This window comes from Polypterus senegalus, chromosome 11, assembly GCF_016835505.1.
Source record: "Polypterus senegalus isolate Bchr_013 chromosome 11, ASM1683550v1, whole genome shotgun sequence".
NCBI classification, from domain to species: domain Eukaryota; kingdom Metazoa; phylum Chordata; class Cladistia; order Polypteriformes; family Polypteridae; genus Polypterus; species Polypterus senegalus.
In genome coordinates this window covers 159,893,646-159,965,734 of record NC_053164.1, presented here as the reverse complement: position 1 = coordinate 159,965,734, position 72,089 = coordinate 159,893,646, and the positions used below count along the sequence as shown (strand labels likewise).

At 37.4% G+C, this 72,089-nt stretch overlaps 1 long non-coding RNA gene across 1 annotated transcript; it reads left to right on the top strand.

Annotated features, from left to right (window-relative positions):
• The first annotated feature begins 26,794 nt into the window (after positions 1-26,794).
• Positions 26,795-56,808, top strand: LOC120538532. The gene is made up of 3 exons (XR_005635478.1): positions 26,795-26,845; positions 51,398-51,627; positions 55,852-56,808. It is a non-coding gene; the product is annotated as an uncharacterized LOC120538532 (long non-coding RNA).
• The last annotated feature ends 15,281 nt before the right edge of the window (positions 56,809-72,089 follow it).

Here is a 72,089-nt window from a genome sequence, read left to right as displayed (position 1 = left end):
GAATCTTGTAAGTACACCGATGAGTGTATTAGTTAAATCAGGTCCTTTCAACAACTGTTCATTTAGACAAAAACCTTGATAGGTGGCTGTACAATCAAACACTACTCTTATTTTGTTTTTCTTTGGATGGTATACTCCATGATGAGGGATGTACCATATTTTTTCATTTTCGAGGGTCCGCTGTTCAGTGGGTACCTTTATGGCATAACCTTTGTCTAAAATGTCTTTCATGAACGCTTTATAATCTTCATGAAACGCCGGAACCTTGTAAGTTTCCTTTTAAGTCCTATAGCACGTTGTTTTGCAATACAACGATTGTTTGGTACCTTAAGTGTTTCATCTTTAAAGGGCAGATTAATGCAATAATGTCCGTTCACTAGACTTGCAGTATCTGAGGCTATGCGCATGAATTTAATGTCTTCCTGTGACATTTCCTCTTTTTCTTCACAGTCGCGTTCTGGAAAGTCTAAATTGTATTGCTTGAGTAACATTTGTTCTACTTGCTTTATTGTTACACAATTGACTGAACATCTTTTTTCACTTTCGTTATCTGTCTCTTTCGTATAACAAATAACAGTCCAACCTAGAGGTGTTCTTTTTGCGAAAGGTCCATCTCCTTCGCTATGTATGATTTCCCATGGCTCTAAGAGTTTGCGAGAGTTTGTACCTATTATTAAACCTACTTCTGTGTTTATTTGGGGTAGGTATACATCTTTAAGGTAAGGCCATTTCTTAATATCTTCTTGAGTAGGAATTTTATCCTTATTACCAGGTATAACAGTTGCTGTACGTACCTCTGGTAAATCATAAAACGTGTTTTCTTCTATCCCACTGACTTGTAACTTTTACATTTTACATTTTAATGGTTTTTCTAGATTATCTAGAGTATTGAGATACATAAGCGATTTTCTTCCTGAAAGATTTAATTGTTGTCTTATGCTCTCTGTGCAAAATGTGGCTGAGCTACATGGGTCTATTAGAGCATATGTTTCAACATATTTTTCATTCCCTTTGAATTTGAGTTTAACTGGAACCGCAGCTATGACACTATCTCCACCTCGGTAGCCATACAAGACTCTTTCGGTGTTATGGGCGCTTTGGTAGAAGAAGCGCTTTTCTGTTTTGATTTAGAGCTCTCTTCTTTAATGGATTTAGCTTTATCATCGGAGTCCTTTTCTTTATTTATATGCAAAATAGCTGGATGGAAATGAGAACATATACTGCATTTAATTTTTTCTTCACAATCTTTGCTAAGATGACCTTGTCTTAGACATTTAAAGCATAAGCCTTTGGATTTCAAAAAGTCAATTTTACCTTCATAAGTTAATTTCTGAATTGCGTTGCAGTCATTAAGATCATGTTTTTTGTCACAGAAAAAACAGTGCTTACTATGTATACGCTCAGTTGTCTCCTTTTTATTTTCTTTTTCAACAGTAGTGGCAAAATTTGAGACGAAGTTGTCCTTTCTCGTTCTGCCTTTCACAGGATATTTTTCGTAATCAGCCTTTTCTTTCTCTCTTTTGAAGGTATAGTTTATATAGTAAGCACCATACATTGGATGCAGGGAAGCTATGATTCGATCTTCCAAGAAACTATATAAGTCAGCTAGACCTGGTTTTCTTCTTTCTTTACTTTCCATCTCTGTTGCTTTATTTTGCCAGAGCTCTCGTAGTTCTTGGGGAAGCTTCGATGACATAATGCGGATATTTAAATTGTTTTCGAATTCGTGTCCGTCTTTTAAGCCCGACATAACACTTTTACAATTACCAATGAAGAGCGTGTATGTCTTTAAACTATCAATATCTCCTGATTTCAAGTGTGGCCACTTCCTTACTTTCTTCATGTAAGCATCTCCTATATGAGCGTGGTTTCCGTAAAAATTTTTCAAACGTTCTTCTGGTATTTCTATATCCTTCTTCTGGCGGTAAGTATAAGTTATTTAGAGCTATATTTTCAGGTTCGCCTTTGGTGAATTGTATCAAATCCTCTAGTTTGCTACCAGGATCACTCACTTCTTGGTCGATGATTCGATCAAATGCTCTTATAAAGTTTATATAAGTCAATGGATCGCCTTCAAACACTGGGATCTTTTTATGGGGTACATTAGGAGCTTGTGTCTTATACTGTTGTTCTTTCTGTTGATCGTAGCGTTTATCATAAAACGATTGTTGAAGAGGTGCTTCGTTTTGTTGCTGATAAGGCGGTTGTTGAGGATTATTTTTACTTTCATTCGTATTTGTAAAGTTGTAACTGTTCGCATCTGACGACTTTTCAAATTTCACATCTGGTTTCTGGCTTAGTCTATTAGGACTGCGATTGCGCCCTTTAAGTGCTTTTAATTTCGCTTCTGATTCTGCAATAGCTGCCTCTAAAGCCAATTGATCTCTTTTAGCTTTTAGCTGAGCTTCTTTGGCTTCTCTTTTAGCTGAGCTTCTTCAGCTTTTCTCTGCATTTCCTCAGCTTTTCTCTTTATTTTTAACTGCATTTCTTCCAAATCTAGAGCCTGTTGCTTTCTTTGGTTTTCTGCTTTAGCCAACAGCACAGCGTGTGCTGCCTCTTGAGATCTGATGGCGCTCATAGAAGTCCCGGCTGAACTTGTACTACGTTTAGATTTTGCAGAGATTTGGGAGGCTTTGGCTGAATTCGCCGCCGAACTTATATGACTTTTACTTTGAATGGAAACCAGTGAGACACTATATTCTGGCGAGACGTCAGGAAAGTCATTCGTCGTTCTGTAATCCTTGAATTGGCTAGCCGAAAAGTCAGGCTGCTGGTTGAGGCTTATATTTTGACGTACTTGAGGAGACCTATTCCATCGTATTTTCCGAAAATGTGCGAAAAGTTTCCATTTTAGCATCAAAGTCCTTTTGTAGCATTTTCCGTATATCTTCATTACTCTGGAGGGATAAGAGTTTGTCGTTTAACCTTTTATATTCCATTCTCAGGTTAAAGAACGAGTTTTCGATGATCGATTTTATAGATTCGAAATTAAGTTAATTTCTTTTTAATTCCTTCAGAGCCTTCATCGTATTAGATAATTGTTTGTATTTGTAGTCTATTTCAGATTGAAGTTTAGATGTTAATGAATTGGACGGCTTTATGTCATCATCAAGATGATCTTCCATTGAAACATCCTGATCGTTGTGACTTCCACTCACACCACTGTTACTTTCAATGGGGGTTCGAAATGTTCTCTGGCTCCCAGACTCAGATGCCATGGCGTTGAAAATGCAGACTTGCTTTCTTTTATGATCCAAGGCAATTTTAAACTCAGTCCTAGGCAGGTTCAGATCTTAAGCAGGTTTCAAAACTTCAGGCAGGTTTTTTAACTTTAGTGTAGCCACTTTGCGTAAGGTGAAGTCAGGCACGGGTAAGACGCGTGTCAAAGAAATCTCTCAATCCAAAAGTTCGTTTTAAAAATATTTAATGAAAGTTAAAGGCAAATAATCCATACAAGAATTAAAAAGAAAAATAGTTACACACAAAGAATAAAGGCAAAAAAAGGGAAAAATGTATTCTCTATAAACTTAGTTTTTCTTATGAAGCTTTGGTTACTTCTGTACTTAAAGGTTATTTATTTCTTCTACTGTATGCTTTAAACATACGATTCAAAACTTAGATCTTTTAATTTACGAGTTACTTTACACTCAAAAGACCCTTAGGCCGTTGGCACTTAGATATGCGCCAAGCTCAGTACCGTGCATAAGCACGAACGCGAGCATAAAACTAATTCTTTCAAGGACACGGTTAAAAAACCGTATGCCTCTATACCTTACACAAGGTAAGGCAAAACACTTACTAAAGAACATTGTTTACTCAAAAACTGTTAAGAAATGACAGGAAAATACCAACTCAATTCTATTCACGGGGGTTTTAGGAACCTCCCATATTTTATGCATTATCATCTAGTAAATAATTCATACCTTTTAAAGAACTAGGAAAATGGCTCTTACAGGTTAACTTGATTCAAATACTTGTGCGTCCTGTTACTCCCTGTTAAAAACAATTCGAGCCATTTTTATATTCTGATAAGTAAAGCAGCCTTCAGAAAAATGTAGGAGGATAGCACCAAAAAGAAAAATTAAGCGATAGAAAAATGTTTGAGTATATAGATTTGTGTGTAAATATGTATATATCTGTACTTATATTTGTGGGGAAAGAACAACAAGCGTTGAAAAGAATATCATACGCGAAAAAAGAAAAGTGCACTGTATTTAACTTCAAAGGTACCTGGCGCTCGCTAATGTCTGTGTGTGTGCATGTATATTACGTGTGTGTGTGTGTGTGTAAATATGTTTGTGCTAAAAATGTGTGAGCGTGCGTGTTATTTGTTCTGTGGGTGCGTGCGTGTGTTTGGGAGTAAAAAAGCTAAAACATGGAGACTTCTGGGTAATGTAGTTCAATTATGATTTGCTGAAACTGCCTTGTGCATCAAAACTTCCACAGCTCTGAGTAAATATGGGTTAAAATAAATTTGAGTATGTGTAACATTTGATAAAATGAAAAATGCATTCACTTTTAATAATAAATAATGTTTATAAAATATGCGAGGCATCTTTCCTTCGGACCCTGATCAAGTCTTAAGGAAGAGTGCACTTTTGATAACTATAACATTCAAGGGAAACAATGTCTTTCAATTTCCTTCTGTCCTTTTCTTTTTCTTGTGATGTGTGTATGTGAAATTTAGCATTATGGGGATTATTACAGTGGAGTGTGTGGTGGCGCAGTGGTTAGCACTTATGCTAAGATTCAAGTTTATTTGTGATTTGTGTTGAAGCTTACATGTTATTTGTTTTGAGTTAATATTCTCAATGACAGTTTAGTCTTTTTGCTGGGAGTGCTGTTTTGCTGTGGTATCGAACTGCGTGATTTCTCGACAGTTGGATTTGCCCTAATTGACGCAGGAATAGGATCGCCATGGAAGCAATTCCTCGTTGTCGCTGAGTCATTCCACCAATAGTCTCCTTGATCTAGAAACCAGCGCCGTTTCGAGCTGAGTAGGATCGTGTTATGTTTCCTAGGCTTAACACCAGCTAACGTCATGAGAGGCTATTTTATATTCGTTTGTCCTGATTGGCAATGTTAAGTGAGAATGGAACTTTCTCTTCCTCAAAATTCATTTTCTCTTTCTGATTCCTTTGCTGCATTGTTTCCAAATATAGTGTGTAACAATAAATAATAAGTAATAATAAGTGACAAAACTGGGGTAAGGTTGAATGTGTTAAAACAATGGTTTGGGTGATTTTATGTATGTTATATAGTGTATTAAAGGGATCCCTATGTGTGTATGTTAAATAAGTTTCAGTGGGTTTAAAAGTAGGTGTAAAAATATGTGGTGTTGTTTGCAAGGATGAAATAATTGATATTAATGTGTGTGAGAATGTGAATGTAAATGTTGAAATTAAAAGAGCTCTTAATTCTAAATTAAAAAAAGATATGAGCAGGTAGTGTAAAAAGTCTCCAGATTAAGCATATTATATGAGCACCCCTTTCATTTGAGTACTGGCCAGACTCTGATATAAGGGAGGATTTGAATTAAAAGGAATAAAAATTCAATTGAAGGAGACATTCTTTAATATAGTAAATGAAGCTGAAGAAAAACAGTGGCTTCCAGTCAAGTTAGTGTTCCATGCTAAAATATGCAAAAAAAAGAAAGAGGGAAAAAGGGGGGTTAACTAAAAGAAAAACAGACTGTGCTCTTTGGAGTTAACATTCTGAAAAACATGTAATAGACATCTGAAAAATAATAATGAAAGAATGTGCAAGATCAAGTGACTTTAGCAGTAGGATATAAGGAAACAAAATCAGTGTATGTAACTGAAATAGATTTAAAGTATTTTCTTAGTTTAAGATTTCTGGGAAAAATTTACTTGATAAGGAAGTGGGTTCTTCATTCTAAATATGGGTAGGAATGTGCAAATTTCTTAGAGGGCCTCATAGTAAATAAATAAAGGAACATTTTGCATTATAGGGCATTCTGATATATTGATTTCTTTCCTCATTTCCTTCGTGTGTAATATTGACATGTTTGTGTGAAATATAGTGGAATACTGGTATCACAACAAAGCTAATGGAAGGTTCACTTTTATATTTTTGATGCATTAATGAAAAATTGAATGAGACATTTTAATAATAATAATAATTTTATTAAGATTCTAAAAAACTAAGATCCAAATGTATGTGGTATTTTAATTAAATAATTAGTAATAAAAAGAAAGAAAGAAATATTACTTGGGATACATGTATAGAAACCTTAAGCTTTTTAAAAGGGGTTAGAGATGAAGTCCAAGATAATTTTTTGGTGCTAAATAACCTTTGAAATAATTTAAGGGGCTTTGAGTGGGAAGGGATAAAATATTTTACTTCACTGACCTTGTTAATCTTAGATATGGTCCAAATATACTCAAAAATGGACACCTTGTGTAAAAAGAAAAATGTTTTTAGGACTTTGCACAATTGAACAATGTTTTGTGATTAGATACATGGGGGAGGAAATGTGCAGCTTAACTGTTTTTGTTATATTTAATGTCACAAAGGAAAAGTAATTAAGAATTTACCCGTCCAGATTGTGGATTTCTATCTTGACTCTACTTGCTATACGTATTTGTCTTCCCTGTAAGGGAGCTTTAAAATTTGGCTTTTATTCAATAATTATATTAATGGGATCAGTTTTAGTTACCCTCTTGCTCCACATCTCCTCTACTTGTAAAAATAAAAACAGCAATATTGACACAAGTGTCAATAAGGGGGGAAGGGTTGGTATAATAAGTATTGGTATAAGTATGTTTAATTTTGTTTAAATTTTGAAACCAGTTTAAAGTTTGGAACTATTTTTTAATTATTATGGAACAAATGCAGATAATTTGAATATTATGTCAATATTATTGGGACCAATTTTTGTAATGATTTATTTTTGAGTGTATTTCCCTTTGTAATACATTGACTTTATTTTTATATTGACTTGGGACATGTTTTTAATTGAGTGGAAATTGCAACCGCAGCCAAACTGGAAACAGCTATAAAAAAGGACTTGAACATTGTGCTTATCAATTTAAATTTTTACTCTGACTATTTAAAGACAAATTGAAATTGATAAGCACAGACTGGATTGAAATGACCGTTTGTTTCACTGTTAGCAATATTTTTAATAGGGGTACCCCCAACGAAACAGATCTGATATCTTATGACATATTATTTTTTGGATCCATAAGTAGCTACCAATGAAGAATTAATATGCTGACTATTTAAATGAGCGTTTTTAAGTCTTTACATCTGCAGGTGAAAGCTGTTTTTTCCTAGTGCTTTGTAGATGACAACATTTGAAGTTGAACCAGAGGTTGGGCTGTGATAAAGGTCTGCAGATAAACTAATCATGTGACTCCAAGGAGAACCCAGCCTTACCAGAGAGGGAATCAAATCGTGAATCAGGCCATCGATTAGCTGACTACTGGACAATGCACCTTGATTCCAGTTCCAGGCATCATGGATACCTGCTGCCAAGAGCTCAACTGTGCTGGTGATGTTTGAGCCCAAAAGATCATTGTGGATTCCGAATCATAGATGACATCTGCCTACTTGGGTCCTTTTTACCTGGGATATTGGACCCCAACACTTGCCTTAATCTTTATCAGAGAAGAAAATTTGCCATACTTTTACTCTGCAGGGCTCAATGTTCTTGCCGGAGCCTACTTTGACTGTCCACTTGTTTGACAAATAGCAACATCTTTTAAATTAAAAGTATTTGAACTGTAAAGTTATGAAAGGTATAGAAGGGAAAGCTATAATTATTTGCAAGCAAAGCAGAATATAGGGACTCCTAAATAATGTGTGTAATGAATGTTTGCATTAATGGGAATACTACATGATTATTATGAATTCATAGTGGTTAAGAATAGATATTTTTAGATAAATGTTTTGATATGCCTTCTGATATTTAGTATGAGATAATAAGTTACCTTTAAGGACCAATGATTTTGTGATCTGTAAAGTTAATCAGAATTGAGTCTAATATAACATAAGGGATCTATTAGAGATTAAGTGATTGTCATTGCAGGGGCATTCCACCATTCCTAGTTAGGATCAGTCCAGTTTAGATATTCTAGGTTATTGATTGTAGTATTATAGCAAATAATGTAGAACTTAACATTTAGGTACATTTATTTAATTGAAAAGAATAATAGTAAGCATATGGGATGACACACATAACTAGTATTTTGAGGTTAAGGGACACCTACTATAGGTCAGAACATCCATAACTTCTAGAATAGGATAAAACAGTTTAGGCTAGCATGTTGATGGTGATGCAGGTCAAATGATTAACATTATGGCTTGTTAATTATATGTATTATGGAAATCAGTGAAATGAAGTAATAATTCATGCCATAGGAGATGGAGTGTCTTATACATACAGTGGTGAATATATGGTCTGTGAATTAAAAAGCCCAGATGAAGTCTGAAGATCTCTGAAGATATGAATCCTTAATAAGAAGCTTGGGTATAACCCTTGAAATTGAAATTGAAATGAATGTGACTTCAAAAATGACCCAGTGATTTGCATTTTGGAAAGTAGTGCTGACGTCTTCCGAAGGGAGGATTGACACCTACTGTCCACAAAATGGCTGCATTAATGTGATAAAGGTGGCTCAAGGTTGAGACCACAGCTGGGTGTATATTTGGGCAATTTTATGAATAAGTGTGTTAAGATGTGAGCATGGTGAGGTGTGTAAGGACTTTATCTCTGATTATCATTGTGCACAGCGGTGACAACCTAAAACTGAGGACTTTTGAGTTATTTAAGATAAATATTTATCCAATCTGTATCACCACCAACAATATTATTTATAGTTCTGATTGTAGATGAACACAAAGAACTAGGTACATTAAATAATTATTTCGCCATATTTAGGAATTGGGACATACATTATGTGTTTAGTGTAAATTCATCTTAGAAAGGAAAGGTAAAACCAATATAATTAGTATTAGCTTTATTTGAACCTGGGAATCATGGGGGTTCATGTTAGTGAAGCAGAAATTACTCTCTTAATGGTATTGTTATATATTTGAATGGTATTTTGTTGCTTATTACCAGTTCTCTAATTAATTACTACTAGAGTTGCTGTCAAACAAGTGTGCATCCAATTTCTTGAACCATGGACATCTTTAGTTACAGATTTTTATTCTTTTCTTGATGACAATGTGGATGATGAAATACCAAATCAGAAGAAACTCCTTGGGTGAAGTGCTAGTAACCGCTCCCCAGGGAGGTGACCCTCCACGGTGCGCAAAGTACCTGGGTTGAAGAAAAAATGTAATTTCACTGGAAATATACTTCTCCAAGCGAAGAAAAAACACTTATTATGGACAATTCGTTTATTACTATTATTATTTTCTGCTTTATAATAACACTATTTTGTGACTTCCATGGATTATATGATATTCCTATGATGTTTAGATTTATCTTCACCTGTGATTGATTATGTATATTTTTGACTGTTAGGGTAGGGCCAGGAAGTCTTTTACTCCTCTTAGTTGATTGATGGGGGAGATGTTTGGCTCCTGTGCCAGCAGAGGAGGAGTATGGGTGTTGAAGATTGAGAAGAACTGTGAAAGGTCCGTATTGGGCTCTGAAGAAGAATTGAATTAACATCCCCTACCTTTCTTTTGGAATCAGGTTAGATGTTGAGGTTTGATTAAACCTCAAAAAGGAGGAATGTAGAAGGAACATTTTTTATTAGCATAAGAGAATAGCAAATTAACATATAGAGCCATAAAAAGTAATTAAAAGCTTCTAAAATATTAGATTAAGCATAAATTAGAATATTAAAGCAAATACGATAGGTCTAGCAAATATTTAACTAAAAAGCAGTTATATTGCATTATTTTATAGGCTTACATTAAAATTTCCAAAGTAAGAAAGGAACAGCTAATTGATACACCGAGACCAGTTTTGGACAGGATAAGAGTTTGAGAACACCTGTGATTCAAGGCTAGGAAACGATAACATAGAGAAGAGGCCTCTGAAACCAGCTGGGTTGCTGAATCAGCAGAAAGGCTTTTGCTATAAGCAGGGTCACGCTGACCTAATGCATGAAGAGAAAATCTCAGTAAATGCAGGCATTAGCAAAAATATTATAAGAATATATTAGCAATTAACTTTAGTGTAGAAGTTAAGACAAATCAAGCATGCCAAGCAATGATCAAATGAAAGCACATACTATACTTCTTTTTAATTAAAGCTTAAGCTTCAGGTCACTATTGTAAAAAGTTTGGAAGGCTTAAGAGAGGAAACGATGAGAGGAAAACCCATATATGGAATTGAAGCCTTGGCCAGTTAGAGAAAATGGGAACAGCATTACAAATTCCATAAGGGGGCCAGTAATAGGAAAAGTAAGGAGATAATAAGGGTTCCCATGGAAACTCAAAGTCTGGTTAGACAGGAGTAAAAGGGAGTCAGAGGAGGTAGGCAAACAAGCTCATTAGAGCAAGGTCAGAAAAGATAGGAAATTACATAGTAAAGCCCAAAAATGGTGAAGAGGAAGCCTTCCACCCAGTCTTAGACCAATCAAAATAAGCCAAACAGACACCAAGAGGAACAATGGACAGTAAAATCAGGTGCAGAATTAGCTAATTGAATGAGCCAAAATGATAAGAAATTGTTATAAAAACTTCAATGGCTGTAATGATCGGGGCTCAATCTCATTCGGCCGAATTGGGTTGAGTCCGTGTGGTTGATTTATTGCAATAAAGCCTTAAAACTCTGTCTGTCTATCTCTAGTCCTAATAGCCTTTATTTTTAGGTAAAAAGCCTTCTGATGATGAATGTTTCGCCACGACACAGTCTGTTTGGATGCTTCATTTGCTCTGAGCCAGCAGGTGGCACTATAGAATGGAGGAGAAAAAAACACTGGGAACCCAAGGCTCAGAATTGTGGGTTCCAAAGTAGTCTGTCTCATCTGTATCATCCTAGAGGACAATTGTGCAAAATCTTGTCCAGATTGGTCAGAGGGTGTAGGATTGTATAGGAAACATACAGACAGACAAAAATTCTATTTATATATATATAGATAAATGCATATCTTAATACATTGCATATGAAACAAATAGAAGTAAAGATTAAATAGTGTGAATCTCTTAACATTTTTGGAATCTTAATAAATAGTTATTTTTGTAAAATTATTATTATTATTAATAACTTGGGGCATTCGCCCCCTGCTCGCTTCACTTGCCAACCTCCGTTTTTGCTTAACCGGATACACACTTTTAAGATTTGTTTTTTCTTGTAATTGCTGCTATTTCATTCGTTTCACTTTTATTTCAAAACTGTAAAATCAATATTTGGAACCTTTCGAGCCCCAGTGTGCTATATCTTTTTAATGAGGTCAGTGAGATATGTGTTTAATGACTTTGTACCATAATTTAGGATTGTTTTCTCTGTTTGAAATTTCAGCACAGACAAAATGATCTACATCATCAGCAGTTATTTTTATTTTTTTTTGCAAAGTAACCAATAAATGCAAGTGAGGTAAACTCCATTTTTGAAATTATCTTGACTTAAACTTCAAAGCCTTACAATATTTACATACGTCTGACATATCACCTATGTCTACATATTCAATCTCTATTTGGCTTTTTGTTATTTCTCTAAGTAATAATTTCTCTTTCTTTGCGCTAATGCAATGTTTACTTTATTTGTTTTGACACTTTCATTATTTTCTGCTTTCATATTCTGTATCTGGGACGCTACAATACTTTCGAATTTTACTGCTTTCATATTCTTTACCTTTCTCTGCATGTGTATCACGCCATCATTTGTTTGAGCCTTTCAAATTCCACTGCTTTCATAATCTCTTATCTGCCTTTTTTTCTCTCCAACGCTTTTGGGTCTCTTTTCTCCGCACAGCTCTTTCTTCTTCTTTCGTTAACGTTTCATATAGAACGCATTGTCCTTATACACTTTATATGTGCTGAGAGCACAGGATCTGTGTGTGCTATGTCCCTTTACATCACTAAGTGTTATTTGATATCGTTTGCATCTCGCGGGTCTTTTAAGTGTCTTCCAAGAACTTCCGAGAAGAGCACGTATCGTCGCCCTGCTTTTCCTTTCCAGGATTTTTTTTATAATAGGGAGATAATTTATTAGAATAGTTTATATTACATTTTTTTATATTTCTGATATCACTTATGCAGTATTCATAATTATTCTTCTGTATTTATTTTTTGAAACAAAACAAAATAAGATCAAGATTTTAAAAAAAGCCTACAGACAGGACTCAAAGCACAACGTGAGTAGCACATGGTACCATCTGCACTATTGTGCAACTGCCATAGACCAGTACTAACTTCACCCTTTCTGGCTGTTAAATGCAAATGCGAGTACATATATACGGTATATATTTTCAGAAAGAATTCACACCACTTCACTTTGTATGTATTTTGTTATGTTGCAGCCTTATGCAAAATCATTTCAATTTATTTTAACCTCATCAAACAACACTTAGTATCCCAGAGAGAGCAAAATAGTATTGTAGGAGGTCTTTACAAATTTATTAAAAATGAAATATTACTTTGAAGCAAACATTCAGACCCTTTATGCATTACTTAACTGAAGCACCTTTGGCAGCAATTACGACCAGGACACCTCTTGGGTATGGCACAACAAGTATGGAACAAATGGATTTGGGGATTTTCTGCCATTGTCCTCTGCAGATCTTCTCAAGTTCTATCAGGTTGCATGGAGAATGTCAGTGGACAGTTAGTTTCTAGTCTCTCTCTCTAGTGATGTTTGACTGAGTTCAAGTCTAGCTTCTGGCTGGGCCACTTAAGACCATTCACATAGTTGACCCTAAGTCACTACTGTGTTGTCTTTGCTTTGTGCTTAGGGTGATTGTTCTGTTTGAAGGTAAACGTTTGGCCCTGTCTAAAGCCAAGGTTTTCATTAAAGGATATCTCTGTACTTTTCCATTTTCGGCTTTCCCTCAAACCCTAACATTGAAACATATTTTAACTAAAATATGATTTTACTGAGGAAATTTTATATAGAGATTTATTGAATAACTAGGATGAGATTACTGTCATTTTAACTCCCAGTAATTTTTCTCATAATTTTGTCGGTTAAAGTTTAGGATTTCACTAATTTCATCATATTTAAAAACAAAGAGAAATAAAAACAGATTAAACATTTTTAAATCTCTGTTACCATCAAACTTCTTTTTCCTTCTTTATTGCTTTTTTGTTCTAGTTGAATTTGGTTCTTTCTACCTTATTGAACGTATCCATTTGTAGATATGTTTACCTTACTTGTCAACAGATACCTATTCTCCTATTTATTATTTTTTTGCTTGTCTTTTGTTTGTTTTGAGTTTAGGAAATGTGTGAAAAAAACAAATGCCATACAAAACTATTTCCTTGTCTATTTAATCATTGTGGACTTTTTTACATACTAGTCTTGCCAATTTGCACACCCGTAGGGCATGCTTGGCTGTCTCAGTTTTCTAACATCGTTCCCTTAGGCAATAACAGATTGTCATATTTTTTTCCTTTTCACAGAGTATTGTTAGTATTTAAAATATTATGTTTTGATGTCAATACTGTGTCCTTTTTTGATGATAAAGCTTTTTTCTGTTATCACTGTCTATAATTTTCCAGATTGTTGCTTTTGGAAGGTATTTATTCAAGTTTAAGTTTACAGTCATGCATCCATAGTATAGAATGTGTGTATAGTACAAAGTAATTTATACTTGCATATTTTCTCAGAACAGTTGACAAAAATATAATACCCACAAAAACACACTGTCTGCATATATTCTTTATCAAACCAAGTAAATACTTTCATTTGTTCCATTTGTGTAGTGTCTTAGTATGTGAAAGAGTAATGTGTTCACACCACCCCATTCTTTTTAAAACATTTTCTGTTTTACAGTATGTCTTACTAGGTCAACTAATTTCCCTCTCCTTTCTTTGCCATTGACAAGGTTGCTGCTGTAAATAGTAACAGAAGAAATCATTGCAAATCCAGTAGGCTGTTCACATCTTTGTCTTTGTGTTTTATTACTTTATGTATTGGGAGACATTAATAAAGTGACACCCTCAAAAAAAAAGCATTTCTTTCACATTTTTTCCTGAAGTTAATACACTGGATATAAGGAATGAAATTTAGGTAAAGGTACTGTGCTTGTTGGTTCTATTATAACCAAAATTATACAACAACCAAACCCCCATCACAAAGAGTCATAGAGTGCCTTTCTCTAATTTTATTTTGCTGTGAATTCAGAGTGAAACTAGAACAAGTAAATTACAATAAATTTAGTACTACAATAATGACATATCTGCGGTGGGTTGGCACCCTGCCCAGGATTGGTTCCTGCCTTGTGCCCTGTGTTGGCTGGGATTGGCTCCAGCAGACCCCCGTGACCCTGTTCGGATTGAACGGGTTAGACAATGGATGGATGGATGGATAATGACATATATTTGCAATATAAAGTACTTAAATGAGAAAATCATCTGTCTCACTTTAGAATGAATACTGTCTGTGGGATCCTATACCATAAATCAGTTCAGCAAACCTGGTTAGTACAAAAAGCAAAATTGCAATTTTTGTTAATAAAATTATTTAAGACTATGATGTCAAAACCAATGAAGGTCTTAGGAATATCACTTGATAAAATGCTAATTAATAGGAATGAGGAAACAGCAGATGAGTCTATTCAATCATCATACAGGTGACCACCAAATAACTGACAATAAAGGGTGGCATTTAATAAGTAAAATACCCTCACATTCAAAGCTGACAATATTGGCACAACATCAAATAGAAATGTCTCAAGACTAGAGTAGAGAAAGAGTCATTTCTTTACACAAAAATGGTCAATACTACAAAAAAAATTAGCAAAGTATTGCTAATCAGTCTGAATACACTGCAAAAGTGGTTCAGAAATTCAAAAAGGATGGACTTGTAGCAAGCTCTCTTAGATGTTCAGGCCATCCACAGAAACTAACACCTCAACATAAAAGTTTTGTGAAGAAGAAGAGTTGAAGAAAATCACTATGCAAGTTCTTCATAATTAGCTAAAGCAGCAGAAAATCAAACTGGGGTAACTTGTTTTCCATTACACAATATGATGTACATTGAACAGGTGTGTTATGCAAGGGTGTCACCCACAAAGGAAGCCACTGCTAAAGCCAATGCACAAAAAGTCTTGTTTAGCATTTGCCAGAGCCCATGTTGACAAAAGTGAAGACTATTGGGACTGTACTTTGGAGGAATGAGACAAAGGTAAATCTTTTTGGAAGTGATGGCAGCCACACAGTGTGGTGTTACGAGGGCAAGGAGTAGAATGCAAGGTGCCCACAGTAAAGCATAGTCGTGGCAGTGTTCGTCTGTTGGGTTATAGGAGAGCTGCCGGTTTTAGGTAATTGCACTTCATTAATGCCATCATGAATTCACAGATGTACTGAGAAAAACTGAAGGAGAATATGCCACCACATCTGCATGCCCTGGATTGCTGAGCACTCATTCTACTAAATAATGACCAAAAACATATATCCAAGGCCAGTGCAGCATTTCTAAAGAAGAACAGCATCCAAGGGATTTAGTAGCCAAGCATGTCAGTTGACCTCAACTCAGCAGAACACCTGTGGGAAGTTCTGAAAAGACCGGTTCAGCCTCATTCTCCACCTAGCATCCAGGTCTGAAAGAGCTGATTTTCTAAGAATGGAGCTAGATGTGGCACCATGTTCTTTCTATATCTAGAAGAGTTGGCGCTGTTCTTAAAAATAATGGAGGCAATACAAAATATTAGATTTTATGGAATTTTTTATAGGTTGCATTCATTTTTACAACATCTCATTTAAATAAAATGTATTATTTTCTTATCCTAATGATGTTGGGAACCAAGCTTTTATGTTGTTAAAAAATGTACTTAATAAAACTCAGTTTTGTCAAAATTCTGCCAATTGCTCTGATGAATTGAGAAGTTAATAAAAATCTTAGTTTTCAAAGGGGGTGTACTCATTTATGCTGTGTACTGTAGCTGTATTTGCTCTGTACTCACATTGGATTTTCTCCTTCCCCTTTAAAGATTAACTCAAGTAATGAAAAAGTAGATCTATTTTTTCGATTTAAAAAAAATCTCTTAACAAATCTTTTTATGTCCATGCCTAATGTCTTAGGATTTTTCTATTTTTTTCATATGTACAATGATCCCAAGGTCTTTAATATTTGGTCATCTACCTTTGTTTTCTTTTCAGTTTGATTGCCATGATACCCTACAAAAATAAACCACAAAATCCATTTTACTCTGCGTTAAATACACAAAATGGAATTCAATGGGAATGCTTGCTTGTCTATTGTTTGAAGTAAGAAGTTATTAACAATATGGATCAATGTTTGAATTGCATTGTACCTCTTTCTCCATGTTGTACATTCTTGGTAATCTTTCAATATGTACAGTAACATGCTATCTCCCAACTGCAGAATTATTCCCATCAGCCTAGCTATCACTACACAATTCACATTGAACTGAAAACCTAGGAAAAAGCTTAATAACATAGAATGGCTGAAACAGATGGGATCTGTTAATTAAGATTTTTAAAATTATTATTATTTTAATTAATAATAATAATAATATTTGTCAATAAATAAGGAATATTGTATGTGAAGATCAAAAGAACAATAACACAACTCTCAAATTCAAGTAATTGTAGAGACTTAACAAGCTTCAGGGCGGTATAGTGGAGTAGTGGTAGTGCTGCTACCTCACAACAAGGAGACTGGGTTTCATGTGCTGGGTGCTTTCTCATAACCTTGCCGTGGATAAGAAGGTTAACCTGGGAGAAGAGATGGAGAGCTGAATAAGGTATTAGAAGGGATTTATTGGAGGAATTTGGAATAATTTGAATAGGATTCAAAAATATGTAACTAATATGAAGAAAATAAATATAAGAAGAGGAATTTTAAAGAGAAGTTTGATCCAGAGGCTTTACAGAATTTCTTAAGGTGACCTATGGTTGCTCTTACAGACTTGACCTATGCACAAGGCTTTTTATCATATATTCATCATTTATACGTATCCATATATTCTTGCCATTTTTTCTTCTTTTCCTTTGTTGCCTGGGATTTTGATTCCACTATCTTTTTGTTCCATTCCAATTTCTTTCAACAAATGTTTCAAGCATCATTTAAGCACAATTTCTAACAATCTTGCCTTGTTCCTGTTCCTACTTCTATCTTTGTTTTTAGTTCTTTATAACTCTCTTTGATACAATAAATCTGTACATTTACAAGTCCGTTTTTGAATGTAGGTGTACTACATTAAATGCTTTTTTTGTATAAAATTTTTTTAATTGTAAAGTGTCTCATAGCAATAAAAAATTGTTTTATTTTCCTTTATGATACTGCTTGTGCCCAATGTTCTTCTAATAAATCCTTCTATATTTTCTAAATTCTTGCTGCTCCAGATTTGTGTTCCTAATACAACAGAGTAATTGGTCTTCAATTTTTACTTCTATATTATCACACGTGATTGGTGGCCATGGCCATTACCTGGCCGGGACGCCAGCAGAATGGAAGGACCAGGAGAGAGAGCATCGGTGAGGCAATACCACCCCTGAGAAACTAGACGGTATCCCTCCTGGGCAACTGAGGCATCATGGATTCCCACAGGGCATGCTGAAAGCTGGAGTTTGGTACAACCCTGCTGGATTACATGGGGACCACCGGGGGATCTGCAGAGCCCTATAGTGGACTTCTACCACATCTGGGAGTGATACCAGGTAATCTTGATTAGCCACCTGAAACACTCCCAGGACCTGAGTAAAAGGAGCCGCCTCACTCTGTTCAGGGAGGAGGTGAATGAAGCTTGCCTGATAGGGAGTGTAGGCGGGAGGACAAAACAAGAAAGAGAGGAGGAAGATTGGAAGAAAAGGCTGTCTTATTGTATTATGTATGGGAACTGTGAAACTGTGGGGAATGAGACAAAAGTGTCCCTCATGGAAATAAAGGTGCCTTGTGTGCTGAACTTGGTTTCTGTTTCTGGTGTGTCCAGGGCTTGGGGAGCTGTACAACCCCTGTTGTCCACACACTGTATTTGGAAATTAAATGGATGCAATTCCTTGTCGTACATATTGAAGCATTTCATTCCCTCAATGAAGTCCTTATAAACTGAAAAACATAAAAAAGTATTAGTGTACAAAAACTATGATAGCCTCTTGGCCCTAGCCTGAACAGGGATCTCAGTTACTGGCTGTGTAAAAAAAAATTCCATTTTGAGTAAGCGAAGTATTCATTAATGAGTTTACGGATTGGAAATCCACACAAAATGATGAGCAATGTCATGCAGGAAATTCTGTCTTTAGGGTTGAAGTGCTCCCTTCCTCATGCATAACCTCTTTATTGATGTCATCATTCAATTCCTCCACCCATATCCCTGGCTTGCCACCTGAGAATTCCTAGTGGGTGTCGAGTAGCAGTTTGTTTACTCATCTGTCTACTCACCACCCACAGGCTTTGTGGAACTGCTAGGTGTCTACCGCAACGAAGAGAAAGAAAATGAAAAAAAAAAAACCTAAGTCAGTTTACATTTTGGCATGTACAACTTTCTGTAACATCTGGTAAAGAAGTAAGACTGAACATACCACGACATATACGAAACGGACTTGTGTCTGTGGGAAGAATGTTGAAAAGGGAATTAGCATTAAGTTTAAAATTCTATTCTATCCCACACACAGTATTGTATAAGGGTTATAAGGGTTAAGGAAATGAGACCTTAACTAATAGTACCAGCTGGGCTGCTGAATATTGATAATATCCTTGCTTTTCAGATTAACCAATGTTGTTGACCCCCTAGAAACTTCTGAAACATAGTCCTTCTTTCAAATCACACGCAGGTTGCTACAAAAAAGGTAATATAGCTTTTAAATTGTGTTCTATAATAAGTACATTAATGCTAAACAAGAGTTTAGCCACCAAATAAGCACTTGGTACAAACTTTGACATATGAGAATTCAATTTTTCTTTGGTGCTGATTCTAGTTTAATCAAAAAAGGAGTGTTCTGTTATCGTCACAAAACCCGCAGTAATCCGCAGATTTTAGTACACCCCTTCTGATTACCTCTTCTATCTTTGTTCCCATATTCTAACCACCAACTTAAACCACACTAGTTCTTGTTCCCTATTCTTCCAACTTTACTCTCACTGGGATGTTGACCTATTACAGTAACACCTTTGAACCCTGCACAGGGTTTACTTTGAACACAGCACTAGGAACACCAGTTTATATTACATACCTCTCGCAACTTTCAGTATGCCTGATCCTTCTCTGTACCTAAAATGCCAAGATCAAGGAGTTACCATTCCCAATGGCATGAAGTTGGTACCATACTTTCATTACCTTTGATATCTGTGGAAAACCCAAATGTCTCAACTTGTGTGGACCAGTTTCTACAATTGCACATTTAACTCCATCTTCCCAGGCTGCATAGCATTCTGGGTAAACCCATCCTAAGACTACAATGCACGACAGAGAGAAGTATTCAATGATTATAATTATATATAAATACATTTCACTAACTACACCTTCTAACCTTGAAGTGGAAACACAGTGGCATCACCTGAGACAAGTCCAATTTATAGCTTTCATGTAATTCTACCAAAATAATATGAAGTACAAAACCCAGCATTGTAAATATGTGGAATATTAAGATGTTGAGCAGCCACTTGGACTTGAGACCCCAAATGTTATGATTTCACTGATCTGTTTTCACTGGGCTTTTGAAAAATTTCTCAGAGAATAAGTAAGGTAAAGAATAAGGAATTTGGCTTCACTTCCATTTTCCACCTTGATTTTTGATTTAAGATTTGCTATTTTATTTTTTCTTCTTGTTTTTGAAATGCCCTCTTGGTTTTTAACAAATACTTCTACTTTAATGCAACATATTGCTATTGGGCTTGTTCCCCAAAGTATTTAAACCAGTATCAGACTTCCTTTCTTTGCTGTCCAAGCTTGTGGATATACTGCACATTATAAAACAAACTTGTCATAGTGTTGTTTTTAAGTTCTCAGTTACAGACAGTTTTCCATAGGTATTTTGACTATGAGATTAATGTTTTGTTTTTGTCTTTGACACACAAATGTTTAGTCTCCTGGCCATGAACCCTAACTTTGTTTTTGATATATGATTGATCTCCTGATACACTCTTGCTCACCTCTGCCTGCCAATTCCATTCTGTGGTAGTACACTAAGGGTTTATTTTCTCTGAAATCAGTATAGTATTTAGCTTTAATCTGTTGCAGCAAATATTATCGTTGCTTACCTTATATTGAATTATGTTTAGTTACTTCATTCTTTATCATTTAGCATTTCTGCATTTGCACACTAAGGAACCAGACAGATAATAGCACAACATGTCTAATAGACATGTACCCCTTAATTTCCAACAATTTTTGAATTTTTTAGGACATGGATATTTCAGTTATTCTACACAGAGATGCTAGGCCATGTTAGTCCAGTAGCTGATGCAAAACAGCTGGTGGTAGAAAACTACACCACCTCATCCTAAAGATGCTCAAACAGGTTTAAGTTATTTTTATTCTCATTTACCTAAAGTCATTTTGGAATCTTCCTAGACTTATAGCATGGATCATGGTCCTGAAAGAAAAACAAAATATTTTGCAGAAGAGTGCACTACTGCTATTATGTAGATTTGCATAAAAAAACTCAGTATGATCTATGAAAACACCCTCCAGACAACTGCACCACTAACACCAGTCTGCATTTTCAATATCTGTTCAAATGCATCTTCTTTACTTCTTTCAAGAATCATCAGAAACTAAAATTTAATTATGCTAGGGAACATTTTACCAGTTTACCAATTTTTTTTCAATGAATTAGTTTCTTAGTCCAGTAAAAGCAAACATTTTTGTCTTTTACTGACAAGTATGAATCATCGCTGGGTTTTTCGACTGTCATACATTTTTTGTGACAAAGAATAAGGTGTCATTCTGTTGTGATGCATCTTCTCTGAACATTTATGTCGCCTTTGTTGATCCCTTTAATCATAGGTCTACTTCTGACCACATATCTGTCTTATAATGAATGACTTTTTGCTGGTGACATTTTTAACAACCCTGTGATTCTGAAAAGGCTCACTATCATGTCCATGCCATGTGCATAATTACATCATTCATTGATATTTAGCATCAGGCACACATAGTGATATTATACACATTTCAGATCATGTTGTGCTCGGTTCATTTGTAAAATAAAAGACAGTCTAATGGGTAATTCTCTAAATAAGAAAGAAATGTATCCATATCATATGCATAGAATATAATCCACAGATCACTTTAATTAAAGCTACACTACAATGGCTTCAATAAGAAGAAAGTATACATGAGACATCAGAAAGTGTGGAGTGGTGCAATACATCCCAATTACATTAAATCATGTTCCAAGTATTACATAAAGAAAGGCAGTGGGATAGTAGAATATATACTCCAATCTTTACACTATTATGTCACCTTTTCCATGTGAGCAATAGGCAAAATCTGTGCAAGAAGTGCAAACTTACAAATAGCATAACACAGCTCACATTGCTGATGACATATCTTAACAGATCTAGAAGCCACTGATCACAACAGAACTGACTCAGGAAAAAAATCCAATAACAAAAGGTGTCTAGCACTTGCAGTGACAAGCCCCTTGATAAACAATTCAATATTAGCAGTGGTCCAGCCCTGCTGCTGCATGCCCTCATAACAATACAACTCCAGCAGGCATTCAGCACACCTGATATATGAACCTAATTACACAAAAACATTTCCTTTCAAGCCAACAGAACAACACTTAAGGAGCTTAAGGAATTTCTCTTCTTCAAAACGGACTCATGATTTGGGAAAACATTAGTAGATTGCTAAAGAAACTATTTAGGAGCTGAAAATTAATTTAAAAAATTTTCTTCTGTTGAAACATATTTTTGCGTGCCATAAAAATAGGAATTTTAATTAATTTGTTGTAAAATTGTTTATACTGTAGCTGTGCAAAGTAGTAATGAAAGAGCTCAAATAATGCCCTCTTGCATAAAGTAGAATCTTCCTCTGGATAATGGAGAAATACAAAGTTTTTTCTAAGAAAAATGGTTGATATGGATCAGATTGGGGTAATATTGAAAATGGAAAATAGAATCTTGTCACTTTGAAAAAATTCAAGAACCAAAGTTCTATAGGACTAATATTGTAATTACACAGAGTAAGATCATTTATATAAAACTAACCAAACTAAATTGAGAACTATTTGATATTCCATACCCTATGTGTATTTTAAGCACCTTTACTTGGTATCAATGTTTCTGTCTCAATCTCTCTTGAGTGCATCTTGTAAAACATGCTAGTAAGACTCTCATTATTTTAAGGCACCTTTCCTGCCTCCTATCTGGTTTTGTAATTTACGTCTTTGAAGGTGACTCTGTCAATGTGCTTCTTACGCCTTTATTTCACTTCACTGGTGCTCTCTTTCTCAAACACGTTATTTTAAAGTCTGATATTCAGACTTTGTCATTATTTTAGGGAGCCTTTCTAGCCTCCTGCCCATTTTTATACTTCCAATCTTTGAGGGCAACTCCCTTAGCATGCCTTGTACGCTTTTACTTCTCGTGTGTCTCAAATTCACTCTTTCTCTTTTCATTTGCATCATTAAAGCCAATCAGCTTGGTCTAAGAGACTGGATACACATACTTTAGTGTTTTATTATACTGTAGTGTTGCATAATTAAGTAATCAAATTCATTATTAGAGAAGAGTACATTACATGCCACATGAAGATGATATACGACACTAAAGAAAAAATTTAATTAACCAGTTCTTAATTAAGTTCATTATTTTCTGACAATGTATTTTGAAAAAATGAAATAGACGTACTTAATAGTGAGTGACATCATTCTTAAAAATGGTGAGAAATCTGAATGTCACAGAAAAACAATGTGACATCTGGCATAGGTGAGTGAACTGAAAAGCACTTACAAAAATAAAAGAAATGCTGGTGCTGAGCGTCCTCAGCCTGACCTACTGTCCTATCATCCATTGTTGTAGGCTGAGAAAGATACACCTCCTACAAAATACATTGCACTCTCTGAAAGCCAGGAAGCCACACCACTACCTCTGTGTGAGGATCACCTGCTACACCTTCTAACTGGCTTTGGCAAATTCTGTGACCTCCTGCATTGTAATTTCATGTTTGACAGTCTCTGGCATTGAAACGCCTGGCTTTCATCTGACTCTGGTGCCACAACTGGGGTTTACTCCACACTGCTATTTTGCAAAGCTCTCTAGCCATGTGATTGCTTAACCTGTATAACAGCACAGTCTGGTGCTGAAAACCCTTTCCTGCTGCATCCAATGATATTTGACACCTTTTGAATTCTGGCCTTCCATCACATATTTTGATGTGATATAGAATATTTTTTGGCAATGAGTGTGAGAAGAGTAGTGCCACATGATACTGGCAGTAACAGGTAGAGAACTAGCCCCAGACCATGGCACAAGAGTTCAGCACTTGTCTCAATTTTTTTACTTCACACTGCACTCTTCCTGACTATGCTCAGTTTGTGGTTTGTGGTGTGGTTTTGCCTAAATTCCTCTCCTCTTTGCATGTTGGCCACTTGTGGCCTCTGGCTGCACTTTTTCAACCAAAAGGACAGATCTCTTTCTTCTCTCTCTTACATAGCACATGACAACTGCATGAATATCCTAAGGCAATCACACACAGGTAACGCATAATGAAGGAAGTGGACACTGTTTCTTGATACATACCAGGTGTGAGGGGCAGGGCAAAGATGAACCCTATGACCGCCTGTTTAATATTCCACCTGTAAACAGAACTGTTTAAAAACAATTAGGATGGAACATTAACTGATACATTGAAATCATATTAATTAAAGTTAAAAGTAAACTTACATTCATTATTACCATATATGTTACAATTGATACATTGAAATCATAATAATGAAAGTCAAGTGTAAACTTACATTCATTATTACCATATATGTTATAACCACCAGGGGGCCCCAAACCACAGCACTACCCAACACAATTCTGGGTTCAAAAAATTTTATTTGACAAAATGCCTTCCAGATACAACCACCAGCAAAATAAGCCAGCCACAATACAAAAAAACGTTGCCGGCTGCTTCCTGACTCTGACTCACTTTACACGATGCAGTAGGCTTTCTTTTAAATTAGACTCTGAAACTGCTTCCGGTCTCCTGTCCAAGTCATCTGGAACATTTCAGGGTTGTGCTGAAACTGCAGCAGTCATCCCCTGTCAGTGCCATCGGTCAGTATCCAAAGACCCTAACAGAGCTGCGTTTCTGGACTCCAACTCCCAAAGCACCCTGCGGGTGTACTAATCTGGTTCAGTCTTGAGAGACACTGCCTCCTGTCTTGTAGAAGAACAAACTTTTTCAGGTAAGCCTGATCATCCAGTCGGCCCATTATGGCCTACTGGCTGGGTGTGAACTAGGAAATCCATTCCCGAACGGGTTTATCCATTCCCAGAAATTTGTGAATCCCTTATGTCATTCCTGGGAATCCTTGGCTCCCGGGAATGACACAGTGCACGGGTATCTCACATGTGAACGGTTTTAGAACGAGCAACACTTATTGTTAATAAAACTACTGCAATATGTTGACATCAATAAAAAACTAAGCTTAACTACAAGCAGTTCATGCTGTCATATAAGTACATGTATCTAGTTAGTTGTGGTAATAATAGTGTAGAAATCACAAAGTGTTGAGCGTGCGTTCATCCAGGCGAGAGCACACCTTCGTGCAGTACTCTACTGCTGCTGAGAAAGCATGCTCTGCCACCACTGAAGTAGGCAGCACAATCATCAGATACTGATACACTTGTTCTAAACAATGCCTGCGGTTGCCATTGCTCTGAAACACCACCATTTCAGTTTTTACTGATGCATCCAGTTTCTTGTCATCATTCTGTGATTGCAGGTTTTTTCACACAGATAATGCGGATGCAACAGACTGACGCATTGCAATTTCAAGTTGTTCAAGCTGTTCAAAGCTGTTGTCTGATGAAGTGCAAGCTGCAGCAATAGCGCCACCTTCTTCCGGTGTTGTGCCACTTAATTATTTTCAACAATAACTCTGTTATTTCTTAATCAATTTTTACACTTTTACACACTATATATGTGAGCTCGGTCGTTCCCATTCAGCCAGGAATTCCAGTAGTTTCATTCCCGGGAATGGGAAACATCCAGGAATTCCTAGCTCCCAGTAATCAGGTGGCCGGGAATGGATTCCTTAGTGTGAACCCTTACTTTATGCTGGCCAGAATGAACATCCTCCCTTAATGGCACTTCCAATCTATATATACTGTAAGCCAACAGTACGCTTCTTAGAAATTTCTTGCAAAAATTACTTCCACAGTGTTTGTGGTTAATTCTTCTTTAAAAGACAATGGAAACCAGCATGCTAACTAAGTAAAAGCAGATTTAAGAAGCAATTAGGCTTCTGATTTCAAAACTGTAAAAATGAAAGCTAAGAGCGACTGGTCTGCCCCTCGATTCAGTTTGAACCCCTCCCCCCTTTAGTAATACACGCACAAAGAAGAATTAAATTGGTATGAGACTTGGTTCTTAATAAGCTAAATAAAAACTAAAATAACTTTTTGTGGCAGATACTAAACTGTCCAGAGATTTGACAAAGTAGGTGACCCTAAATCCAGTGAGTCATCATATTCATGTTCTGTAACAGTTCTCTGAACTCGTTGACCTTAGAAATTATAACACAGCATAACATAAATTAATTTACGGTTTTCCCACTCTCATATTGTACAGTAATCTTAGTTAATAAAGTTTGCAAAACTCAGCAAGCAAATTTGATCTCACTGTCTCATTACTTTCTGAAAAATAAATCTTTATTTTGAAATGCTAAATTGCATGTAACTGGGAAGTCTAGTTTTTTCTAGTTTTTAGCTTACTACACTTCTGTTTAGCACCGAAAAGGATCTTTCCAAACAAATACTCCTGTTACATGAGCCCCACCTCCCAGATTTTGGATAAGTTGTGGCAAGCCTGACGATTGAAAAAGCTGCAGCTGAAGGGACTCTTTCCCTAAGGCAAAAAACAAATTGTCTAATCACATGTCATTTTCAAACACTTTTACTTCAGCACATCAGGAAAAGAATTCTTTACATCAAGAGACTCACAGATCCCAAACCCAAATGAATCTTCTTCTGTCAGTAATTCATGAAAGATCTGAAAATTACATATCTGTGGCTTCTACTTGGAACCAAACAAAATATTTATTGCAGCTAATGGTGTAGTTCCAGCTGTAAAATTTGAAGATACAGACAGAAGTCAAAACATCTTCCAAGGTTACACAGATAACAAATGATAATTTGCACATACATAAAGGAGACAAGGTTTAAGCATTTATGAACTCAAGAGGGACTAAGGGACTATGCCTGTAACAGAAAGAAGTATTTAAAGCTATAACATATCCCACTTGACCCCTTAAAAATGTCAAAAGAGAAAAATGCCTTAAATCAGAGGAAATTAAATTGTAAATCTGTGTGCTTTCACAACAAATTCTTGCCTCAAAGCAAAATTATTCTTACCAGTTTTTTGTAAATAAACAACACCAACACACCCAGGGAATCACATAAAAGCAATTAATGACTGATTTTTCCTTGATAAGAATATTTTTGTAGCAGGTGGCCCCTATTAAGTAATAAGGGGTGGGGTTTTAATAACCACAATTTGCTGCTTTTCTTCAGTTCAGTGCAATAGCAAGCTTGAAGTTGCTGATGATGGGGCTTTACTTGCGCTTGAGCACAGAGGTATGTGAGGTAATATTTTGTATTGCGAGTCTTAGTACTTGTTTTTGTGAAGAATATATTACGGACTGAAAAGCATGTAGGAGATCCATGTTAACACATTTTGATAGAATTTACAGTATGAGGAAAACTCCCTAAGGTCATAAATTAATCTGTGTTTATATGATGTTATTTTACTAAGGAAAAGCTTTGCTTCCCTAGATCTTTTGTTAAAAGTCTCCATGAAATACTTAACACAGTTTTCTATGCAACTGTTTTTTTAAGTAGTTTCCTTTTAATATATTTTAATAGAAGCACAAACAGTAAACATCATCAGCTTTTTGTATTTCATTTTTTAATGCAGAATTAACCTTGATTGTTTGAGACTGCCCTCTAAATCTAATAGAGTATTTGTAATAAAGCTTTTTAGATGCCGTTTGATAAACAGTTGCCTTTAGTTTTGCATAAATTTTTGATTTGTGTGAAATAATGTGAATGCAGAATTTTAACTATCTGTTCTGTGATTTATTTGAACTTTGAGTATTTCTAATTTCCAGTTCAGCAACATCTCTTAAGGGTGTGATTTTTGAAACAAAAAAAAAGTAAAATGCTTTCTTTTAAGAAAATCATATTTTATTAGTTAAATAATGCTTGTAGTTTTCACTGGACTGAAAACAAATATCTAATTTAAAATAATTTCCTAGTTTCTGTCACTGGTTCAGTATAGCACATTTACCATGTAAAGCTTACCAGGATCATTGTTGCTGTATGAAACACCTCTTCTAATCAGGTCAATTTATTATTAAGTATCTTTTATTTAGTTTATTTCAGTAGCATTCAGTAGAATTTTAAGAAACTTTTATAATACTTTAGTAATCTTTTGATTTTGCACCTAAGCTTAAATATTAAAAAACGAACTGCAAAAGCATTTAAAAAATCAATGATCAATGAGATTTTTCAAATATGTCCAATGAATTTTCCCCTTATTAAAATTAAGGGTATAAAATCAGACTCACAGTATTATGATAGATATAGCAGTTAGCAGAATCTGTCTTTCTTTTTTTAGAGATCCAGGAAATGGGAGAGAAACATACTTGAAAACTTTGTCAGTATAGCTAGAGATGAAGAAACCATTGGAACTTCCATAAGAATAATTGAAAAACACAGAATTTCAAAATGTGATATTTGAATGATTCAGTGAAACAGGAGATACCAATTCTTTCCACCTAGTCTGAAAATAAGTCAGCATATATCTCAAATGTCACGGTTTACCCATCTCATTTGACAATGGTAAAGTTAAATGTACTCCCTATGTTCAAGCAGAAGAATTGACAAATTCCACACATGTATTCTGGAAGCCTGTTAGAGATAATGGCCTCTGGACATCCATCCATCCATCCATTTCCTAACCCGCTGAATCCAAATACAGGGTCACGGGAGCCAATCCCAGCCAACACAGGGCACAAGGCAGGAACCAATCCAGGGCAGGGTGCCAACCCACCGCAGGACACACACAAACACCAAGCACACACTAGGGCCAATTTAGAATCGCCAATCCACCTAACCTGCATGTCTTTGGATTGTGGGAGGAAACCGGAGCGCCCGGAGGAAACCCACGCAGACACGGGGAGAACATGCAAGCTCCACGCAGGGAGCACCCGGGAAGCGAACCCGGGTCTCCTAACTGCGAGGCAGCAGTGCTACCACTGCACCACCGTGCCGCCCTCCTCTGGACATGAATGCAACCAAAATACTTCATTAAGAAAAATGTTTAATATTTATTTTTAAATCTTTGGGTGTTTTTTGAAGGGAATGAAGTGAATGCTCATTGTGATCCTACCAACTCGCATCAATATCGTAGTGTACCCTTTTGAAGGTGTTAGTATGGTTAGAAAACCCAATATAAGTTTAAAATGGAAACTCTGGAGATGTTTTAATTTTGCAACACACTCAATTACATCAATGTGTAATTTCTCCTACATTTAAGTTCTTGGGTTTGAGAAATTCACATGCTCTAGCAGAAGTCATTGCTAACAAAAACAAAGCACAAAATCGAATTGCACAAAAATGTAGATGGGAATATAAAAAGTTGATGTGAAATATAAACAGAACCATGTTCAACAAAATCCTAAAAGGAAAAAAAAACTTAGAATCCAAAAATTAGTATCATAATGAAAACTACACATAAAGAAACCCAGAAAAACGACACACCAGGCAGTTCACAGAGCTCAGCTCAATTCTACTGTAGTTCTCAACTAGCCCTAATACTTAAAGTTGCAGGATCTCATATTAGCTAATGAGATACTTCCTGTCTTTTACCACATGTAGACTTTCAAACTTCATGGTGCCCCATTTATATCTAAAAGGCTCTTGTGACATTGATCTACCCATGAGCATGCATCTTCCCTCAATGCACCATGAGAGTAGTAGGTAATTAATTTAAAACATGCTGTAATCAGCGCATGCTCCCAAACCTCTCTCTCTCTCTCCTTCTCATTACAAAGAAACACATGTACTACTATACATGCTGAACAGAGGTTGATGCAGAACTAAATATGGGTGAGTTTCCTAAAACATTGTAATACTAATAAAATTGAAAATCATTAATTTGTGATTTTTCAGTAAACCCATTGAAACTTAAGTAGCTTCTTAAATCATCAATAAACTATATGTTCCTTGAACCATTACTAGATAGATAGACTACTATGTATTTTTTAAGCTGGGAACCTCCTGCATCAGTCTTTGCAACAGACACAGGGGGTATTAAATTCATATCATGACAATTCTCTGTAAATTCAGAATACTAAGATTTATACTTGGCTAGATGAAATAATTTCATTGCATACCTGTACATACCTTTAACTAACCCCCAGATGGCAGCTGAAGAACAATACAATATAGAACATTAGAGTATACTGCAGTGGGCTGGCGCCCTGCCCGAAATTTGTTCTTGCCGTGCGCCCTGTGTTGGCTGGGATTGGCTCCAGCAGACCCCCGTGTCCTTGTATTAGGATATAGTGGGTTGGAAAATGACCTACTGACTGACATTAGAGAATAAACATCGTGGCTGTATAGAAAATGCTGTCTTTGTAAATTGTCTGATGACATATTCATCCAAGCAGTACTTTGCTGTTGTAGTTAAGTTTGCACAACTTTGCTGCTCAATCATCAGTAACCCAGACCAATGACAATGAAAATGAAGATGTTTAAGGTGAGGATAGTAAATTTTTGTCAGTAATTATTTTTGACTAAAATGAATACATTAATAATCATCTGTATGCCATCAAAAGAAAGAATTCAGCATAAAAAAAAGAAAAATCCATTGGGATTAAATTACATTAAAGTTGAATGTCTACACATTTTCTACACTATGATATATTTTAAAGTGTTTTACTTGCAATAATAACAATAAATAAATCCTTTTTATTTTGTTATTTTGTTTTAAAAAATTAAAAAAAGAAAAAAATAAATAAACTGTCATAAATATTCTTACAAACCAGTTATTATTTTCCAGTGGTTTGGTTATACAATGAAAATGGTTTTGTATCTTCTATTTTTAAGAATTAAAGTAGGTGACATCTTTACAATTAATATAGTAACATCTAATAGAAAAAAAAACTGCCAACGAATTAAACTAGTATGATTCCACACATGTTGCTAAAGGCACATTTGAAAAATTCAGCAGTTAATCATCTTTTCATTAAAACAAAAATCATGAATGCTAATGGTCGAATAAAACAAAAAGGTGAGGCCTTGTAAGGGCATGCAATGATTGGCCTGTATGTCTGCAGACTTCTCTAACATTAACTAACATTTACATTAACTCAGCTAACAAATAATATATTTCCCTCTTTTACTATTGAGTAGAGAAACATGAATGTTTATAGACCTTTCATGTCAAAAACAAAAATCAAACAATGTGATGCTGATCTGTCTCAATTGGCATCTAATTATTGTGATACGATCATCTGAAAAAATACTGCTATAAACAGTATGTAGATTGAACGCTAAGTAAAATAAGAGCATCTTAAATACCCGCTGATCAGAAAAAATCTATTGGCTAGGAATGGTCTTAATTGAAACAGCATCACTTTAAGTTTAGAAAAAAAGGAAAAGAAAGAAGTCTCAATAACATCTCCACAGGGCATGTTGCTTTGGGCAGAATAGTTTCTATGTTGCTGAGATGTTTTCTACCAATTAATTCCATAAGGTAGTTAGATCTGCTTTCTGGATTTTTTGTGTCTTTAATAGCTGGAAAAGTAGTCTGCAGCTCAATAACTTCTGTGGACGCTGAAAGTCGAAGAACAACAGAAGCACCTGCTCGCTCAAGTTGCTACAGGCATCATAGTCTGCCAGCAGCCTGCCAGCAGGAAAAGAGAGACATCTTTAAATACTCAAGTTCGTTGACAAGAATAAAAAAACATAGCAGTTCATCTTGAGGTTATTACATGGATTGCTGTAGCCCCTGTCCACATCCTGAATTTGTACATATAGAGAAAACACTGTGTTTTTATAGATAAAAAGTGTTCAGTATTTTCAGAATGTTAAGAAATACACTTCTGCTAACTTACACGTACATAAGACCAGTTATAGCAAGTTTTGTCCTAACGGTTATAGGGTGTATGCAACTCAGTGGTTTTAGACAATACTCACTTTCTTTTTTTTTGCACGCACATTGCTTATAAAATATCACGTTCAGTTGTTCAGTTAGCTTAGCACATTCTTATTTAATACATAAGTGTCATGACTGATTTATAATATCACAGGGTGTTCTGTTAGTATCAAAAGGTCAGCATTTTCTCATAAAGGAATGCAAGTTAGTCTAATAATTCTGTGCATAAACTTAATTCTTTTTCTACCTAAATGAAGAACAAACCATATAGAAGTAAAAATCATATAGCTCTCTGCAGCATGCTTAATACAAAATACAGTCATTGGTATTCTGAGTTAAATATTTATAATCATTTCAGTTAATAATGTTTTTTTCTTTCTCAGTTTGATGACTTTGAGTGTAGGGTGTGAAGAACATTTCAAATTAACCCAATAATTTCCAAAAGATATAGTAGGCAGAACCTGAACAGTGTATTCATACTGTATGTGTATTTCAAATGTATAAAAATAAACAACTTTGTCACAGTATATAATTGTACTCAATATGTTTTAAATAAAATAAATGGAGAAATTGCACATAAAACAAAAACTATTACACACAAAAAGTAACCATATAGAAAGTTATAATGTTCCTCAAAATAAATATAGACCCAAATTTTATATGCCATGTAGTACTGAAATGTCTAGATAGGGGATGTTTAATAGATTTGGTCCTAATGTTGCATTTACATTCTGTTATACGACAATGAATAGAGTGTAGAATTTTACCTACGTATAACAAAGGACTGGGACACAACAATAATAAAACATTACTACAAATCACAAAGTCTCAGACCTTAAGTTTACTGTTATAGAAATAGTTAAACCACACCCCCGTTAGGTTCATTTTGACAAACTTTTCCTATGCAGGGAAACACTGCATTTTTCAATTAAAGACTTTACACCCCATTGGTCTTAACAAATCACTGGACTGGGTATGTTTTTTGTGATATACCCCTGAGTGTCTACATCCTCTTGCTTTCATTTCTGGTCAGACAGATACAGATGTCTGTGTTATGTATAGTGTATGAAGTACACAAGTTCTCATTTGTTCTCTTGTGTAATGCATGCTGTCTTTCCAGTTCTATTCTCTCGATTTATATACTCTTGTTGTTTTTTTCTTTCAGCTAGTTACAAGCCCCTTATTTGATTTTCCTTGATATTTTCTTTTTTATACATTGGTGAGGTGAGATACATTTTTTGCTAAGTATTTTTTTTATAATTCTGCAGTGTTTATATATTTATGATAATTAATTTACGGTTAATTTACGGTTATTAATTTATCTTTATCATTCATACAGCTTTTGGTTTTGGGTCAAGTGATTGATAGATGATTGATGGTTCCTTTTCCAATATCATAAGTATATTTCAATGGGTTGTTGGTGGTTAATTGTCACATGGTATTATTTACTCATTTAGTGTTTGATTATATATTTATAATTTTTAAGTTCATTATTAGCTTGCTGTGCCACAATGAAGAGGTTTTCCTTTAAACGTGTTGGCCAGATCTGCACCTTGCATCACTGAATGTGTTCTGAATCCAGCGACACTTCTTTTTATGTTTTACCTACATAAGATATTATTTCACATAATTATTGTAAACAAATTGGGCTGTTAGTTCTATTTCTAGTTGGCTCACACTATTTAATATTTTTTATTGTTCTGTTATTTTTCTATTTTTGTTTTCTATTGTTTGTTGTATATCTATTTTATACTGTATATGTATATCTATACTGATAAAAGGCAAAGCCCTCACTGACTCATTCACTCACTCACTCACTGACTGACTCACTGACTCATCACTAATTCTCCAACTTCCTGTGTAGGTAGAAGGCTGAAATTTGGCAGGCTCATTCCTTACAGATTACTGACAAAAGTTGGGCAGGTTTCATTTAGAAATTCTACGCGTAATAGTCATAACTGGAACCTATTTTTTCATCCATATACTATAATAGACTTCTGCTCGATGCCCGTGGATGGCGAACTTACGCCTCCCACGTAATTTAGTGCCTGCCCATATAAGGCCGTCCGTCAGCGGCAATCCAATAGAAACACTGCCTCTAAATATTCACGGGTGAAGGAGTGTGCTTATGCAGAGAAAGATGAGATGGTCAGGGTGGTGTTTGGCAAAAACTCAGCGAAACTGCAAAAGAAACTTTTAAGTGCCAGGTCTTAGCTAACATTAAATACAGCCGTGGACATCGCACAAGATGGCACCAGCACAGCTGGGAACCTTCAATGCATGTACACCGAGCGGTTCATGTGAACTGACGCAGTGCACAGACAAAAAGCAACAGTTCCAAAGAGTGCTGAACAAAAACCGAATGACACAATTGAGAAGGCGGCAAAAAAATATGAAGAGTGTGATACATACAAGCCTATTCATAAGTGCAGCTACTGCGGAAACAAAGCACACGGTGGAATCCCACATAATTTAGTGCCTGCCCATATAAGGCCGTCCGTCAGCGGCAATCCAATAGAAACACTGCCGCTAAATATTCACGGGTGAAGGACTGTGCTTATGCAGAGGAAGATGAGATGATCAGGGTGGTGTTTGGCACAAGCTCAGCAAAACTGCGAGAGAAACTTTTAAGTGCCGGGTCTTAGCTAACATTAAATACAGCCATGGACATCGCACAAGATGGCACCAGCACAGCTGGGAACCTTCGATGCATGTACACCGAGTGGCTCACTTGAAATGACGCAGTGCACAGACAAAAAGCAACAGTTCCAAAGACTGCTGAACAAAAACCGAATTACGCAATTGAGAAGGAAGCAAAAAAATATGAAGCGTGTGATACATACAAGCATATTCATAAGTGCAGCTACTGCGGAATCAAAGCACACGGTGGAAAAAGTCAATGTCCCGCTAAAGGAAGACAGTGTAAAAAAAAACCCGTGCATGCAGTGTGTCATGTCTTAGATAAAGAGGAAGACAAGCTGTTTATTGATGCAGTAAGAAACGAATCGATGAATGAAACCTGTTATCTTTACAACGATTGACAAACACGTCCGAGGTTCGATTACCCTCGCATCCCCTTGGTTTGAGACGTTTTAAAAAATATGCGGTTAACGCAGAAAGACAGATCACCAATTGAAGCTTTATGAATAATGAATACTTTATTCGCCATCAATGATTGTTTTGGTAAAGCCATACTCAGTGTATTCATTAGATGAACTGTAAAAAAGTAAGAGCGAGGGGAGGGTGACTTATTGAGGCACGCAGGCTTGAAACCACAATAGCACGCGGGCTCGATGCGTCGGTGCGCGTCAACTCGATCTGAATTGTGCGATCACATTCGAAAAGATATATCTTTTCAAGTTCTATTTAGTCGACACAAATATCTTTGGTTGGAATGTAAAGCGAATTTACTCTTTACATTTGTATGGTGAAGAAAAATGTATGCAACGATGCCTACATTTAACTTACATTCCTACCAAAGATATTTCTGTTGACTAAATAAAAATTCCTTCTATTTAAAATTTAAATAGAACTTGAACAGACGATAGTTCATAATATCCATGCAGACTTGCACGTAAGAGCGGGAGTCATCCGTTTTAATAAACAGCGTATTGCACTGATACGAAATAGCCTGCCCATTTAATTATTTAGGAATGGATAAATAAATTAAGATTTTGTACAAATAATGTTTTTCATTTTTCTTCTTTGATGGATTCTGGCACCCCCAGCAACAGTTGCTCGCACCCCAAAGACCGTATATATGTATATATATATATATATATATATATGTGTGTGTGTGTGTGTGTGTGTATGTATATATGTAGATATGTATGTATATATATGTTTATACTAGCAAAATACCCGCGCTTTGCAGCGGAGAAGTAGTGTGTTGAAGAAGCAATGAAAAAGAAAAGGAAACATTTTGAAAATAACGTAACATGATTGTCAATGTAATTGTTTTGTCACTGTTGTGAGTGATGAGTGTTGCTGTCATATATATATATATATAAAATATATATATATATATATTTACACACACACACATAAACATATATATATACATATCTATACATATACACATATATACACATACACATACAGTATATACATACATATATATATCTACATATATACACATACATATACATACACACATACATACATACACACACACATATATATATATACATACACACACACATATATAAACATATATATACATATACATACATATTTACATATATACACACACAGCTATTTCGTATCAGTGCAATACGCTGCTTGTTAAAACGGATAACTCTCGCTCTTAAGTGCAAGTCTGCGTGGATATTATGAACTATCGTATTTGTTCAAGTTCTATTTAAATTTTAAATAGAAGGAATTTTTATTTAGTCGACAGAAATATCTTTGGTAGGAATGGTAAAAGCAGACAGGAATATTATTCGTGAATAAATCAACTCAAACCTTAAATAACTTAAAAGAACAAACATTCAAATTTCTTTACTCTTATGTAAATTTATATAAAAAATAATCTTAGATTTTAAATATCCCAAAAGATTTTGCTCTCCATAAAAATATATCCTTTCAAAATTATACAAATTCAAATATGAACATGCTGCATAACAAAACCTGGAAATATAAATAAAATGTGTTCCTTTCAGCAATGACAAATCAAATCATTAAGTTGTCTTTGCTCATATGTTATTTTAGAGCTGGACGCCTGGCATCTATTTTTGGCAACAGGTTCGTTTGTTTGGTGTGAGGTTCTGTGTTGTGGAGATTCTCAGGATGGATTGCAGGTGCTCATCAGTGAGGCGACTCCTGTGTGCTGTTTTGTTAGTCTTTATCACTGAGAAGAGCTTCTCACACAGACATGTAGACGGACTTTTTTTGTTCTTCAAAGTCACCAAAGCGCCGTGCAAACTCAGTGCGCTCGGTTTATCAGCAAAGTGCGTATTTGGGAACACCGTAGTGACGACTTGGTTTAACATTACTTGGCAACAGGGAAAGTTGCACTGGTGCATTTGTGTCTCCCATAAAAGCAACTTCACTTGAAATCACTTTGTGATTGTGCACGGGTAAAAACATCCGCTGGTGTCAGATTCTTATTTAATTCTTCTGCTTTCTGTATCTTCTGCATTGCATTCAGGTCTTTCAGCCTCACTGATGAGCACCTGCAATCCATCCTGAGAATCTCCACAACACAGAACTCCCTGATGTTTTGTCTCATAGTGCCGTCTTAGATTAAATTCTGTAATTACAGCCACATTAGCTCCACAAATGAGACACACGGGTTCAGTAAACATATACTCAGCCTCCCATCGGTTTTTAAAGGCTCTATTTTCAGAATCAACTTTTCTCTTCAGCATCGTGTGAGCTAGCTTCGCAATAACTTGCAGCATCATAAGCTAGACTTGATTAACGCGTAAGTGTTGGCAAGGCAGCTGAAGCGCTGCATTATGGGATCTGTAGTTTATTGTGTTACCAGCGCTTCATATACCCGGCCATTAATAACAATAATACAGTATATAAAATGATCTCGCGGGCTGGATATAATTACACCGGGCGGATGTGGCCCGCGCCCTTGAGTTTGACACATATGGACTAAATAGAACTTGAAAAGATATATTTTTTCAAATGTAATCGCGCAATTCAGATAGAGTTGACGCGCACTACAGCCTGCATGCCTCAATAAGTCATCCTCCCTCGCTCTTACTTTTTACCGTTCATCTAATGAATACACTGAGTATGGCTTTACCAAAACAATCATTGATGGCGAATAAAGTATCCATTATTCGAGTATGTAGATCGGGATATATATATACATATATATATACCCGCGTATCGCAGCGAGAAGTAGTGTGTTAAAAAGCTAGAAAAGAAAAGGGAACATTTTAAAAATAACGTAACATGACTGTCAATATACAGTATTTGTTTTGTGAGTGTTACTGAGTGTTGCTGTCATCAATGATTTGATTATCATTATTTCTTTCAATCAGGTTTGTATTTGTAGGATGTGTTGTGTTCAAGTTACATTCCGTGTTTGTCAATCGTTGTAAAGATGACAGGTTTCATTCATCGATTCGTTTCTTACTGCATCAATAAACAGCTCGTCTTCTTCTTTATCTGAGACCTGACACACTGCATGCACGGGTTTTTTACACTGTCTTCCTTTAGCGGGACATTGACTTTTTCCACCGTGTGCTTTGTTTCCACAGTAGCAGCATTTATGAATATGCTTGTATGTATCAGACGCTTCATATTTTTTGCTGCCTTTTCAATTGTGTAATTCGGTTTTGTTCAGCTCTTTGGAACTGTTGCTTTTATCTGTGCACTGCGCCAGTTCACGTGAGCCGCTCGCTGTACATGCATCGAAGTTCCCCAGTTGTGCTGGTGCCATCTCGTGCTGTCCATGGCTGTATTTAATGTTACCTTAGTCCTGGCACTTAAAACTTTCTCTCGCAGTTTCGCTGAGTTTGTGCCAAACACCACGCTGACCATCTCATCTTCCTCTGCATAAGCACAGTCCTTAACCCGTGAATATTTAGTGGGAGTTTGCTATTGGATTGCCGCTGACGGACGGCCTTATATGGGCAGGCACTAAATTACAAACGCCAGCGGCAGCCTGTCTATGAACTTAATTTAAAGTGTAGGTTTACATCGTGCTTTGTTTCCGAAGTAGCAGAACTCATCAATATGGTTGTATTTGTCACTCGCTCGCTTCTTATTGTTTCGCTGCCTTCTCAATTATATAATGCATGTTTTCTTCAGCGCTTTTTGGAGGTCTTCCTGATTTTCTATGTACTGCGTGATTACGTGAGGCGTGATGATGTCACACGAAACTCCCCCCGGCGTTCAAGCTCATCTCCATTACAGTAAATGGAGAAAAACAGCTTCCAGTTATGACCATTACGCATAGAATTTCGAAATGAAACCTGCCCAACTTTTGTAAGGAAGCTGTAAGGAATGAACCTGCCAAATTTCAGCCTTCCACCCACACGGGAAGTTGGAGAATTAGTGATGAGTCAGTGAGTGAGTGAGTGAGTGAGTGAGTGAATGAGTGAGTGAGTGAGTGAGTGAGGGCTTTGCCTTTTATTAGCATAGATATATGTGTGTGTATGTATATATATATGTATTTGTGTGTGTGTATGTATATGTATGTGTGTATATGTAGATATATATATAATAATAAAAGGCATAGCCCTCACTGACTGACTCACTGACTCACTGACTCTGACTCTGGCTTCCCTGAGCTAACTGAAACCAATGTACATACTTATTTCGGTGGTATGACGCCACTGTCAGTCGCCATATTGAATTTTCCAACATTACTAATTCTCCAACTTCCCATGTAGGTAGAAAGCTGAAATTTGGCAGGCTTATTCCTTACAGCTTACTTACAAAAGTTATGCAGGTTTCATTTCAAAATTCTACACGTAACGGTCATAACGGTCGACAATGTCCGCCAAGTTGAACTTTATTTATGGCCCCATCTTCACGAAATTTGGTAGGCGGCTACCCTGCGCTAACCGAAACCGATGTACTTACTTATTTCGATGGTATGACGCCACTGTCGGCCGCCATATTGAACTTTTCAACATCACCAATTTTCAAACTTCCCATGTAGATAGAAGGCTGTCCCCATCTTCACGAAATTTGGTAGGTGGCTTCCCTGCGCTAACCAAAACCGATGTACTTACTTATTTCGGTGGTATGATGCCACTGTCGGCCGCCATATTGAATTTTCCAAACGTCACTAATTCTCCAACTTCCCGTGTAGGTAGAAAGCTGAAATTTGGCAGGCCCATTCCTTACAGCTTACTTACAAAAGGTAAGCAGGTTTCATTTTGAAATTCTACGCGTAACGGTCATAACGATCAACAACGTCCGCCATATTGAACTTTCTTATTCATGGCCCCATCTTCACGAAATTTGGTAGGCGGCTTCCCTGCGCTAACCAATGTACATACTTATTTCGGTGGTATGACGCCACTGTCAGCCGCCATATTGAACTTTCCAATGTCACTAATTCTCCAACTTCCCGTGTAGGTAGAAGGCTGAAATTTGGTACTTATTTCGGTGGTATGATGCCACTGTCGGCCGCCATATTGAAGTTTTAATGGAAACCAATGTCTGTACTTATTTCGTTGGTATGACACCACTGTCGGCCGCCATATTGTACTTTCCAACGTCACTAATTCTACAACTTCCCGTGTAGGTAGAAGGCTGAAATTTGGCAGGCCCATTCCTTAAAGCTTACTTACAACAATTAAGCAGGTTTCATTTCGAAATTCTACGCGTAACGGTCATAACGGTCAACAACGTCCGCCAAGTTGAACTTTCTTATTTACGGCCCCATCTTCACGAAATTTGGTGGGTGGCTTCTCTGAGCTAACCGAAACCAATGTACGTACTTATTTCGGTGGTATGACGCCACTGTGAGCCGCCATATTGAATTTTCCAACATCACTAATTCTCCAACTTCCCATATAGGTAGAAGGCTGAAATTTGGCAGGCTTATTCCTTACAGCTTACTTACAAAAGTTGAGCAGGTTTCATTTCGAAATTCTACGCGTAATGGTAATAGTTATTTCGGTGGTATGATGCCACTGTCGGCCGCCATATTGAACTTTTCAACAGTCTTTGTTTCTTATGGGCCCATCTTCAAGAAATTTGGTACACGGGTTCCCAACGCTAACTGAATCCAACTTACATATATACGTCCATAACCTGCAGCTCAGTCACCGTGTGAGGCGGCGTTGGGATTGGGAACCATGTTGCTGGCTGCCTGCCTATATAAGGCCATCCGTCGCTCCAGTCTCTACATTCCATTCCTTGCTTCGCCACGGGATTCACGTCTCCCTACTGATAACTACAGCCTTTTTGTTTAATCCATGGCTTCTCCGCTGTTTCATTGTTCATTTATTACGATTATAGTTATTGTATAGGTATTTTACACTTACTTTACATTGCTCAGGTACCCATTTCCTTTATCATTCCAACCCCCATTAACATGTCTATCGAGATGATCACTATCGATCAAAGAACTATCACTTACCGAGTGGTTTCCATGCCCGGAGATACCACCTACCTTTTCCATTCTCTTTGTTACATATTGCACGGCCGTATCAGGCTCACTCTTGATATCCGGAGGAACATTGTGTCTTATGTATTGAATGACTGGGACAGGTTCAAGGTGTGGACTGATGACGGTACAGGAGATAATAATACTACACAGGAGCACTATAAGAGTGAAGCCCTTCACCTATGGATCTGCATGTGAGTTGATGGCTGCCACTGAATTGTTCGGTTGTCGCTTTCAAGTGTACCGAAATGGCCGAATATTTTAAACCTTTCGACAACCACCAATGCCTCTTAAACATCTTAGATTCACAGGTGACGATTTGAGTAGTGGACACTTTGATGTTTATGAATGTTTAAACTCTCAAAAGCTGGATGGGAAGTTATTGATTAAACCGGTTGAATACTTGACAGATGCTGAATGTCTCTTCAATGCAAGTCCTACAAATACTGTCGTAATTGAAACAAACCATGAAACTCAAACCGATTATGACAGCAGCAATCCAAGCTGTGAGATTTGAAACAACATTACTGTTCACATGGCCAACTGTACGTTGCATGCTCAAGAGTAAGTTCAGCGCACAGCTTGGTCATATTACAACCGGAGGGCCGAACTCACAATGTGGTATACAAAGAGATCCATAACAAATAATTATTGGTATATTTTCCTCAGTTTAAAAAGGTTTAATTTTCTTCTTAATAAAAATTTTAAGGCAGTACTTCGCCACTGCAAAGCGCGGGTATTTTGCTAGTATACTATATATGTGCTTACAATTTTTTGAATCATCCACTGACATTTATAGAACACTAGCCGAAGACAACCATAGCATACGGCAGGCTTCAAAGTTTTTGAATGCCGGTCCACATTCAGTTCACCACCGACCATCGGTGTCCGCTATAGCCAGGTTTTCCGTGTAGGTCTGTAGGACTGTAGGTGTAGGTCTGTAGGAGGCTAGTAATAGATTCAACGCAACTACACAAAACATGGAAAAAATTTTTAAAAAGTCACATGACTACTTGCAATTAACACACCAATTAGAAGAGTTGGTACGTAAATGATTGTCACTTAGTGTGAAGTGTGAAACTGTTGTTTCAATTTCTTAATGGCAGCATAGTTTGGTGAATAACCAGTCAGTGCAATTCTGATTGCATTCCTGAGGTTCTGGTCGATAATTACACTTCGATGTTTCGTCTTGATAGTGTTCATAGTGGAGAATGCACAAGAATATGTTGAACCAAACATAGTGAGCACGGAAATCGCCAGTTTCTTTGCAGCAGGATCCTGAGAATCTGGAACAAACTTTGACCAAAAATTGTTATGCCGACTTTGTTCAATTTTGCTTTCAAAACATGAGAAGCTTGCAAAACAGCTGCTTCCATTTGCAACAGTGATGGGTTTGAGTTCGGAAAAATTGAGGCAGCCACAGATGTCCATTCACTCTCAGGCTGGACAATGAAAGGATCAGCAACAAACAAAAACACAGGCTTCAGTTTTCTGAAATCCTTAAAACATTCATCAAGCTCGACCTTCAAATGATGTAGAAATGTGGAAATCAACTGAAAACATGCCTGTTGATCAGCTGTCATTTAGCTCTTCAGGTTTGGGAAATGCAGCATTTTGCCACCTTACAAGTCATTGATGAAAATGCTCAGTTTTGTTTCAAAGGCACAACATTTTTATTGCAATTTGACAACAGTTTTGTCTGCACCCTGAAGTGACAAATTCAATGGATTTATATGTCCCAACAAGAAATGCCAGCAGTGCGACCTTGCCACTGTCTTGAATAAATGTTAAAAATTCTGCAGTTTTCTCTGTATTCAAGGACTGCAGGAAGTCAACTACATCTCAAAGAGATTCCAGAACCTTTCCAACACACTGCCCTTGCTTAACCATCTGACGTCATTGTGAAGCAGCAAATCTCCAAATTCTGCAGACATCTCTTCAAGAAAAGAACAAAACAGACGATGCTGCAGAGACAAATTGCATCGTAAAAAATTCACTAAGTTGACAAGAGTAGACATCAGTTCCGCCAGTTCGTCACAAAGTTTTGAACAGAGGGCCGACTGATGAATGATGCAGTGATATACAACAATGTTGGGCTGAAGTGCCTTCATACGAGTGACAAGTCCTCTATCTTTACCAGTCATTGCTGGTGCCCTGTCTGTTTTAAGGGAAACCATTTTTGTTAGATCCAATCCAGCTGCGTGCATAAACTGCGATAATGCTGAAAACACGTCCTCACCGCGGGTCTGTTTTGCTAGCGGTAGTAATGTCATAAACTCTTCAACAAAATTATGGCCATCAAAAAATCTTGTGAACACACAGAGTTGAGACATGTCAGTTTTATCAGTGAATTCATCGCACACAAGAGCAAACAATTCAGCCTGTTTAGGATCTGATATTAACTGACCACCGACAATGTCAGAAAGGTCATCTACACGACGACTAGCAGTACTGTCTGATAATGGTATCTGCTGAATCAGTTCTACACACTTTTTGTCGCTAAAAAGAACCGAAGAAGCAGACATCATGTATTCTTTAACAACCTCTACATCAGTAAATGCTTTCTTATGTCTGCCAAGAACCCAAACAATACGTAGCGAATCTTCTGTAACATTTGTGTGGTGGTCGCTCTCGTCATCAGCGATGAACTCGCTACCAACAACGACTTAAGGGCGTCGATCTTATGCGAACGGAGCTCTGACTTTGGTGGATAATTTGCATTGTAGTACTCGCCGTATTTCGTCTCAAAATGTCATTTTACATTGCCGCTTTTAATCACATTTACCATTTCCTGGCAATTTTATAGACCAAACGGCTTGTAAAAAAGACCAAAAAAATGCCAGTAGACCAAACGCAAATTTTATATGCCAAACAGCTTTCAAAAATACAAGATTTCAGTTATTTGGCAACCCTGCTACAGAGTAAATAATAAAACAACAATAATTTTGGTGCTTTTATATTCGGACTTTTGACTTACGCAGAAGACAGTCGTGGTCCACCATAAACATCTTGGACCGCGGTCCTCCGTTTGTGTACCACTAGCATACGGTGGTGTAAGAAAAGGAACGGAAAACGGTGAGAAAGGAATTCAGTATAACAAAGGCTTAGGAAACCACCGTCGCAGTATAACGAAAATAGCAAGGAGCGAAACCAATGGCAATGGTCGAGAGAGTACCTTCCTGTAGCAGGCTACGGAAAACATAGACATATATAGATAGACACCGCATTCACTGTGTTGCCCAGTCAACACGATAAGTCTGCGCGTCCGCCCTATTGCAAGTGGTAAAAGTGCCATTTGAACTAATACAGGTAGACGTGGAAACCGGGTTTTCTGTTGAAAAAACAATTAACGTTTTAAACAGTATCATTTATATACAACAGATTTTGGCGAATCGTTTACATGCAGTTATTTATATCCATTTATACACTAATAATGGCAATTATTAAATAATAATAATAATTATTATTATTATTATTCAAAAATTCTCCCCGTATAAGTAACATTTCTTGGACTGCTTTCTTCCATCTCTGAAACATTTCTAGACTTCGTTTTGTTCTTACACTACACACTGCTAAAGTATTGGTTAATGCCCGAGTCATCTCACGTATTCTATCTGTCATCCCACAAAAACGTATCCATCGCTTACAATTTATTCAAAATTTTGCTGCCAGGATAAAAACCTGCTCTTCTAAATCCACTGAACATACTACACCTATTCTCTCTCAACTTCACTAGCTCCCTGTTAACTACAGAATACAATACTAAATACTGCTGTTAACATTTAAAGCTCTCCACAACCTCACTGATCTCCTACAGACTGACACTCGTCTCGCTTACTTAGATTCTCATCTGCAGCTGTACTTTCTGTACCACACATCAAACTTTGTGTTATGGGAGCTCGAGTGTCTCTCATAGTGTTGCTCAACTCGGGAATTCTCTTCTTTCTCATATACATCAGCTCGATTCAATAACACCTTTTAAAACTACCCTGAAAACTTATCTTTTCAAACTGGCATACCAATTGTGAATTTTGCACTGTTACTGCCAGTTATCTTTGTTTGTTTGTTAATTATTGCTGTGGACGCGGAAGTAGGATTAGAGATGGACTCTGTCGTGCATATCCCATGGTCTTAGAGTTGGTGGACAGGGCTCTGTGAATTGGCGGGCGTGGCTCTCTGTCTTGTATGCGCTTTCTGTCTTGCTTGCCCTAAGTTAGAGTTGGTGGGCGGGGCTCTGTGAGTTGGCGATCGTGACTCTCTGTCTTGCGTGCGGTGTAAAGTCAACATGGCTCAGAGGTGCATGTGAACTTTTGCACAGACGAAAGCAACTGAGGCTGTGTTTGGTGAGTTGTTGTGTGCCTCGAGAGCGACGCTGGACTCAGGTAAATGGTTAAAGTTGGCATGCGTAGCTCTGTCGTGTGTACCCCATGATGTGGTAGGTGGGTTAGAGTTGGCGGACGGGGCTCTGTCGAGCGTATCCCATGGTCTTAGACTTGGCGGGCGGGGCTCTGTCTTGCTTGTGCTCACTGTCTTGCGTGCCCTCAGTGTCTTGCTTGTGCTCAGTGTCTTGCATGCCCTTAGTGAATTATATATATAGATTTATTAATGAGTTTTTTTTTTTTGCTGAATGTGCATTATAACATGTAAGTCCCTGTCTTGTCTGAGGCTGTGTCTCAGTACTTTAGCAAAACCAGTTTTTATTCAGCTTGAAACAAGAACAGCACGATCATTTATTATAACAGGATCTACTAGTTGCCTATACACAGACACAGCAATCAGACAAGGTCGTGGACAGGTTAGTGGCCAAGTAATACTGTTCCCTGTGTTTATAATGTTCCTTGCATCACCCATCGACAGCAGGTGCTTATAGTGCAACCGCAATCTTTTCAGATTTGTTTTCTCAGCGAGCTGCAACAGTGCTGGCAGCCTGTGGTTGCCCCAGCAACTGATAGGCTGTCTTCCACAGACACAGCGATCGCACTTCATACCAAAAGAGTTTAGAAACCTTACAACATACTTTGTTGTATTACATGTGGGATATTAAAATATGTATATATATTCTTTTTGGGTTTTGCTTACTTTATCTTTTGGTCATTTTCCCAGCAAGTGGATTATTTATATTGTCTTGTAGTTTTGCGGAAGTGGCTGTGTTATTCCCAATACTTTCCAGACAGCCTACTTAAAATGAAGATAAAACAAATTAACTATGTGTAAATAACATGAGAAATATGTGTTAAGATTAAATAATGCTCTCTTTTATTATTTTTTGTTTGTTATTTTCACCATATTAGTATTTCAGTGATATCATTTTTGGCAATATTTTTTATTTCTTGGGTGCTGTCATTTTTAGTTTCTGTTTGTAATGGCTACCATTAATTTGTGTGACTGGTAACTACGTTGCTATGTGGTTGCTAGACACATGATTCATACTGTATGCCATGTGATCAATGACATTATGGCAGCCATGTCATACAAGATAGCCACCAAATTAATGTAGTGTCCAAAGTTTGTAAAAGTAAAGCAAAGACCCCTGAAAAACACAAATATAGAAATTCCTGGTATTGACTTTAGTTTGGTTTTGGCTACAAATCCTATGAACTGCCTTAGATTTGAAGGTCAATCTAATTATTTAAATTAAAAAATAAATTAACATCATTGCATCTGCATTAATGAGATATTATCATCTTTATTCCCTGTATTTCTTAGGAAAAAAGTTTTACAAAGGGTAGTAATTTGAATAACAAAGGACTGATCAGTTTCCATCCATCCATCCATTACCCAACCTGCTATATCCTAACTACAGGGTCACGGGAGTCTGCTGGTTCCAATCCCAGCCAACACAGGGTGCAAGGCAGGAAACAAATCCAGGGCAGGGCGCCAGCCCACCACAGATTGATCAGTTTGCTAAGTCAAATTAATTTTCCGTCTCTCAGCAATAAAAAATAATAGCATCTTGTTATTTCCTCTAGCATTGCTGCTGATGCCATTGCATTCAGACGCTGTCTTCATGAAAGCCTGCCAGACAGGATGGGACTGATCTGCAGGCCTCTGTGAGGTTATTTGTGCACTTGCTGTGAATCACTCCCCTTGTCATGTGTGTTGGTCATGTTTTCTCACATCATAACGGCCATCACAGCTAAGCATATTGTAAACTAGAAAAAGCTCAGGGAAAATCAAAAAGCCATGCTTTTGAATGTGACAGTTGATGTGACAAAGTCTAATAAAGAGCTTTTTTAAACATTATAGGACAATTAGGTTCTGTTCTTATCCTAACACTATCATTAATCTGTCAATTTTAACATAATCTGATGTTAAATAATCACAAATAGGGGTCATCTGCAGGGCCAGGGAAGTGTAAAATTGTTTTTCATTGAAATTAATTGTATCTAGGTTTTTGCAATATGAAAGTGTACTTTATGAAAGGCTTTTCAGAAATGGATTAGCTCCTTCTTAAAAAGGATTATTATTGCCCTCTCCATTGAATTAGGATGCAGTCTTTAAGACGGTCAGTTCTCACTGTTCCAGGTTGTAATTACTTGGCTCATATTTTATTAGTAGTATTTTAGTAGTGATTGTAATACAACTTCCATAGAAAAAAAAGTCTGATTTATTTTAATTTTTTAAGAACTTGTTTGGCTATACATAAAACAAGGAGTGATCCTACATTCACTTGTACTTTTGATGCTTCACTACACTTAATATTTGATACTTTAAAAATTCTACTTGAGAAATGTATTAATAGAAAAGTTTATTTTTACTTGAGTCACTTTCTAAAAAAGGTATCTCTTCTGTTACTCTGGTAAGGGCTTTGGGCACTTTATATAACACTGTCTGTACATACAGTACAGAAAATGATGCATGTATGGGTGTGGCAGAATCAGCCAGATTCCAAAAATTAGAGCCAATTTTTTGTAATGTTTCTCTTTTGCTCCTGAACTTAAAAAGAGTTACATATGTAATTTAAAGGTAAAGAATAGATAGTTTCAGTTTTTTATACTTAAAGATTCTAAATTCTGCTTAGCAACCAGGTTTTGTTAACAGGCTACCATCTTGGACGTGGTGTATGCAAACTTGACAAAAGTAATGAGATCTGTGGGTGTAAACGTTTTATTGGTTTACTACCCCGAGTGACACTAAAAAAACAGTTTTTCTTATTAGCAAGAGTCAGTTTCAGTTAAAACCAGTTTCTCTTATTAGCAAGAATTATAGCAGAAATGCTGTTAATAATGTTGATTTAGAGAAATTTAAGAATTGAAATTACGGTGGAAACAATGACCTATAAGTATATTATTGTCCTGAACTTTAGTATATGCACCCCCAAAGAAAAAAAGTTTTCTTCCATTGACCAATGCAATAGGGGCGGCACGGTGGCGCAGTGGTAGCGCTGCTGCCTCACAGTTAGGAGACCCGGGTTTGCTTCCCGGGTCCTCCCTGCGTGGAGTTTGCATGTTTTCCCCGTGTCTGCGTGGGTTTCCTCCCACAGTCCAAAGATATGCAGGTTAGGTGGATTGGCGTATCTAAATTGGCCCTAGTGTGTGCTTGGTGTGTGGGTGTGTTTGTGTGTGTCCTGCGGTGGGTTGGCACTCTGCCCAGGATTGGTTTCTGCCTTGTGCCCTGTGTTGGCTGGGATTGGCTCCAGCAGACTCCTGTGACCCTGTGTTTGGATTCAACGGATTGGAAAATGGATGGATAGACCAATGCAATAAAGGACATAAAGATGGGCATAGCAGTTGTGGAGAGTCCCTCAGTGTTGCACAGTTTAAAGTCCTTTCACTTTGTCGTGATTTGCTGTTGGATTTGTATGGTGTGATTATATAGCTTTGTTGATGCCTGTTCCTGTTGGGGCTTTAAAGGCTGGTAGTATTTGAAAGAAGGCAAATAAAAGGCCATAGGTGAATGTACTTTAGTTAGTTGTAGTTAGTATGGATAAGGAGGAGACAAAATCTGTTTTAAGTGTGGCTGGAACTAAATATGGCATGTGTTGTGTGATGGGTAGATGTATGTATGGAGCAGAGGTATTTTGTAAGTAAAATGAGGAAGTAGGAAGTTTGATGGAAATAGGAAGTGTGGTTGACTAGACTGAGTTTTGCATATACTGTTTTAAATTCAGCTTTAGCTATCTTGAGAAAATATGGTAATTGCATGGAGATGTTTATTATTTACCAGAAACTAAGCAACATGTGGTAATGGTGTGTCTAAATTCTGGGCCATTCACCATTAAATCATGGGAATTGTGTCTATAATATAGGTCCCACGTGGCTTAACTAAATAAGATGGGGAAATCCTTGTGGTCCTTCAATACAAAGACACACTTTTATTACTAAAACTTTTTTTTTACCATTATGAAATAGTTTAGAAATAGGTTCATACGCTTTTTTAACAGCATGATGAGGTGACCAATCAACTAGGAGATATAATCATTTTAAATTTAGTGGCATGAACTTGAATGAGAGAGATTTGAAAACCATCACAGAACACCTGGAGCACATCCAGGGTGAGATAAAAGGGTCCATCCCACTCCATTCAGGGAGCCGGAGTCGGGAGGGAGAAGACAGAGCTTGCGAGGGAGGAGTGGAGGCGGCTGAAGAGAAATGCAAAGAACTGAGCTTTGTGGATTGTGCACGGTATTGTGTGTAACTGAGAAATTGCAATTATAGAGTGCGTGTTTTTGGACATTGTGAGCCTCAGTGTCTGCCTGTGTCCAAGCTATCTTTCCTGTAGACCTTCCCTTTCACTCTTTCTGATACCCGTCTGTCACAAATTACTCCTCACATTCTTCTCCATCCATTCCACCCTGCCTGCACTCTCTTTTCCTCTCTCCTTAATGTCCAGCCTCTCATACAACTAATCATACACTTTTTCTTTAGCCTTCGCCACCTCTCTCTTCACCTTGCACTTTATCTCCTTGTACTCTTGTCTACTTTCTGCGTTTCTCTGACTATCCCACATCTTCTTTGCCATCCTCTTTCTCTGTATACTCTCCTGTACTTCCTCATTCTACCACCAGGTTTCCTTTTCCTCTGCCTGGTAACTCTTCACTTCCACCCAGTGCCTGTCTCACCTCCTCCCTAAACTCAACCTTGCAGTCTTTCTTTATCAACTTGAACCATTTGATCTTTGGCTCTGCCCTCACTCGCTTTGTCTTCTTGATCTCCAATGTCATCCTTCAGACCAACATCCTATGCTGCTTAACTGTGCTATCCCAGCCACCACTTTGCAGTCTTCAATCTCCTTCAGGTTGACTCTTCTGGATAGGATGTAATCTACCTGTGTGCATCTTCCTCCACTTTTGTACGTCACCCTATGTTCCTCCCTCTTCTTAAAATACACATTCACCACAGCCATGTCCATCCTTTTGGCAAAATCCGTTATCATCTGACCTTCTTCATTCCTCTCCTTAACACCATACCTACCCATCATCTCCTCTGTTCCCTTCATCAACATGTCCATTGAAATCTGCTCCAATAACCACTTTCTATCCCTTGGGTGCACTGTTCATCACTTCATCCAACTCACTCCAAAAATCTTCTTTCTCATCCATCACTCACCCAATTTGCATGGCATATGCAGTAACAACATTCATCATCACACCTCCATTTTTCAGCTTCATAATCATTACTCTGTCTGTCACTCTTTTCACCTCCAAAACAATCTTGACATACTGTTCCTTCAGAATAACATCTACCCCATTTCTCCTCCCATCCACACCATGATAGAACAATTTCAATCCACCTCTGATCCACCTGGCCTTACTCCCCTTCCATTTACTCTCTTGCACGCACAATATATCAACCTTCCTTCTCTCCACCATATCTACTAACTCTCTCCCCTTACCAGTCATACTGCCAACATTCAAAGTTCCTACCCTCAGTTCCACTCGCTTTACCTTCCTCCTCTCCTCCTGCCTCCAGACATGTCTCCCCCCTCTTCTTCTCCTTCTTCGGCCAACAGCTTCCCAATTTCCACCAGCACCCTGTTTGCTAACAGTACTGGTGGCAGTCGTTGTTAACCTGGGACTCGACCAATCCAGTAAGGAAATCTGTATTGTTTTCCGCATATCAATTTGGCAAAATTTTACACCAGATGCCCTTCTTGATGTAATCCTCCCCATTTATCTTGGGACCGGCACAAAGAAACACTGGTTTGTGCATCCCCTGTGGCTGGGTTTACAGGCTGAGAGAGACATTATTAAAAAACATAAATTGTTTTGTGTCACCTGAAAGGTGTTAATGTCAAGAATCCCCTTTACCAGGCAGGCTATTCAACTTTACTTTTTGTGTTTTTCCTTCTTCCATTGCTACTGAAAGTCCTCCACGCACATTTCCTCCTTGTGGTGGATTTGATGCAATTTAGATTTTCTCTGGGATTATTTCAAGTTGGGGTGTATTGCAGGTGGTTTTCTAATATAATTAATAGTAAGGTAAACCCTATGACCCTGATATGAACTAAATAGGTATGAAAATAAATAGACTGGTAAGATAAAACCTCCTAGATATGCAATACGATCTGTCTAAAACAATATATATATATATATATATATATATAGCCAAGAGATTTGCTAAAATGTAGAAACAAAAGGCCTGCTAAAACTATCATGGGAATGGTGTCTATCTAGATATATACCAGACAGCCTAGCCTTTGAGAAGTCTGTCTTCAATATTAAGTATCTGACACAGCTGAGCAAAATATATTTTGTCTGCTAAATATTATAACAATGTTTTATTTTTTACTCTCTCTTACTGGATAATAATAATTATCGATATTTTTTATTTTTTTTCTGTTGTAGCCACCAAGTCTATTAAGTAATATGTAGACACAAGTATTACAAAATATGTACATATTTGTTTTGCTATTTATTAGTATTAGTTTTTTTGGGCAGGTTGTAAGAATACCCTACTGAGTGACTTCCTTTAGAGCTGCTCCAGGCACGTCCCACTAGGCAGATACCCTGCAGCCGACGCAGAACACACTGGAGGGATTATATATCTCGGCTGTCTTGGGAACGCTTGGGAATTCCCCAAGAAAACCTTGAATCTGTAGCTGGGGACAGGGAAGTCTGGGGTGACCTGATTAACCTTGTACCACTGACCAGGAAAAGCAGGTAAGATGGTGAGTTGAGTTTTCTTAAAGCAACAAATATTTTAAAACCAAGATTTTGAATGTCCTATATGAGTTGCTTGCCCAGGTCTCTGCTTAAGCATTCTCAGAATTATCACAACGAAAAACGCTAGTGACTTAGACTGAATACAGCACAATATTAGCCCTGTAACTAAGGGCTCTGCTTCACAGTGTAGCTGTTTCCATTGTGTTAATTTTACGCTGATCTCTTATTTGAGACTGCAACTAGCTCTTTTGTGCAAGTATAACCTTCAGCAAACCAAATAGAGAAAACACTCATATTTTGCCTCAAATGTAATTATCTTTTTGGTTATGGAAACTAATTTAAAGAGGACATGGGGACAGTGTTTGTGGTTGTACTCACAGTTCCATGTCTGTTTCCTCACCTCAGACAGGATGTAGCCAGCCTGGAAAAAGACCTGGGATTGTGGCATAGCTCTGCTCCACTGAATGCTTCAATGGTGTGGCCCTATGATGCTATCTAGGATCCTAACTTTTGGTTTACATGTCCTTTCTTGTACATTTTTTATATGTGGAAAGAAGAATTTTGAAATTGGTTCAAACACAATTGTAAGAAAATGTTTTGATTTTAAAACCGGAGTCATATGGTTATATTTCTATTACTTGGCTGATGCCTTTATTTAAGGTACAGCATTTGAGATACAATTGATTACATTTTCCAAGTGACTTGATAATAGTCACACAATGGCAGTAACGGGATTTGAACCTACCAACTATGCTTGCCTGATTTTAGTTATAACTCTTAAGATCATGTTTAAATTAGGCATAGAGTGTTAAGTGAACCAGTGGAACACTCTTAATAATAAAACATTATATAAATATGAACAAATTACTCTAATTTTGAAGCATTTAAAAGCAAGAAAACATTGATTTTAGAAAATATATCAAACTAATTCTGTTTGGATTCAGTAAGTCCAAATTTCAAACATACTGATACTGAATTCCAATACTCAGGTTTTTACGTATTCCCATCTTATTTGCAGGATTGCCACTTACTAAACTAAGTATCCACTGAGATATCTGAATTTGAAGACAAATTGTATAACACTTAGATCTATCATTTAGTTTATGTAATAAAGTGTGTCACCATTGTCATCAGTGCTCAATTGAAAGTTAATACTAATTTCACCTTCTAATGTCAACATACAAAAAGAAAAAAATATCAGTTTCAGCACCAATCCTAAGGATACCATAGGTCAGTGCAGAAAGGAGTGGTGGAATATTGCCTTTTGTAACAATGACACAAACAACCTCTGAACAGTACCTGTAAAATAGAATGCTATGGCCAGTTAAATTTCTCATGTAGGTTGTGTCTTTTAGGATAAAGTCAAAGTTGCTAGATTTTTTAACCTTTGCAAAGAGATGAAATGTTTTATAAGTTTGTTTCTTTACAATGTTTCTTAACTTTTCTTCCTTTTTCATTTTCTTGCTGTATAGTCATTATGGTGTTAGTTCAGACCAAAGTTATGTTTATTTATTTACTTACTTATCTACGTGTATATATATGTATTTATTTATTTAAAGAGCTTCTATAAAAAGCCAAATTTCTATCTATCTATCTATCGATCGATCGATCGATCGATAGATAGATAGATAGATAGATAGATAGATAGATAGATAGATAGATAGATAGATAGATAGATAGATAGATAGATGAATGTGCTCAGGAGTACAAATATGGGAACACCCACGGAGTGAGACAGGGCACAAGCTTAGGAGAAAGGAGACCAGAACAAAGACTGCACATTATTCTTAGTCAGGAAGAATTATTATGAGCTTGAGACTGATTGCTGAAACTAGCAGAAATTGTACAGAGCGACCAAAAACCAAATAGGCAAGTAGGTGCAAAAAAGTTGCAGTTCTAGATGACATGAACACAGCAACATTATTCGATTTGACCTGAATATTTACAGAGTCTGGAAAGAAACGAAGAATGATCAGGAGAGTTAAAACAACATGGCAGACATTTAACAGAATGTGGACTAGAAAGTGGACTTCTAATCAGAATAGCACTACCAGAATGTCCAAGTATGTCCAATAGCAAGTAAAATGACTACACAATTATACAGAGCCTGAGTTGCAGAGCAGAGTTGGAGAAAGACAAACATCTTAAACAGACAATTTAGCTGTGTGGATTTCATACTTGCTAGGGTTTTGTCCCTGGTTTTATGCAACACTCGTATCTAAACTCAAAGTCATTTGGTGATCAGGATGCATTGTTTCCTCACAACTGTATGCTTACACTGCTAAATGCTTAAACCAGGCAGATCTTAAGTGAGAGTGATAGTGTGGGTGCATGTTAAACAATTAGGGATTATATTCTTTGGTTGTGTGAATGTTTCCAAAGATCTTCCCTGGTATATAATACCATTCATTAAAGATCTTCAAATTGTGGTCATATTCAGTCACATTAAGCCATCCCTGACACTAAAACTAGACATTTTTATGCATATTTTTAAATATATATACGTTCTGATTTGTATTTAAAGAGATCCATAACTTTCAGTTTTAGAAATGTTTTTCTGACTCTATAGTTTGCACGCTTAGGGTGCTGTTCACATCTAAAAATAGCATCTTTCTGTTTTTTTAATCAGTGAGTCTAATTTTACAGTCACTGGGGAACTGGAGTATGGTGGTGCTTAAATGCCATTAAGTATAGTTTGTCCTTCTATTTCTGTGGAATTATATATTTTTTCCTATCCATTCATATACATTTTAAAATAATTCATTTAAGCAGTTTTTGTGAATTTTATGTTTACATTTTGCATTCTAATCCTTGTGCACAGATGTGGTCATTAAAGAGTCACAGCATTCTTTTGAGATCCTTCTTGTAACTTTTGTGCATGCATGCATTAGCATCTGTTGTTACAGGAGATATTTTGTGTAAACGTTCTGCCATGTTACACTTTTTCTGAACTTTTTAAGGAATATGAATTTCTGTGAGGTCTGAGAAAAATATGTTTGGGAAATCTAGTGTAGCGTTATTTTTAGGATTGGGTGTTTTGACAAAATGTTTTAATGATATTTTCATATGACATCCTTGCCTGATGAAAGACTGTATATCAAGTTTAGAGCTTAAGATATCGATATTAACCACTTTTAATACATTTGTAAAATCCATTACAGGCTAAAGTTGTTAGCATTTATCTCGTTTCAAGTTGACAATTAACCTAGAAATCATATATTTGGAATGCAATAGAAAACCTCCATGAAAAGGTTTTACATTGTCTCTTATTAAAATATACTTACCCTCTTGTTACTTGGTAATTACCAGTGTGACATTTGGGAATGAGAAAGTACATGAATTTTAACTCTGTCCATGTACCATCATTTGAAACTTTAAAAAAAATATATTTCAGAGGGGTTAAATACAAAATCCCTACCCCTATCGGCTATGCCTATGACATAAATATAACAAATATAAGTATTTGTTATTAATGAGTATTTACTGTATAAGTTGTGTAGCAGTGTATGAAGCAACATTGTTCTTATTCTTATTTCATATCGCATTTTGCAGTTACTGATTCCATTTCACAATTTTTTTTTGGTATTTATTCAACTTATACAATTTCTTATATAATTTTATTGCATACCTCTTAGGGTCAGCCATTCTACAGCACCCCTGGAGTAAATGCAGCTTAAGAGCCTTGCTCAAAGGCCCAACAGAGTATGATCCCTTTTGGTAGTAATGGGATTTGAACAGGCAACCTTCCAGACAGTGACACAGTTCCTTAGCTTTAGAGCTACCACTCTGTCCACAAGGTAATGATACACAGTAATAATACTTAGTTATATTGTACTTTCACTAGTATACAGGTATACCAAGTAATTACAGTGTAAGTACACTTTAATAAGTAGTGATAAAGGAAACATGGAAATTTTGATTCTCACACTGTTTTGCAGAACTAACACAAAAATAAATTTTTTTGCAGCTTTCACATTTACAAAACATGAAACTCACTAAATAAAGTATGATTTCATGGGTAGTATTAAAAGGGTTTTTGAGATGGTAAACAAGGAATATTCCTCCCAAAGGACTCATTCATGATTTCTGATTATGTGCCTTTTTGCGTCTTGTTCACGTCACCAGAGAAGAACACAGTGTGCTTTTTAACTATGTGAAATATTCCATGTTTTCCTCACAGAGACATGCCATAATGTACCATTGTTTACAATACTATGTTTTCTCAACAGGAACCTTCACTACACAGAAAGCAGCTTCCGCCAATCCAGTTTTACGTAGCAACTGCTGTTTCCAGTTTCTTGATTGCTACAGATGAGGGTTCTATGGGCCATGCAGTTTTGAGTTTTATTTCTTTCTCTGATGCATTTTTAGGATTGTGATCACCAGTATTATAATTCTAATTAGCAAAATAAGCAACATAGAACATATTACCAAGTGTATATACAAAATACCTAATTATTGGCAACAACCCTCCATGCCACCTTACTTTCAGAAACATTTAATATAATACACAATATATCAAGCAAGAAACATTCTCATAAAAGGTTGTGCAATATATATACCCAAATGTACAAAATATTACTATAGTTTTCACCCCAACTGCTAGTGCATGTTTCATTTTTTTATGGTACTTATGCCATCATTAGATCCCAAATAACTTCTTTATCCCAGACAATCCATCCTAATATATATAATAAATGAACAAATGCAAGATAACATACATTCACAAAGCAGCTTAATAGAATAAAGGGCAACATCAGTCACAATTCAGGAACCAGAATATGATTAGGCACATGTACATGTTAGATAAATAAACAATGTTTTGTTTAAGTATAAATGTTTTTGAAACTCATTATTAATGATTTATATAAGATTACCATAATAAGTCCCTGTATGTGTTGAATGTTGTATTTTTTAAAATTAACACTGAAAGAATGAAAGCACCGGAGTTTGAACACTCTGAAATAAAAAGCATTCTAATTGCATTTAAACTCATTTGGCCATAATTTGATTTTTAATACCTTTCTTAAATTGCAAATATAATAAATATGTAATAATTTAAAATACAGCAACAAAGAGCTTCAGTAATATAGAACTAACATGTTTTATATGGATCTGCTGATGCCTTGCAATAGGTAAATTAAATTACATGCTGTTTGTTATATGTTATTGTCTGTAGAATTGTTAACTAAATGCATGAGTTTATTTTGTAATAAAATATTTTACACAGTAACACCACTTTGTGAGCATTGTGTGAACACTGAAATTTGAATAGTAACGTGGATACCCAATAGTCTACAAAAACAATTAGAAAGAAAGAAATGACAGTAAAATTTTTGACAGTGAGCTGTTTTTTTATAAAAGCTGGCAATAGCTAATGCCTGAGTTGATTTTAAACCTGGGGAGCAGAAATCTAACATATTGCAAGTATTTTCAATGCATCATTCTCTTTAAGAAGGCACAGAATTCTTTTATTTTTTATAAAGAATCTTCAGAGGGAAATCAACTGGAAATGATGTGGCATGTTTAGGTTTCTAATAAGCACTGTTTTGGAAGCAAGCTGGTTACTATTTTGGAATAGTAGAACAGCTGCTAGAAAAAGTATATATTAATCTGTGTATTTCTCTATTATGGAGCTTGATTATATGGTTCCAGAAGTGACTTAAACAGCATGCTGCTTGCTTGAAAGCAAAGAGCGTCAACATGGCCTGTGATTTAAGAGTAGTGGCAAAGAATTTGCCCTCCCCTCCTTTCACTATTTTTGTAAAGAAAATAAGCCCCAGCCACATAGTGGTCTCCATGTATGCACTATGAACACACTTCATATATTGAAGGAAAGCACCTGCCATCCTCTCTTTTGCTGGCAGCAACAAAATAATCAACTTAAACCTATTCTGTCATCAAGTATCACTATATATTAATGTCATATTAATACTCGTATATACGTCATCAGAATGAAACCTTGAAAGACTTCTAACAGTTGGTAGATTGCTTTCACCTTTTGTGTATTTTTGTACTATGTTAGCAACACTGTTCCTAGATACTACATCATTAATCCTTCCCCTTACTTAAGGATCTGCTGTTTCACATATTGTATATGACTACTTTCTTCTATTTCATTAATTTTGCAAAGCTAGCATTTCATGACACTTCTGCAGTTTGTATGTTATGTTTTGAGGTGGGTTTCAATTGAGGCCTTTATTAGATCCTCCTGAACTGAAAATTGAAATGGTAAAATACTACATGAAAAATAAGCCCATTTTTTATACATATATGAGATGTTGTGTATTCAAAGTTCAATCTTTTCAAGCCCATTCAATTTAATAGTAATTGATAGAAATGGCCAGAAAAGACAATCACATGCTAATCTTTCGTTATGTAAATTCATCACTTAAGCAAAAATTGATGAACAATCTTATTTCTCTTAGCTTTCCATTTGTTCGTGTAAGAACCATTTTCCTAGTTCTATAAAATGTATGAATATTTATTAGATGATAATGCATAAAATATGGGAGGTTCCTATAACCCCCGTGAATAGAATTAAGTTGGTATTTTCCTGTCATTTCTTAACAGTTATGAGTTAGCAATGTTCTCAGTTAGTGTTTAGCCTCGCCTTGTCTAAGGTACAGAGGCATATGGTTTTTTAACCGTGTTCTTGTTTGTGCTCACGTTCATGCTTATGCACGTGACCGTGCCTAGGCGCATGTCTATGTGCCAACGGCCTACGGGCCTTTTGAGTGTGAAGTAACTCATAAAATAAAATATTTAAGTTTTGAACCGTATGTTTAAGGCATACAGAAGAAGAAATTAAGAACTTTTAAGTATAGAAAGAAAGAACGTTTAAGTACAGAAATAACCAAATCTTCTTAAGAAAAGCTAAGTTTATAGAAGATACATTTTCCCTTTTTTTGCCTTTACTTCTATGTGTGTAACTATTTTTCTTTTTGTTCTTGTATGGATTATTTGCCTTTAACTTTCACTAAATATTTTTAAAACGAACTTTTGGACTGAGAGATTTCTTTGACACGCGTCTTACCCGTGCCTGACTATGCCTTATGCAACGGTGGCTACAGTTCGTATTATTCAATTCAGTTTATTCTTAACAATTGCAATAACCACAAAATAGTACACACTGTACAAACTTTAAATACATAATTTATATATAAGGCAATTTGAACAGTTGCAAAAATACACAACTTAACGTTAAAAACAAAATAATTGCAGAACATTGTATGCAATATACTTTGTATATATATATATATATATACAATTGTTTTTAAAACACTAATAAGAGTTTCTGAAATGTTTTTAGTTCAAGATATGACTATTTAAGGTCAGATACAGCCTACAATGAATTATGAAGATTATAAATGTGACCACCACTGCAAACTATACATCCTCTCTGGAGTACACCAAATGCTGGTCTTTAAAGCTTAAAAGAGAAATAATATAGGAGAATCTAAATAACTGCCAAAAAATTGCTATAATTATAAAAAATCTAAATATTAACCAGGAGTGACTGAGGCAAAACTGAATTAATCTATTTTTGCAACTCTATTGTATTTTCATTTTTAATACTTTATATGTTAAGAGAACTTTTTTATTTGCTACACAATTTTAGATTAATTTTACATTCATATTTACAGTTCTTAACATTTTATAATTCTCTTAAACTAGCAAAAAGGAATGATTTTTCCCTGTGGTTTGTGGATTTACTGATTTCACTGTGTCATCCTTCATGATTATCTGCATTGAGAATATTCTACAAAAGGTTACTCATTAAATCACTTTTATTAATACAGATGTGATCTTATGGAGAATTGGGACTTGTAAAGTGATTTATAAAAACAATTAGCAAAATTCATATAGAGTCACGCATGCACATCGGAAGATCAACTTCCAGGTTTATTGGAGATAAGCGGTACTATCCTGGGGTGAGAGAGGGTGCCGTTACTAACATTGTCATCTTTTTTATCACCCACAGCAGCAAAAAGAGGCCTAGTGAGTGCAATTGACTCTGACCCTGCCAACCAGAGAACTATAAAAAGTGCAAACACTCAAGAGAAAGACATCTCATTTCGGACCCAAACTGCCAGCAGCCAGAGCTCATAAAAAAGACCTGTTAATACCTTTAAAGAATGTATTTTGTTAATTATTATTTACATTAGGATTAAAAGGGGTGACCCGCCTAGCACCCCAGTACTTCCTTGATATCCACGAGTGTTACTTCCACCAGTGCAAATGGCTCTGAATGGTGAATCTCCAAACTGTAAACTGGTGATTCAGCCAAAGAGGCATTTATATGAATACCCTGCTGTTAATCTGCCTAACTACCACCAGCAGCTGCTTGTTAATCAATTTCTACAGTCAATGTAAACTCACACTCTTAACTTTGTGTTCCTTCAGTAAAATAACCTGCATTATTGTGTGAGTTTGTCTCAGATAAAGGGCCTTGATTAATTAAAAAATTAATGCATAAATATATTCATGTCAATAAGGAGCTGATTGTAGTATACCTGTATCTGGAAGGTCCAACTTGCGATGAGCCAGTAGTATGGCTTAGCATACACAATGAAGACAAAAGAACACTCCATGAAGAGGTGTTTGAAAAAGTCATGGGATGGATAAAAGGAAATATCAAAGTCACTGAATATCCCTTGGAGTACAGTTAAATTGATTTTTAAGAAACGCAAAGAATGTGACACGGCTATAAATGTGCCCAGAGTAGGCCACCCACAAAAACTGTTATAATGCAGGAAGAAAGATAGTGAGGAAGGCCACCAATATACCTATAATAATCCTGAAGGAGTTACAAGCTACTAAGGATGAAATTGGAGAGACTTTGCAAATAAAAACTGTCAAAGAGAAAGTCTCTATTTTCCCAAAGGCACATGAGAGATGTCAGCTGAAAGAAAGTTTTATGGTCTGATGAGATCTAAATTCAGCAACCTTTTAACCCACTTAAAATTGGTATTTGCTTTGCCACTTCTAGTTTTGCAAAATTGCTTATTGCTGGAATTATTAACTGCATGTCCATACTTCTCTGTATGTATTTAAATTCAAGTAAGAGTGTACACTTTTCTTTTTGTTTTTTTGTTTTGTGTAGAATATCTGTAGCAATATTTCAATTATTCCATCAAACATTGTGAGACTGCAAATGTTTTTTAGAAAAAAGACGTGATGATCTAGGGCTCATCTCTATATATAATCTTCATTTGGATCTTGATCTTTGTTTGTCCGTGAATGAATTAGAAGAAGAAGCACTAGATGGCAGTAGAGAGACAGCTAAAACATAGGCATTGCATTAAGAATCTCCTCCAGGCTTATACTACTGAAGACTGTAGTACTCCAGTCACACCTCAAAACACAGACATTCAAACTAAACAAATTGTTGTACTTTAAATTAACTAGAGACCTTCATTTAGATCTTGATCTTTGTTTGTCCGTGAATTCCACACATGCGTAGACCACCTTCGAGTTTAGTACGTTGTTGTCACTCACGGATGTCAACAATGTGCCGGAATAATGAAAGGGGTGGTGGACAGTGTTATGCTGGTTAGCTCCTGAGGCCTGGTTAGAGAATGAGATTGCCGAAGATAAAAGGTACGTGCCTACGTAACATATAAATGAAAGAAAGACAGTGGGTAAAATGAATGACAACGTAACAGCACATTCTGTAAATTATTATTGTTACGTTGTAGCTGGCGAGTGCTGCGCGTCTCACAGTTGTACCTTGGCTTGCTCACATGTCAGTGAAGTGATCCCTATTTATGCTTTAAAGAGCCTAGATACCTATGTGTCCCCCTTTTATAACTATTGCTCTGTGTATATTGCCTTACTCTTTGGATTGCCACAAAGCAACCTGCGAGATTGGAGAAAGGTTGAGAAGAGATCACAAAAGGAAACGACAGCATCCTTCACAGACAACTTTAACACGTGCATCGTAGTTGGGCGCACATGGCTAGTGTTAATTAAAATGAATACTAATAATGTAAAATGATGGATAAGTCAGATCTCTGGCAAAGAAATATAGAACAAGAAACATCTTTAACAATCGTAGCAAAAATAAAATAAGAAATACTGTATAAATACACATCATACTCATGTTACCACAGCCTGAGACACGTAAGACACTTGTCTTGATATTTTGCCACATAAGTTATTTAATTAATTTTCACATATAGAGAAAGAATAGTTAAAGAAACCTGATCTTTTCACATTCCAACTATCATAGGAGCTTGAGAGTGGCACTAACTGAAATAACATCTTTTATTTTCCTGTTGAGACATAAAGGAATTTAAACCACCTAAGGAAAGTCAGAAATTAATGTATCTTATTCTGAAGAAAATGCTGTGATCTCTATTTCAAGTGTTAACCCCAATTTCTATTAATTACCCATAAAATTTTCATATGTACAGGCAAATGATTTTGTTTGGATCTAGTCACAGGCTAAATACACAGAACACCATTAATGAACACTAAGCCGGTGAGATCTCTTCTTGTTATCCATAAGTTCAGTAAACGTCATAGCAACATCACCTCAGGATTGGTCGCTAGTGCTACTGCAGTTTTCCCTGGCCTAGTGAAGATAAACTTTTAAACAAGTTAATATAAAAGGGACTGGGGTACATTGTGGGGATTGTATGTAGGCATCCTCTGGTTACTCATATATAAGTGTAATATAGATCTATGTAATTGTGAAGATATGCGGGGTGTTTAGAAATAGGATTTTCTTTTTTCAGTTTTTTTTTCTTTCTTTCCTTCTGGCTTTTTTGCTTTCTTTGCTGCTGCGCTGAATTCTGGGTAATATATTAGAGTGTTCGAGGGGTTTGTATGGATATAGTGGTTATAGGAATTGTTTAAAGGGGGTTTATTGTTGTTTAAAATATAATATATATTGTTTTTGTGATTGATGAAAGGATTAATTGGGTGATTATTTCTCTAGCCTAAATTCACAAAAGTACATTTCATCTGGGAACTCCAAATTGAGGCTTAGGTTCTGTCGGTTGCCGTTCCTGATAGAATTATTTTTTTCCTAAGAGTAGGAGATATTTTGTATGTGAGGGCTCCTCATTCAACAAAAAAGGGGATTTCGCTACAGCGAACCTGTTCTCGTTCGTTCTCCAGCACTGACTTTCTCTCTCCTCACTTGCTTCCTCCTGCAACCTCAGTTTCCTTCTCTTTTCTTTTTCCATTTTGCTCTCTTCTAACCGACTCACACTTCTATATATTGAAAGAGGCCATATCAGCTGCAGCACATTAGCAACCCCAGGAACAATGTGGGCAGTCCCTCACCTGTGCAGTAGGTGAGAAACGCCCACACCGCAGATCGCCCTGAGATCCGCTACGGCCACCACGCCCCCTCAGTAAGCCGCAAGCGTGGTGATTATTTATTTAAAAACTGGCCTTTGCTGAGAGACAGCTGTGCACCCATTACACCACAACAGGTGACAGAAGAAAAGGAGAAGAAAAAGAAAAGGGCAGAGTCAATGGAATGGTAAATTGTGCATTGTGCTGTGTGCTAAAAGGAAATAATAAACATGTGTGGTTTTGGGACTTCTGGGTCTGTGTGATTTTATATATAGAGAGTAGATAATGTTCATTTCAACTATGCAAATATGTTCTCCCTATACCTCTGCACTGTAGTTTTGGATAGTGTGGCAGGCGGCTGAGGTCCATGCCTAGTCGAGACTACCCTGCACACTATATTCAGGGGGAGCAGCCCTGGACTCTGCAGTACCTCCCTCTGGACACTAGATGGCCGTCCCTTAGGAGTGGAGCAGTGCCTCGGTTTCCCACAGGGCTCCCTGGGAATTGGAGTTGGGTGCAGCCCATTTGGGTCCCGTAGGTACCGCCAGGGGGTGCTGTGTTTGGGACTCCTGAGCCCATGTGGGAGCATATACATCACACCCGGAAGTGCAGCCGGAACTCGGTGATCAAGCATCTGGAGCACTTCCTGATGAACTATAAAAGGAGCCAGCGACCACCACTCAGGGCCAGAGTCAGGTGAGGAGGGGGACAAGGTTGCCTGGGAGGAGTGGTGGTGCCAGAGAAAGAAGAAGAGCGCGTTGCTTTACTTGTCTGCTTAAGTGTTTGGGACTGTGTTGTGTCTGTGGGTACGGGAAAGGCATAGCCCACAGATGAAGAAAAATAAAAGTTTGTTTATTTTACACGTGCCTCCCATGTCCAATCTGTTTCGGGTCAGGCGCTATACAGTGTTCATTCTTACAATAGCTAGCTTATTTTTTCTGTACTCTTAAATTGCATCTCATTGATCATGAACCTGGGGCGGCACGGTGGTGTAGTGGGTAGCACTGCTGCCTCGCAGTTTGCTTCCCGGGTCCTCCCTCCATGGAGTTTGCACGTTCTCCCCGTGTATGCATGGGGGTGCTCTGGTTTCCTCCCACAATCCAAAGACATGCAGGTTAGGTGCGTTGGCGATCCTAAATTGTCCCTAGTGTGTGTGCGCACCCTGCGGTGGGCTGGCGCCCTGCCCAGGGTTTGTTTCCGGCCTTGCGCCCTGTGTTGGCTGGGATTGGCTCCAGCAGACCCCTGTGACCCTGTAGTTAGGATATATCGGGATGATCATGAACCTATACTTTAAGTCCACACTTAGAGTACTGTGAACAGTTTTACTTTCAATATTACAAGAAAGACAACCTAGCACTGGAAACAAATTATGGAAATTTACAACATAATTTCAGAGTTCACCTCAGCTGCCATCTAGATTGTTCGGCCATATACTAGAGCTCTGCTTCTTTAATATTTGTTTTTATCCCATTTTCTACTAACTAACATTTCTTATCTAACTAATGCCTGTAATAAATGTGTATTCATTAAGAAATGCTTCTTTGTCTCCCTCTGATGATTCTGTTTAGTATTCTATTCTCTTTCCAAGATCACCTGCAACCACTGCTGATTCATCTTGACTAAATGCCTATGTTGTGTGTTTATACATTCCTGCAGCATGACTATTACACTTGTTATATTTAAGTCAATTGTTATTAATTTTGATGCAGCAATAACAATGATATAAAAAACATGTGATAAGACATAAATCTATTAGGTACTCTTGTCTATCCTAAAGAAATAATTTGTCAGTTAGTAATGGCACTACAGGTACAGACAATACTAATTAATAGAAATAGGAGAGTACTGACATAATGTGTGTACAGGCATTTTAAAGGTAGATAAAACAATACTGAAAATTTGAGTCTTCTTCTGCAGGATAATAAAACCATTCTGTGGGTCTAGAAAAGTGTCTGAATAGTTCTAGGAAAGAGATGGATATTTTATATTAATGCATTGGGCTTCCTCATCACTATCTTTCAATCTACAATCTACTGCAATGTCTATGCGTCAAGACTGAAGTATCAATTACTGTATAGGACAGCATTCCTTGAACAAGCCTTGAGTCAATGCCTGGAATAATTCAGATTTGCTTTTATACAGTATATATAAATAACCACACAAATAACATAAAATATTTAAAAAAAATCACCAAATATTTTGCTTTAATAAATATTATTATTGCAGGAACCAATAATTGAAGGAAAGCTCAGAAACCAATATTAGGACTTCAATCACATCTTTTTGGTTATTTAATATCCCTTTAAAACTAAGTAATTACCAGCTCTGAAACAATGCTGTTCTTTGTTTATTCCAGCCAAATGATTCTTATATATCCAAGATTTACAGAGCATGGAATACAAATACTCCCATGTTGCTAGGTAAGAACTGTCTAAAGCTTCAGTAGGTCTAACTTGACTCTTTTAGGATTTTATAGGATCATATATATATATATAGGTAGGAAGTGTTCTGCTGACAAAGGCCTTGGCATGAGGTTATGCATTAAGTTCCTTAGCATACTCGTACATCTAGGACAGATAGTTATACTAAGTGGTACCAGGAGATATCTTTCAAATACCTGTGTAGGAATACAGTGGTGAACACTGTGAATCAGGAGGGCAATAACAGGTAGAGTTAAAAGTGAAAGAAAGTTGGTTAAGTGGTTAAGTAAGTGCACAGCAAATAAACAAATTAACTTAACAGCAGTGAAACATAAAGCCAAGCTGGGTGAACATCCAATGTGAGCAAAAGGCAAATTTAATGCAATAGCCAAATTGAGGAAAAATATAAGAGCAAAATTACTGAACTGGCCTAATACAAAAATAGAGACTGGACATAATCATTCTGTGGCAATGGCAAGAACCCTGTAGTACTCCACCACAAATCACTGATACATACCAGTGTTCTTGAACTCTACTAACATCTGCAACATATGCCATCAGTTTAGAAAGGACAGGACACATCCCTGCAGTGCACCAGTACTAAGGGTTAATAGGTCAGACATGTGTGTGCTCAAATACACATACTGTTTTACATTTGTAAGAAAGTCTGAAATCCAATGGCAAATTGAGCTAGGCAGGTTGAACTGGGCAAGTTTATTATCTAGGAGCTCTGGGATGACTGCATTGAAAGCAGAGCTAAAGTCCAAAAAACAAGATCTTAAAATATGTCCCTGGCTTATCAAGACAGAGTTTAGGAGCATGTGCTGATACACCGCCTCAGGACCCGAGATTAGGTCTATTATTGAGATTAAGCTATGCAACAGATGACACCTCAGCCCCATACTAGTTCAGAAGGAATGGAACAGTGTGGGGTTTTTTATGGTGGCTGGAGTGCTAATTTTGCCACCAACCCCAAAATTTTCCTTACAGGTTGGAGGGCCTACTTACAGGGCTGGATGCAGGTTAACATCATACCCAGAATAGAGCAATTGCAGGTTAAGGGTCTTACTTAGGAGTCCAATGGAGTTGAATTACTTCTGGCATTTGCAGGATGTGAACCAGCAATCTTCCAATTGTCAATCCAGATCCCTAGCCTCAGAGCCACCACTCCACCCGCTCCGCTTATCATGGTGTTTTTAGAGTAAAGCTCAGATCTAAATTTATTGCATCATCCACAGATTGGTTGGATCTGTATGCAAACTGAAATGGGTCCAGGAAGTATTTTATAGCATTCTTGAAGAAATTCAGAATAAGGGTTTCAAAGGTCTTCATTACCACAGAGGTTAAAGCTACTGGTCTCTAGTCATTTAGGTCTTTAGCTTTTAATTTTTTCCTATTGGAATGATGGTGGAGGTCTTGAAGTGGCAAGAAGAGTGCACAGATCCAAAGATTGGTTGAAAATGTCTGCAAATACTGTAGACAACTGGTCTGCACAGTGCCTGAGTGTGGAAGGGGAAATAAGTTCAGGGCCTGCAGCTTTTTTAAAATATTGCTTTTTGAATAAGCTGCAGATGTATTTTGCAGTGATGACAGGAGGGGGAAGCTAAGAAGAAGAGGAGTGTAGAGTAGTAACAGTGAGACCATCAGGTAAATTTATGTCCCATTGTCTTTCAAAGCGACCGTAAAACTGATTTAAATGATTAGCCAAACTTAGATCAGCAGAACTGTTTGATGTTTGTTTCTTGTAGTTTGTGACCTGTTTAAGGCCTCTCCAGACTGATGTGCTGTCTTTTGCAGGCAAATTTTTTTGCAGTGTAGTACTTTCTTTTTGTACCTTTGATTCCTTTCTCAAAAATATACATACTTGGTTTTATTGATTTCCTCATGATTGCCAGATCTGAAAGCACACTCTTTGTCCTGGCACAGTCATCTGAGTTCTTGGTGAACCAAGGTTTTATCATTGCTAATCTTTATAGTTTATTTTTTTGGAATACGGACATGTTCACAAAAATTAATATGTGAAGTTGCAGTGTATCAGTGTATTCATGTATATTTTGGGGTGGTAGATTTGAAGACACCCAGTCTGTACAAGCAAAGCAGTCTTGAGACTCCTCATCTCCTTACTGATCTAATTTCTAACTGTTCTTTTTACTGACCATACAGTTTTCAGCTTTTGTTTGTAAGTAGGAATAAGGTGAATCATAGAATGGTCAGAATTATCAAGAGGGGTCATGAGAAAAGACATGATAAGAATCCTTAAGAGCTGCATAGCAGTGAGCTAGAATATTTCCATCTCTGGTATGGCATTTTATTAGCTGTTGATATTTAGGAAGGACCTGCTTAAAACTGACATGGCTAAAATCACCCAAAATAATAACTTGCAAGCTCAGATTGTCTATTTCAGTCTCAGTGATTACATCAGCCACTTGCCATTGCACTAATTAAAATTAGTTCAAAAGAAGTTTATTAGCAGCAAAAACATGTCACTCATTAAGAAAAGGGTTAGAATGAAAATCTGCAGTCATGGTGGACCTCCAGGACCAGAGTTGAAGACCCCATTCCTACAAATATTAGAGCACTGATTCTATTAAATTACCCCAGATTTCAATGTAATTTCAGAAACTTACTACTACTTTGTCAGATTCTGTCTCTCATTGTGTGCAGTGGTTTATTTTAATTTAATAAAAGGAGGTTGGGTGCAGTGTGAGTTGGGTGGTGGCCTAAGACGGGGACCTTGGCGGTCCGATCCTTGGCTATAGAAGCTGGCTCTTGGGACATGGAATGTCACCTCTTTGAAGGGGAAGGAGCCAGAGCTAGTGCACAAGGTCGAGAGGTTCCGGCTAGATATAGTCAGACTCACCTCGACACACAGCTTGGACTCTGGAACCAATCTCATTGAGAGGGGCTGGACTCTCTACCACTGTGGAGTTGCCCCAGGTGAGAGGCACAGAGCAGTGTGGGCATACTTATTGCCCCCCAACTTGGAGCCTGTTCATTGGGGTTTACCCCGGTGGAGGAGAGGGTAGCCTCAATCCTCCTTTGGGTGGGGGAACAGGTCCTAACTGTTGTTTGTGCGTATGCGCTGCACAGCAGTTTGGAGTACCCAGCCTTTTTGGAGTCCCTGGAGGGGGTGCTAGAAGGCATACCTTCTGTGGACTCCATCGTTCTGCTCGGAGACTTCAATGCTCACGTAGCAATGACAGTGAGACCTGGAAGGGCATGACTGGGAGGAATGGCCCCCCTGATCTGAACTTGAGCGGTGTTTTGTTATTGTGCTTCTGTGCTCGTCACAGATTGTCCATAACGAAGACTATGTTCAAGCATAGGGGTGTTCATATGTGCATTTGGCACCAGGACACCCTAGGCCTCAGTTTGATGAATGACTTTGTGGTCGTGTCGTTGGACTTGCGACCACATGTCTTGGCCACTCGGGTGAAGAGAGCTGTCAGCTGATCACCACCTGGTGGTGAGTAGGCTTCAATGGTGGGGGACGATGCCAGTCAGGCCTGGTATGCCGAAACGTGTTGTGACAGTCCGCTGGGAATATCTGTCAGAGTCCCCTGTCAGAAGTAGCTTCCACCTCCCACCTCCGGCAGAACTTCGACTTTGTCCCAAGGGAGGTAGGGGACATTGAGTCCGAATGGGCCATGTTCCATGCCTCTATTGTTGAGGCGGCTGACCGGAGCTGTGGCTGTAAGGTGGTCGGTGCCTGTCGTGGCGGCAATCCCCACACGCGTTGGTGGACACCGGCAGTGAGGGATGTTGTCAAGCTGAAGAAGGAGTTCTACAGGACCCTTTTGTCCTGTGGGACTCTGCAGGCAGCTAATAGGTACCAGCAGGCCAAGCGGAATGTGGCTTTGGTAGTTGCTGAGGCAAAAACTCGGGCGTGGGAGGAGTTTGGGGAGGCCATGGAGAACGACTTTCAGATGGTTTCGAGGAGATTCTGGTCCACCATTCGGCGTCTCAGGAGGGGGAAGTAGTGCAGTGTCAACACTGTATATGGTGGGGATGGTGCGCTGCTGACCTCGACTCAGGACATTGTGGGTCGGTGGTAGGAGTACTTTGAAGATCTTCTCAATCCCATTAACATGCCTTCCAATGAGGAAGCAGAGCCTGGGGACTCGGATGTGGGCTCACCCATCTCTAGGACTGAGGTCACCGAGGTGGTCAAAAAACTCCTTGGTGGCAGGGCCCTGGGGGTGGATGAGATACGCCCGGAGTTCCTCAAGGCTCTGGATGTTGTAGGACTGTCTTGGTTGACACACCTCTGCAACATCATATGGACATCGGGGACAGTGCCTCTAGATTGGCAGACTGGGGTGGTGGTCCCCCTCTTTAAGAAGGGAGACCAGAAGGTTTGTTCCAACTACAGAGGGATCACACTCCTCAGCCTTCCCAGAAAAGTCTGTTCGGGGGTCCTGGATAGGAGGGTCCGTCGGATAGGCGAACCTCGAATTCAGGAGGAACAGTGTGGTTTTCGTCCTGGTCGTGGAACAGTGGACCATCTCTACACCCTTAGCAGGGACCTGGAGGGTTCATGGGAGTTTGCCCAACCACTCTACATGTGTTTTGTGGACTTGGAAAAGGCGTTCGACCGTGCGCTTGGGGAATCCTGTGGGGGGTCCTCCGGGAGTATGGGGTACTGGACCCCTGATAAGGGCTGTTCAGACCCTGTACAACCAATGTCAGAGCTTGGTCCGCATTGCTGGCAGTAAGTCGAACCCATTTCCAGTGAAACCTCTGGATCGGTTCGCAGCCGAGTGTGAAGCGGCTGGGATGGGAATCAGCACCTCTAAATCTGAGACCATGGTCCTCAGTGGAGTGAAATGGGTGGAGTGCCCTCTCAGGGTTAGGAGTGAGATACTGCCCCAAGTGGAGGAGATCAAGTATCTTGGGGTCTTGTTCACGAGTGAGGGAAGAATGGAGCGTGAGATCGATAGGCGGATCCGGTGTGGCGTCCACAGTAATGCGGGCTTTGCATCGGTCAGTTATGGTGAAAAAGGAGCTGAGCCATAAGGCAGACCTCTCAGTTTACCAGTCGATCTATGTTCCTACCCTCACCTGTGGTCATGAGCTATGGGTAGTGACCAAAAGAACGAGATTGCAAATACAAGGGGATGAAATGAGTTTCCACTGCAGGGTGTTTGGGCTTTCGCTTAAAGATAGGGTGAGACGCTTAGTCATCTGGGAGGGGCTCAGAGTAGAGCCGCTGCTCCTCCGCATCGAGAGGAGTCAGATGAGGTGGCTCGGGCATCTGATCAGGATGCATCCTGGACACCTCCCTAGTTAGGTGTTCCAGGCATGTCCAACTGGGAGGAGCCCACAGGGAAGACCAAGGACACACTGGATGGACTATGCCTCCCGGCTGGCCTGGGAACAACTTGGGATTGCCCAGGAAGAGCTAGCTGAAGTGGCTAGGGAGAGGAAAGTCTGGGCATCTCTGCTGAAGCTGCTGCCCCCACAACCCGATCTCGGATAAGCAGAAGAGGATGGATGGATGGATGGATGGATAAAATAACTGGATATAATCATTGACTTCTAAACTTAAACCTACTATTAGGATTTTACAAGTGTAGCACCCTACAAGAGGCTCCATATGAAGACGGATGTGGAGCAGTACTGTCAAACCATGCTCGGTGTATACAGAGAAAAACTTTGCCAAAGAGACTTGCACCTTTGGGTCATTTGAGCAGCAGTGTGCCAATGGACTTAGTGTGCATGGATTTCCTCTCCATTGAACCAGATTCCAGTAACACTTGCAATGTTCTAGTCATTACAGACCATTACACAAGATATGCACAAGCTTTTCCCACCAAGGATCAGAAGGCATCCACTATGGCAAAAGTACTGTGGTACTTTATTCACTATGGTCTACCCAAGCGTGTACACTCCGATCAAGGAAGAGATTTTGAGAGTCAACTAATTCATGAGTTGTTGGATCTATTAGGTGTGAAAAAACCGAGAACCACTCCATATCATCCTCAGGGTGACCCTCAACCAGAGAGGTTTAACCGGACTCTGCTTGACATGTTGGGCACTCTGGACCCAAAACAAAAATGTCGATGGAGTTGTCATATTGGGCATCTTGTACATGTCTATAATTGTAGCCACAATGAAGCAACTGTATACTCCCCTTATTTTTTGATGTTTGGGAGGGAAGCACAACTGCCTATTGATTTGAGTTTTAGTGTTTCAAGTGACAGTTCATCAGTAAAGTCAGACAGTTCATCAGTAAAGTCATATCAGAAGTATGTCAGGAATATGAAAAATGAACTGAGGGTAGCATATGAGTTGGCCGAAGCTGCTGCTGGGAAAAAGAATGACGCAAATAAAAAGAAACATGACCAAAGAATCCACTACTCTCATCTTGCTCCCAGTGATAGAGTACTGATTCGAAATCTTGGATTGCAGGGGAAGCATACATTGGCTGATCGATGGAGTTCCAAGCCATATATTGTTGAAAGCCAAATGCCCAATTTACCTGTTTTCCGAGTGAAGCCATAAGATGGCGAGGGACCTGTAAAAATGTTTCACCGAAATCATCTGCTTCCAGTGGAAAAGAATCTGATATTACTGCCTGAGTTTGACAGTAATGCTAACTCCCAGAAAAGACCTTTGAGAGAGAACCCAATGTTTGAACCAGGAGATGTGCAAAAAGTCCAAGACAAAGAAGTTGTTGATTTGCCAGGTTCTGGAAAAGATTCGGACAGTGAATATGATGGGGATGGAGAATGGAT